Consider the following 72,089-nt stretch of genomic DNA (forward strand, 5'->3'; position numbering starts at 1 on the left):
TGTTTTTGAATGTAGATTAAGTTTATATATCTCTATTTTAGAAAATGTATGTTAATTATTACAAATTGCTGTGTTAGGAATTAGCATGAATATTTGATGATTCTCCCAATTAAACATTAAGAATTAAATTTAAAATTACTCATAAGTTTATTATGTTGAAGGTAGGGTTTAATAACATAAGTCCCATTTATTTAAGGACAATCATTTCTATATCACCTAGGCATAAAATTAATACATTTTTTCTTATGACTATTTAAGCTTTTAATCTAATGTAGCCTTAATGAATTTATCTGTAAGAAGTACTTGATGAAGCAATTATGAAAAGCTCCCTGGACTTTTCATCTGTCCCTTTGCTGGAAATACCTGAATTTTAATATGAAAATATATAAACAAATACCATAACTGTTTTACACATCTACATTTTATACTGTACAATTAAATGGTATAATTTTCTTTTGTTCAATTGTGCCAAGTGACATGTTTCCAGAAATCAAAGTTACTAAGTTATGAAAATGTCACAATCACTATTGAAAGGGAAAACACAAAACACTAAAGAGTGATACTTGCTTGATTATGATGCATTATTAAAAATCCAAAGTAACCATGACTAAAATTATTTCTCTGTGACATTTTCTTTTTTCGTTATCTCTTTATTTCCTTTCTTTCTCATCCTCCTCATTGTCCTTCCTTACTCTTCTTTAAGCAAACAAAAATATTCTGAATGAAGCCTAATTAATTTTAAAAGTAGAGAGGAGGGATTTGTCTTATGGAGGAATACAAGTTAATTTTAAAAAACAAGTTATCTCATGTTAAAATCAATTCAAGAGAAAAATCTAATCTCTACTTAGCCAGCTCCCTGCATTGACTCAGGTTCTCAACTTCCTTTGTAGAAGATACTAATTTAGTTTCCAGGGTAGGCTACTTTCCTTAAGTAGAAGGCATCTTTTTTTTTTTTAACAACACTGTTTTGTTTTACATTTCTCTGATTACTAATAAGGTTGATAATTTTCCCATACTGTAATTCAGTTCATCATAAATCTTTTGATTTTATTGTGCTAAGAACATCTAACATAAGTGCTGCCTTTTTAATAAATTTTTAAGTTGTGTTATACGTTATTGTTGGCTGGTACAATGTTGTATGGCAGATCTTTAGAACTTACTCATCTTGCTTCAATAAAATTTTAAACCTTTTAATTAGTAACTTCCCCTTTCTCCCTCCCCCTGGCCCCTGGCAACCACCATTCCTCTCTTTGAATCTATAAGGATGACTATTTTAGATTTCTCATATTAGTGCAATCTTGCAGTATTTGTATTTTTGTGATGGGCTTATTTTATTTATCATAATGTTTTTAAGGCTCATCCGTGTTGTAGTATGTATCACTAGTTCATTCCTTTTTAAAGCTGAATAGTTTTCCATTATATATCACGTTTTTTTTAAATCCATTCATCCATTATGGACATTTGTATTGTTTCCACCTTGGCTATTGTTATTAGTGCCGCAGTGTCCTCTGACCATCTCATCAACTCTATGTAGTTATCAAGGATCACTTGTATTTTTTACCTAGCATGTTAATGCCATTTATTCTTGTTATTTTACTCTATAATTTAGTTAAATATTGCATAATCTAATGAAATATGAGTGTTAAAAGAAAAAAATTTCCCTATAAAAACCAAGGAAAGTACTTTGGAAGTGAATAAAAGCAAGTTGATTAAAATATATTTCAAAAAGTATAAAATTCTAGAAGCCTTCTGTATTCCAGTTGCTTTACAGATACCTTTGACTTTTTTCTCCACTTAAAAAAAAATACAAGAAATCAAAGGTAGTGTATGGGATTTATAAAAAAAATAATAATAAGAAAGAATCCCCAGTGTAAATTGGTGCGGCTGCCATGGAGAGCTGTATGGAAGTCCCTTAAAAAACTAAAAATAGTTACCATGTGATCCAACAATCCCACTCCTGGGCATATATCCAGAGAAAACTCTAATTCAAAAGATACATGCACCCTAATGTTCATAGCAACACTATTTACAATAGCCAAGACATGGAAGAAAACTAAGTGTCCATCGACAGATGAATGGATAAAAAAGATGTGGTACATATATACAATGGAATATTACTCAGCCATAACAAAGAATGAAATAATGCCATTTGCAGCAACATGGATAGACCTAGAGATTATCATACTAAGTGAAGCAAGCCAGACAAAGACAAACATCATATGATATCACTTACATATGGAATCTTAAAAAATGATACAAGTGAACTTATTTACAAAACAGAAACAGACTCACAGACATAGAAAAAAAATGTATGGTTACCAAAGGGGAAAGCAGGGTGGGGTGGGAAAGGATAATTTAAGAGTTTGGGATTAACAGGTACACACTACTTTATACAACATAGGTAAGTAACAAGGTTCTACTGTATAGCACAGGGAATTATAGTCAATATCTTACAATAACCTATAATGGAAAAGAATCTGAAAAAGAATATATGTATGTATATTCTATATATACTTCAATTTAAAAAGAAAAAATCCATTTATTTGGATTCTTACTCAAATAAAAGGTCTTGGTTATCCAACAAAACAGTAACAATTATACATATTAAGTATAGATATACCATTTTTATGACTCTTTGTTTCAATTATTTTATTAGCTTAACTAGTTCAGTAAATTACCAGTTCTAGAATTTAAGAAAAGAGGACTTCTACTCTACTTTGTAATGTCTTAGAAGATTAAAAACAAAACAAAACAAAAACAAAGAGAATCTTTCCTTCACTAGAGTGAGGCTGACTGAATTCTGTGGCAGTTTCCACATCTGAAGATCATTAAGACAGACTGCCCCCATTGAAGAGATATGCCTGCTATTTCAATCCTCTGTATCTTCTGGAAATTCTCAAGTTTTTACTTGATAAAGTGAAGAAAATAATTTACAATAATGTGTTTCATCTTGAAAACCAGCTCTAATTGCCAGTGGCTACTTGAGGATCTGTGCTGAGATGAATTTAAAGCTCCTTCCACTTTTGAGTGCAGTGCCCTGATCCATGGTGATGCCACCCATGGACACAGGATGGAGTAGACCAATAAAACTATGACAGCATTGTTCTCCTGATCTATATCCACATTTCTCTTTTTATCACATTTCTCTTAAGTGTTTTGCAGTCTTATAAATGAATGGTTCTCGACCTTTTTCTTTGCTTCTTTTCCTTCTGTTGGTACACTCCCATTGGTGACATACCTCAGCATCGTTTCGTCACTACGTGCATGTGAAAGACTGTGGGCAATGCACAATGCACTCTTTGTGTTCACACAGGAAACACAACAGGTCTGTGCTACTTCACCACAAATGAGAACCACTTCATGTAAATGAAAACCACAGGATTTTCATGTTGTGCCCTTCAAAAACAACTACTACAGTTAACCTTCTAAACAAAATCAGTCCCTGAAATTTATCCCCCCAATGTTATCCTCACAATTAAGAATCCTACAGAATATAAAGGCAAGAGGACTATTCCAGTGATCCCTGTTTGATTTAGTGACGCTGGCTGCTGAAATGACTCTGCTATTTTCTTCACATGGCTTTGAGTTTAAGAGGCCAGTCTTCCCTGATGAAAAATATAATAATTTCTAAGATACAGTAGTCACAAAGTCTATGGTGTTAAGAAATTGAATAAGAAATATTACTTTGCAGTAATTGTTAACAAACGTGGAAAATGAAATTCTGACTTTATAATGTAAATGTGGCTGGAATTCTTTCTTGGAAGATAAAATCAATAAATATATTCTCAGAAATAAAATATAATCTTTGAATATTATCTTCTAAATTTCCCCACATTCTAAATGCTTCTTGTCACACATACACATAAAAGATATAGTGTGCTTTATAAATGTTATGTATGAGAAAGTTGATGATGGGAATGTGTAAATCTACACATGTTCAGTTTAATGTCTAGAATGTAACTGACATCAGAAGTAAAAATATATGAAACCTTATTCATGTAACATTTATTTATTTATTATTATTTTTGCCTTTTTTGTTGTTTTTATTTTTATTAAAGCTATAAAAGCACGTAGATTTAAGAATTAAATAATTCTACAAAGTTTCTCCCAAGAATTCTACAAAACAAACAAAAAACGTCAACGGACATCGTTCTCAGAGGCATTTATTTTAGCCTTCTTTTTTCTTTCTTTTTTTCCCCCCACTATTACCCCATGACTTTAAGTGATATGCTGCTTCTTGTACTTTCGGTTTTAGTGTTCTCCATTGACTCTCCACTATGCAGAATGAGGATTTAGCTTTCTTTCCTACCCTGTCTTCAGTGCACACTGGTATTCAGCCTCCTGCACATCTTTTCCAAAGGGCCTCCCTGAAGCAGTTTTTAAGGGCTCTCAGGCTGCATGCCATGGCAAGCTTCCCAGCATCTCACCGTGGTTGTCTAACAATTACTTATCGAATGCCTACAAGATACTAGCAACTGCACTGGTTCTGCCCTTGGAACATTTACAGACATGCAAGGGACACTGACTCATAGATTGATAACTAAAGAGAATGTGTTTCAGGCCATATTAGGGCTATGCCCAGGCTTCTACTGGAATATATCATAAATCCCTGTCATTTCAAATTGAAAATTTGTTTTTCCTCAACATAAAGTTAGCTAAGGAAACTTGAAATTATTAAGTGCTTATGTTAAGTGTTAGCTTACAGTCTTGACTTACCCTATTTATAACAGTAAAGTGATTCTCATTTTTTTAGAACATGGGGCATGAGATTTCAGCCGCTTAAATGGGAGAAATGATGCTATAATGACAGTTCAAAATCAGAGGTATTCTCTTTTCTATTTTTAATCCTCTTAATGACATCATTTATTGTCTACTGGAAATCCATTTAGGAAATCATGTTAGTCCACTAAGCACTTCAGATAAGGTGATTTCATGAAGCATTCCAACATTATCACAATGAATTGCTTTCGTACACCATAAAAGAAAAAGAAGTAAGCAGAATATGGCCTGCTGAAGGAGTTTACAGTTTTACAGCTCCTCCCACTGTAGCACATAAGTCACTCAGTTACAGTTAACTTTGGATTATCCCTCACAGATTGAAAGCCCAACAGCCATCACACACTCTGGGCCTGTGGTGCCACTCGTATGTGTGTATCTAAATCAATGATGAGGGTATCGGAACCGATACTGGACATGGAGATGGCAAATTACAGTGAAGTTTTGGACCCAACTTACACAACTTTGGAGTTTGAAACTATGCAGATTCTGTATAATTCAAATGGTGAGTTCTCATCTGCTTGTAGATAAAAAAGAAAAGTAAGTATAATGGGAGCAGGAAAACTGAGCTTCCCAGGTGGTGGTTCCATGTGTTTTATTGCTGGAGAATTCAGGGCTTGTTTTTTAAGGCCACAAATCTGAGGTTTTTGCGCTTCATCGCAAAATTTAAATTAATAATGCTATGGCTATCTTATATTTGAGATAGAAAAAGCTTAGCTATGCATAATAAAGTAACCTCGGAATTCTGTCATGGGCCAGTTAGATAGGAAGAGCAGTTTCAGCAGTTATTTTATTTACTGTAAATCACAGTAATGAGTAATATTGGCAGGTTGGCTGTAAAGTATATTTTCTATGCAACATTTAAAATGACATATGGAAAATTGTCCTTAGAACACTGGAGAGTTTTACTGGTTGCCTTCTTTCATTATTCCAGTTCTCAACTGCTGCTGATGAGAAACTGTATTTAACATTACTATCAAATTTTTGCATTGAACACAAATATGAAAAGAAATAAGGGTTTATATTATAACTGCACTTGACAAGCTAATGTTTAGCCTCACAAAGCTCTTGGTATTTATATACTGTAACATTTTAACTTTAAATAAGACATGACTTGTTTAGGGCTCATGTCTTTATAGAATACAGTTTACTACTGACTTTGAATTTAGAAATTTTTTCATGTAAAAATTTTGTCCAAGATCAGTTATAATTGTTAGAACTCATAAAATCTGCAAATTATGTATGCTTTGGAAAATTCTGTGTGTGTGTGTGTGTGTGTGTGTGTGTGTGTGTGTGTGTGTGTGTTTAGCTCAGGACTGAGAATATATCTTGTACTCAGGATATCTTAACGTTCTACTATGCTGTACAATTTCAGTGACTGCTGTAGCTGTAATATTTGCAATAAACAACAGGGAAGATTTCTAAACATTTTCAGAAGATGAATTCTGAAATTTTAGCACAAAGGGGTTAAAATCAATTGACAGTGTCTCTATCAGTAGGTCACTATTTTTAATCCTTATGTTTAGACTTGACTAAGGTATTTAATGAAGTATTTACCTCAATAGACTCATGAATTTTTTAAAGGCTATAGATTACTAAATAGTAGGGACAGATTTATCATAAATATTTACTAAAACAACTGACTTATATGGCTATTTCCAAAATGTTGTCTAACTTGTTTTCTTGTAATAATATGTAAATTCTTGTTAATAATATGTAAGTATGACATTAAACTGGAAGCAAGAGTTGAATATTTTTTTTTGTTTCCATATAATCTTCCAGAACACAGTCAATCCTTAACACTTCTGCCATATTTCTAATATCTATTTTGTTTATGTTATCAAAAGAAAAATTACTAGCATTTAAATTCTAAAATGTCACATGATTACCCTTAAGCATATTCTCACTGAAGATTTTTGTAACTTTATGAAGTTATATATGACAATATTTGTCAACTCAGAAGTATTAGTAAGTAGAATACATATATTGTCACAGAATGTAATTTGGACATAACAGTCTTTGATTTTATCCTTTTTATATTGGAAATATAATAATTGTTATATTTACATTATTATATAATTTATTATTAATTAAAGTGTATGATATATTCTTATTTATTTAATATCTTTTAAGTACATAGATAATTGTAAAGATGTAGTAAACAATATTAACTAATTTAAGAAATATTTAAGTAAAAATATCGATGTGGATTTTTTGAAGCGTCTTTCTTCAAAACAATTACTTCTCACTTTAAGGAAGGCGTAGTTCTAAGAGCTGGAAGGCAGAGGGGTGACTAAGACAGATAAATTCTCTGACATCATGAAGTTTTTATTCTATGTGGAAAGATGGGTAATAAATGAACAGACCAAAGCATATTATAATTTTAGAAAATGAAGTGGTTAGTTTAAAATATAAGCAGGGTACTAGGTTCTACTTGAACGGCAAATGAGAGATGACTCTTTTAGATGTGTGTTTACAGAATGTTTCACAGAAAATGTGAGATTTGAGCAGAAACTGGGTAGCCAGCTCATAGAAATTCTTGAGGAAAAGCTTCCCTTCCAGGCAGAAGGGTTAGCAAGTATAAAGGCTCTGAGATGGGAACAGACTTCAAGGAGAAAAAAAAAAAAAAGAGGCAACATTACTAGAGACTAGTGAACAGGATGAAAAGTAGTGCCAGATAATGGGATCAGAGAGATGGAAGGGGAACCTTTTCACTCTGGGCTCTGTAGGCCATGGGAATATGTGTAGGCTTTATTTTGTATCTAAGGGTTGGATGCAGAAGGCTAATGTGATGTGAATTTCTTATGCCAAGAGCACATTGCCGGCTTTCTGATAATAAACAGTAGGGGAACCAGGGTGGAAGTATTCGAGAAATTAGGTAGGAAGCTATTGGAATAATCCAGGGAAAAGATTATGTTCGATTGGATAAGGGTGGCCATGGTAAAAGGCTGAAAAGGTGTGGCTTCGATATGTGTTTTAAATACAACTCGTGGATTGGATGTGAGCCACGAAGGCGAGAATTCAGTAAAGGCCAGATTATTGGCCTTAGGTACCAGATGGTACCACTGACTGACTAGGGAAGACTGAAGGAAGAACAAGTTCTAGGAGAAAAAAAAAAAAATCAGAGTTCTATTTTTGATACATTAATTTGAAATTCTTATTAAACTCCAAAGTGAAGTTGTTCAGTAGGTATTTGGGCATTTCAGACTGATACCCATGGGAGACATCGGGCCTAGAAATAAAATGTGGGGATTTTTCATCATACAGATGATATTTAATATCATGGGACCGGATGAGCTTCCCTAGGGAAAGGGTATAGTTGAGGGACTGAGCCCTATGGTATACCAAATTTTAATCCTCCAAAATATGAGTGGGGAGTTTGGAACGGAGACTGGCAGAAACAGCCAGTGGATAAAAGGAGAGCACTGGTGTGGAGCTTCCAAGAAGTTGAGGAAGGGACTATTTCCCTCCCATGAATAATTAGTAGGCCAATTTATGTAAGAAATACTCAGTACTAACTTGCACTCTACCACTTTGTCTTTCTTTAACAGATAGTTCTGTCCCAGAGACAACAAGTATGAATACCACAGATAATGGTGTCAACTGTCTATGTGCTATATGTGGGGACAGAGCGACAGGAAAGCACTATGGCGCCTCCAGCTGTGACGGGTGCAAGGGCTTCTTCAGACGCAGCATCCGCAAGAGTCACGTTTATTCCTGCAGGTACTTGAAATGCTCCTTCCCAGAAGGAGATCTTTAGAGGTGTTTCAAAATGCCATGCAAGAAGTACAGGAATAAAATTCAGAGCTTTCAAATTTCTGTAACTCTAAGAACAAAATTTATAAGCGACATGAAAAGTGAGGATGTGTGGGTGTGTATACACATGCAGTCACACGGGTGGTTCTTTTTTATGAAACATCTTAGACTTATAAAGTGTATATTAAAAAATCCCCATGCTTACCACCCAGTTTAGACCAATATAATTGAAGCCTCCAGTGAACACCTCCCCTATCACTTTCTCTTCCTCCCCTCTCTCCCAGAGGTAAATACCATCTGAAATTTGGTGTTTGTCTTTTCCTTGTGTTTCTTTATTGTTTCTCCACGTGTTCATATACCAAGAGCCATATGTAAATCTGTATTTAAATGGTTTCACAATGCGTTTACGTTTCTGCATATTGCTTATCTTTTTAGCGTCATCACGTCCTGAGTCTTGGAACAAAATTATAAAAAGGCAGATGACTTTGGTAGCTTGTTGATGTTACTGAATAAAATGAAATTTTCAGCTCTAAAGTTTTAGATGTATTTCTCGTGCCACAATTTTGTAATTGAATTTAACGTTTGTCTAAAATGTATTTATATTTTATGTATCACACGTTTCTAGTAGGCTTTTTAAAAAAAGTCAACATCATAGCATGATTTAGGGTTAGATATTTCCCTTTGAGTGTTCAGAATGACAGTTCTTGAATACAGATTATATCTGTGTTAAATACGGGTTATTAAAAAATGACTGACTTTAACATAAAAATATCTGTGTGTGCTCTGTCTCTGAAAGTCATGTGTAGGATTGTTAAGGTGTTTTAGGTACAAGTTGGATGTTTGGGAAGAAGTTAACTCTTCCAATATGATGCTATTTGACTTCTAGGGATGTGGGAAAAGTTAAACTAGTGTCCTCTAGTAACTTTTTTAGGAGAGCTTAAAGTAGGTATAAAAATCTAAATCATCCACTTTAAAAGCTTCTTGGTAAACAAAAAAGAGTATGTTCTTGCTTTTATATACAGCCAGACTCGAGAGGTGTAAAGTAATCAAGCGGATTTCCTTCATCAAAAGCATTTTCTCTATGATTACATCAAATATTGAGTGCTTCTAAAAGATTAAAACTAAAATACATACAAAATAACATGTAAACAATACTTTTTACAATTTTTAAGTTATGTGTTCTGTTGAAGGTGAAATATATATATATATGTATATGAAAAATGACCATCCAAGCAACTAAATCCAACAGCAACTTTTTTTTAATTTAATTTTTTACTTTATGTTGGACCATAGTTGACTTACAATGTTGTGTTAGTTTCAGGTGTACAGAAAAGTGAATCAGTTATACATATACATATACCTATTCTTTTTCAGATTCTTTTTCCATAGAGGTTATTACAGAATATTGAGTTGAACACCCCAGCAAGAACTTTTAAGAGTCAGAGAATGTCAGCACACAGAGCTTTCAAGATTTCCACCCTTCCTGTATGAGAAAAGTGGGAAAGAAACGTTCCCATAACAAATTTTGGAAATTTAAAAACTATTCCAACGACATGTATGGCTTTACTCCTCCCACCTTCCCATTATGAATACTGCTGCCAACTTAGCTTTTTTACATGTATTGGTATTAAGCAAATGCCATGATTTTCCATTTGGAAAATACTATATTGATGTAAGTTTAGGGGCAAAAAGGTTTTTTAAGCTCAGGTTTTGCTGATCTCATAGTCTTTTAAGTATGCTCAGTTAACAACCTGTGACGGCAAGTTTTCCCTATTTTACAATTGTGGGTTAACTTGGAAAGTTAAATAACATTTTCAAGTTCTATAGACAGTGAATGTTGACCTGGGAATCAAGCTCAGGTTTAATTCCAGAGACTGTATATTTTTTTTTTCTTTTAGTATGCAATTCATTTTTTTATTATATTCACAGAGTTGTACAATCATCACTACGTTCAATTTAGAATATTTCACCATCCTATAAAGAAACCTCTTAGTACCCTTTAGTAGTCACTCCTCATTCCCCCCAACTCCCTCCCCACCAATATGAGGTAACTACTAATCTACTTTCTGTCTCTATAGATTTGCCTTTTTATTTTTCTTTTTTTTTGCGGTACGCGGGCCTCTCACTGCTGTGGCCTCTCCCGTTGCGGAGCACAGGCTCCGGACGCGCAGGCTCAGCAGCCATGGCTCACGGGCCCAGCCGCTCCGCGGCATGTGGGATCTTCCCGGACCGGGGCACGAACCCGTGTCCCCTGCATGGGCAGGCGGACTCTCAACCACTGCGCCACCAGGGAAGCCCAGATTTGCCTCTTTTGCACATTTGACATAAACGAAATTACACAATATGTGACCTTTTTTTTCTGACTTCTTTCACTTAGAATAGTGTTTTCAAGGTTCATCCATGTTGTAGCATGTATCAGCGCTTCATCCTTATTTATTGCCAGGTGTAATATTCCATTGTGTGGGTACACCACACTTGGTTTATCTGTTCATCAGCTGATGGGCATTTGGGTTGTCCCCACTTTTTGGCTATTATGAATAATGCTGCTATGGACGTTTGTGTATAAGTGTTTGTGTGAATATGTTTTCATTTCTCTTGGGTGTATACCTAGGAGTGGAATTGCTGGGTCATTTGGTAACTCGTGTTTAACTTTTTGAAAAACTGCCAAACTGTTTTCTTAAGCAGCCACATCATTTTGTATTATAAATAACAGTGTGTGAGAGGTCCAGTTTTTCCACAACCTCATCATTTGCTGTTGTCTGTTTTTTTCTGATTATAGCCACTGTAGTGGGTGTGAAGTGGTACCTAATTTTTCAGAGACTCTACTCTTTATACTTTATTCAATTGCCTCTTGATATGTAATTTGGAATTTAGAGTAAACTCCAATTGGATATGATATAAAATTAATAGAAAAATTTTTAAATAGAGAAAAGCATGAAAGTTCAGAGGAGTGAAGTTCCCCGTCACACTGAAATCATTTAGCAGTAAGCATTAGAATTTGTATGCCACAAATTTTAAACTAGGTTTGGCTTTCATGGCTCAAGATAGAAATGATCATGGATACTGGCCAAAAGTGAGATATCATTCAGTTTTGTTTTATTAGAAAGACTGCATGAGAGGTGAGGCTTGTATTTTCATGTTGATCATGAGATTAGAAAAGTCATAGTTACTTGTTCTTATACATTCTTTCTGTTGATCTAAATTTGACTATACTTTTTAAAGTCTATCTGCTTTTTTTGATAAATAACAGTTTTCTGCAAACTAATATATTTTTTTGGTGTTGTAGGTTCAGTCGGCAATGTGTTGTTGACAAAGACAAAAGGAATCAATGTAGATACTGTCGATTAAGAAAGTGCTTTAGAGCAGGAATGAAAAAAGAAGGTAATAATATATAACATAATGATTATTAACATTATTGATGAAAAGTGTTATACACACATGTTCTCATTTAATCACAATAACCTTTACATGAGTTCTGATTATCCTCAGTGAAGAATCTGTGGTTCCTCGAGTTTAAGAATTTACTCAAGGACACTGATACCCACTGGTGAGTGGTAGAGTCCGTCTTTACCTGCTGACCGATTTGACATGTTCTATCCACTACTGCGTAATCCCTGGCAAGAAAATTATTGTCTGAAAAAATATTCCAATGTCTTGTTCAAAAGCTAAATGGTAAACTATATTAATAGGATGCAATTATAAATGAATTTTAAATGAATTTTAAATTTTAAATTTTTCATTCTCAATAACAGTTGAATATCTTTATTAATTTCATAAACATTAACTGAACATTGACTTTTCATGCATTCATTTATTTATTTAACAAATTTATTGAGCACTGCTGCTCTCCAAACCTGTTGTGGGTGCTGAGGTTTCAGTAGTGAACATACTGAACAAAATAATCCCCCTTGTCAGGGAGCTTATATTCTATTCAAAGACAGAGACAATGGACTAGATGCTCTATTTTAGTGTGCACTAATTTCATTTTGAACATATTAAATAATCTAATTATATTATCCTACGTTCTAACTATGGTTAATTTAGCAAAACAAATATGTTTAGTACATTTAAATGTTTGGCAGGGCATAGCTGCTATACAATTTTCTGTTTGTCATTTTGCCACATGCTTATCCCTATCACTATCACATACAAAGAGATATTTTTCAGAACTGTTTCATATATTATTAAAAAATTAAATCAGATATGTGAAAAATATCAAACCGATCTTAAACATAGTTTTTTTCTTTGTCACTCAGTATTTTCAAGAGACAAAAATTCCATTCATTTCATTCAGTTGCTAGCCTCAGAAAAGAAGGCAAAATAAAGTTCACAAAGTTAAAGGAAAAACACTTTCATTTCAACATGACTTATTTCTAGTGGCCTATTTGGTAGTTTATGGGATTAATTACATGCTTTGTCAATTATCTTCATTCATTTCTACTTGAACCTCTGCTTCACTCCTACCAATGTAAAAGCAAACCACGATTCTACAATTCCGTTAAGAGTTTTACAATCTGCTAAATAAAATTATTTTCAAAAACAGTGAAAGTATATCCTATACTGTTCATAGAATAATGTATTAATTTTTCCTAAATAGATTAGGAAGTAACTTTTAGCTTTCAAAGTAGATATATTTTTCTTATTTACACTAATAGCATAATATTAAGGTTAGTTAGATGGAAATGTATATAAATATGGTTTTATGTCAAAAAAGGTAGCTGCAAGATAATTACAAATGTTCACAATATCTTTTAGCATTTTTCTAAAGATTGGTCATGTAAACGAAATTCATAAAAGCATAACTTACATTTTAATTTTTTTACCTCCATGTATACATTTCCAAATGAGTCAGTTTAGGCTGAAAGTCAATGACAATATTTGCTAAAAAAAGGAGAGAGAGGAAGTAAGCTACCAGTAAATATAATTTAAAAATAAAATATTAATGATTCACTCTAACTAAAGATTACTCACTCTTAAAGGCAAGAAGTTTAATATTTTCTCTTTCAAATTAGTGGAGTTGATAGTTAATACTAAGTTTGGTTAGATAGCAGATTTTGGCATAGAAATTGGTGAATTTCTTTAATAAAAGAATAATTACAGAAAAAAATTCTGATAGTTTAATGTCTTATCTTTCCAGCAGAATTGGATAGAGCATTAGTGTAAATAATTTAGGGGCTACAGATTTTGTTTCCATTCTTTTTGGTTAAGAGAAGATAATTTTACCTTTTAAGGTTTGAAATCCAACTTTGACATCTGACTTCTATTATTCTATGTATTACAAGTATACAAATTCATACTAACCCTCTCCCTCTTCCTTATTTTTAAAAATTTAGTTTTCAATAAAAAATTTGGGGATACACTTTATTCTTTTTTTTTCCTTTCTGAAACAAAGAGATCTCTTTCTTAGAAGACTTTCATATAAATACTTAATATTTCTTCATTGTTCCAAAATGCTGATATTCTAATCTCAATGTTCTCAAGAGAGACCCCTACATGCTGCAATTTTTGCCTTATTAATGTTTGTAAACTGTCCTGAGGACATTGTTTCATAAGAGAGCATAGGATTGCGATCTGAAAATCACCTTAACTAAAATAAATTTACTTTCCATTTTTGCTAGTGTTTTAAAAGAAAAAGAAAAATGGGAGTTTCAAAATGTATGACTCATATTTTCTGACAGTGAATACACTCTTATCTTTGACCTGGTCAATCTCACAGGTTGTACTCTTCCTCTAGTTATCTTATGGTTTTATTAACTTTGAGAGAATGGAAAACCAACCTCGTAAAAATACAGCATGGCTGAACTGGCTGACCCAACACTTTCTAACATGAATACCATCATGAAGTCCCAAAAGGCAATATTTTATGAACTGTAGTGACAAGCCGGCTCTTTCTACTTTAAAAATGGTACAGAATGAAACATACCTTCAGTCATACTTTTCTCCCTGCCTCAAGCACCCCCCTCCAAGGTCTTTTAGAGGCATCCCATTTCTCCTTTTATAGTAACGTTGTTTTTACTTCAAACTGTATATTCTGAGATATATCGAAGAAAACTGAACAGTAAATACTGTGATTTTCTCCCCTAGCTGTGCAAAACGAACGTGATAGAATAAGCACCAGAAGAAGCACATTTGATGGCAGCAACATCCCCTCCATTAACACACTGGCACAAGCAGAAGTTCGGTCCCGCCAGGTACTGCTGCATTACTGCTGCACCAGCATCCAGTCCTGTTTAATAGAATCAGATGTTTATTTAGGCATAATACTAAAATGATTTAAGTTCATTCAAATGTGCTCATTACTATAATAAATCACACCTATGCAAATTGAAGAATTTTACTTTGAAAATATTAGTTGGACTGTTGACTCAATTTTAACTTTTCTTGGGCAAGTTCCTACTTTTTAAATGGAAAAATTAAATGCATTTCAGTCTGAGTGTTAAAAGTTTGTTTGCAAGGTTGATTTAAAATACTTAATGCATAGCACAATGCCCTGGGAGCAGTATCTTGTTTTACTGATTGAATCTGGAAATCAATTATCACAGCTTTGGGGGTGTTTAGTTGAGGCCTATCATTAGAGCTTCCTTCCTTGAAAATGACTTCTAGATTCAAGAACTCACCTTAACATCTGCTTTGGAAACAGGTGTGTTTTTTTTGTTTTTTTTTTTTGTGGTGCGCGGGCCTCTCACCGTTGTGGCCTCTCCCGTTGCGGAGCACGGGCTCCAGGCGCGCAGGCTCAGCGGCCATGGCTCACGGGCCCAGCCGCTCCGCGGCACGTGGGATCCTCCCGGACCGGGGCACGAACCCGTGTCCCCTGCATCGGCAGGCGGACTCTCAACCACTGCGCCACCAGGGAAGCCCTGGAAACAGGTATTTAAGGGAAGAACCAGAATTTAGAAAACACAGGAACTTTATTATTTGAAATTTCTAGAATGAGGATATCAGTTCTAAAGTTAAAAATATGTGATTAGTTATATAAATAAAAGTAAATCACTTAAGAATCAAATAAAGAAACCTTTTGAAGAAAGTTTGTTTTACCATTGCCCGTATTAGAAATGTTAATGGTATTTTTCTATTATAAAGCAAACAACGAAATAGCTATTAATCAGGTTCTATAATGAGTCAATGCAACTACTTTCATTTTTGCTAACACAAGGGTAAATGATGAAGTTAACATCACCATTATCATCATCATTATTTGAAGATTACTTGATGGTCCTACAAAGTATTTCGAGAATGGCCTGAAAGGAACTGTGAGGAAATAGACATACACTGCAGAAAGACATGTACACACACACACACACACACACACACATGTTCAAAAATTAAGTTTAGAAGAACTTTTAGAAAGTGATTTTTTTCAGCAGAAAGGCATTTGAACACTACTTATATCTTAGATAGTTCAAAATTATATATCATTTAAAAAATGTATCATTATACATTAAGATTTTCAACTTGCTGAGTCAAAGATTGGTTTCTTAACTTTATTTGGGTGGGCTTCCATTAAATGCAGCAACTTCTCATCTAAATCTTTTCTCCTCAGTTGGTAAACTTTATCCAATGGAAACTTTCCTTCATAAATTACAACAAATTAAAGATGGGCTTTCTTAATGGAGCTATCATCTTCAATTAAAAATAAAATCATACAGCATAGTTCATGTGGATATTCCATAGCTCTTTGTATAGTCATCTTGAATTATGAAACTCCCTGAAAGTTGTGGTAACTTATTTTACAGGTTTGGCCAGAAAATAAGATAGTACTCCCAGACCATGGTGCTATGCAGCGAATGTTCTCAATTTAACTTGAATTGATAGGTATTTGATTTCTCAATTTTAAATGTTTAGTATATTTCAAGATACTGTGACAATGACAGTGCCCACTTCAATGGGGCTTACTTATTGCAGTTGTAGAAAAAAGAGACATAGTGGTCTTGTGTTATGTTCAGTGATGAATTAATATAATGTTCTTCTTAATGCTAGATCTCAGTCTCAAGCCCTGGTGTGAGCACTGACATAAATATTAAGAAAATTGCCAGTATTGGTGATGTCTGTGAATCCATGAAACAGCAGCTCTTAGTCTTGGTGGAATGGGCTAAATATATTCCTGCCTTTTGTGAGTTACCGCTGGATGATCAGGTATAATTTAAAGAGATTATGAATGCTTTAAAAAATGTTTTTTGAACTTTGCTAAGTTTTTTCTTTTAATTATATTTATAGTAGATTTACTATATTGGACAAAGGTTAAATTATCTGAGAGATTGGTTTTCTTGTTCATTCTCTTTGAAGTTAAACAGTCTATTGAGAAACAGACTGTTTAAATTCTATTTTAGGGGTCTTATAAATTTATTGATAGGATGAGGGTTGATCAAGCCTATGTTCTTCCCTCCTGAGGTTTAAAAAGCTTAAGTAAGGGAGAAAGACAGGTAGTAGATAACTGCCATTGTGAGATAAAGTATTGGAAGAATAAATGTCTGGAAGGCAAATGGTACCCCACTGTGTGTTAGTGTTTACTAAAGGTGCATATAAAATTCTTCAGAAATACCAGGCCACTTCTAGACAGAAACCACACAGGTTGTGTTGGTGTCTTTGTAGGCACTTTTATGCACTTAACATATAAAATTGTGCCTTTCATGTTGTCAGCTTTATTCTAGCATTTACTGTATAAAAAGTATAAATCTGGTAAAAAAAAAAAGATCTGTAGAATTGTGTTCTGAAATCTACTGAAAATAGAATTCAGATGTAGTGATCTTTTCCTAATATAGACATTTTCATACTTTGTCATATGTATATTAAGATATTTTAGTTAATAGTTAAAAGTTCACTTTCCAATATGTTTAAAGAAGTAGCTAAGATACTTGTCTCTACCTTTCACGGTTTATGAACTCTAATTTTCCCCAGACTTTCTGCAAGGTTATGCACATTGGAGTTTGTCTGATAAATTAACCTGTAAGCAACCTTCAAGTTTATCTGTTTTATATTTATTATTACATTATTTATTGTAAATGTAAACATACTGGAAAGTACTGCCATTTAATCAGTGTTAACAGGTCTATAAAACTTGACTATTCTAGAGGGAGGGGGAAACTGCTAGTTACCCATAAAAATGACCAGCAGTAGGGGCACTGATGAGACTTAATCTGACTTTTTCTTTGAACCTGCAGAATTGTAACAGAACTTAGTGGCTAAAATACAACTTGAACGTTAAAAAAATTAGCTGATCTCATTTCTCAAGTGAACCTTACACTTCAGATTATCAACATACTGTATTCAAATCAGTAAAAAAAAAAAAAGTATATCAATATAATATAATGTTTTAATTACTAGCATCAAATATATAAGTTCTCAAAAGTTGAGATATTTGATATTTTGAATTATCTCAAGGAGCTTAACTCACCAGCAGTCTAACGTTTTGATGTCTTGAAGTAAATAAAATATTTAGGTTCTTTAAAATGAACCAAGGGAAAAGGAATGCTGAACATCTTTGTAAAAAGTTTTTACTTGTATAGTCTTGAAATATTTTTAAAGAGTTCTTACCTGAAATCAATCTCCTTTTTATATTCACTGTTTCTAATAAAGCAATCCACTTTCTTAACAAAAAAAAAAGTAGTTAAGAAGTTTAATGTTCTAATTAGTCTATAAAGATTAGATTAATAGTTTCAGATTCATTTTTAACTCTTCTAAGTAGTATATAATATTCTGTAGATATAAATAATTTGAAAATTTCCAGTTCCCCCAGGTTAAATAAAGCATGATATATAATATAACCAGTGTCTATTTTTATACCCTCTGACCAATGCTCTTTATCACTGATAAACAAAGACAAAGAAACAATCAAAGGGAAAAGTACATGATTGTTTAAAAATCAAAGAAGGGCCAAATATTTATATAACCAGAAAATAAGTGATCACAGAAAGTTAGCAGTTATATTTCTAGGAGAGCATTTCACCTGGTTACAAAAAGAAAATACTGTGAAATCTGAAATCATTCTTAAAATGTTCTGTAACTCCCTTCCTGGTATGAGTCATGGTTGTGGACATATCGTAAAGATAGCTTGGCTCAGAAGGTTATTTCAGAGTGAATAATGCTAAATTGCTAAAACTTACTTGTCTCACCCCAAGCCATATAAGTAGGGTTATGTTATTTATCAGTTTTATATTTTTATTACCACTCTTTTTTTTACAAAAGTTGCTGACATGTATTAAGACAATGATTTAAAATTGGGAAATTGAAATCCTGTAACTTGTCAATAATAGTTTTCATTTACTAACTGACCCTTTAATATAACATTAATAGCCATGGATTGGTGAATCTCTATTATGGATAAGGCACTCGGGCTTCAAATGCATTATATATTACATTATTTTATTTAATACTCTTGGGAGCTCTGTGGCATAAGTTTTATAATCTCTTTAAAAACTTAACAGCTTTTAAAACTGAACCATATATCAGTTAAATTCACTCAGTGTATTCATCAAACAAATATTTCTTATGATTACTGTTCAGTTTTAGGAACTGTGAGTATCCAGCAGTAAAAATACAGATTACACCACTATTCTCATAAAATTTGCATTCTATTTGGGAGAGGCAGACAATAAAAATATACAGATAATAAGTAAGTTAATTCTAGGTGGGGAAGAGTTCTATAAAATGAAATGGGATGAGTTGTTTGAGAATGACTGGGAGTGGAGTGGTAGCAGATCCTTTAAATTGGGGATTAAAGAAGATTTTTCTTGAGACCTGAGTGGCAAGGGGCTAAGCATGTCAAGATCTGAGGAGAAAGCATTCTGGGTACAGGAAATGCAAGTTCAAAGGCTCTGAGGCAGGCAGGCATAGTGTGCCTGGAGAAAAGTGAGCAAAGGATGCTGTAAGATGAAACCAGGGACGTGGGCAGGGGGGCAAAAGCATTGAGCCATAACCTCACGGGAGGCCGTGGTTGAGGTTTTTGGGTTGTATTCTAAGGACGGTAAGAAACCAGTGAAGAGTTTTTAGCAGAGGAGTGATATTAAGTGATTATTATTATTACAAGATATCATCGTAGAAGCTCTGGCAAGAAGGACTTAGGATGGAGGAACCAGAAAGGAAGGAGGAATACCTAGTAGCTCTTTGGAGTGTATTTTGGTGGACCAGGCGAAGAATGACCAAGGCTTGGCCAGGGGCCGTAGCAATGGAGAAGCAACACTAGGATTTGCTGTGCAATGAGAGAGGGATCCAAACAGACCCTTGTTTTTGGTGTGAAAAAGCATTTGGATGATGGTGCCATTTACTAAGGAGATGAAGATGTTGGAGAAGCATTACTTTGATGTGTTAAATTTGAAATGCTTCCTGGTCTTCCTACTGGTGCTATTCAGCAGGCAATGGCGCTCCTTTGAGAGCTTAGTGCAGAGTTAAAGGTTCAATCTAGAAAGTGTCAGAACCCAGATCCCCCATACTCATTTCGCTATATCACCAATCTTTGTTTTCCTTTTGTTTATTCAGTTGATTATAAGAGATCTTGTTTTACATATATTTTCTCCTTTAGTCCGCATAGCTACACTTTCAGATTTTTATCACTATCTCCATTTGATAGATGAAAACAAATGAGTCCCAAACATACTGGTGGTCAGCTAACCCAAGGTTAAAGAGGAGTAAGTGGCCAAGCCGGAATCTGAACTCTGGTTTGTTTGACTCTATGCCCAAACATCATTCACTCCCAAACACTAAACTGTTCTGCTTTTCTTTTTCTTTTTTTTGCTGCCATTGTATTGACTTGTTAGTTTTAGAAATTTTGAAAAGTAAAACTCTGTTGATATGCTAAAAGTAGAAAAATGGAAGCCTTAATCATGGCAAGAATCTATGAATACTGTAGTTGTTAAAACAAAAAAAGTCCCAGTCTTAAAGAATACTAAGTTAATCAGGCTTATATAATCTTTTAATCATTATATTTTATAATTAATTGTTAAACTTGGAATTTTTCATTAAGGTGGCACTGTTGAGAGCTCACGCAGGGGAACATTTACTGCTTGGAGCTACAAAGAGATCCATGGTGTATAAAGATATTTTGCTTTTGGGTAAGTTTTTTTTTTTTTAATTTGAGAAAAAATTATGCATGCTTCATACTTCCGTGGGGCCTATTCTGTATGTACCAGGCATTCATAGACACTGCGAAATGGTTCTGTCACCTCACAAATTGGACTTAGCTGGTCAGGTCCTCACTCAAGCCCTGTTTTTCCTTGCCGTTAATTCAGGGAAGTTCAGAGTGGATGTTCAGGGTGCACTAAGATTTAAAAATAAAAGATGTTGCTCAATAAACATAACATTGAGGTATGTTTAAATCATATCAGGACAAAGAGTTAGTGATTTGTGTCACCATCTTATGGAGTCCCAGTGTTGTTTCATACACTCTCAGTGTCTACCTAATAATTATAGTATATATTATTTTATACTCTTCTAAGGAACGTGTTTATCTCCTATGATCTCATTGCCCATGATATGCTACAGAACCCCCAGTTAAAAAAAAATTTTTGTGACAATGTCTGAAAAATTCTGAGAGTTAAAGAGCAGTGCTATAACACACAAAAGTAGGATGGCAGGTGGGATAAGACACAAAGGAAAAGCTTGTGTCTTCATTAAGGAAGTGCCCTGATACCCTACTTAACGTATAAAGTTAGGTTTCCTGTTGGGATGTTTGAGATCCCTCTAATGTTTATAAGCTCTACCTCCCTCTGGCTGTGTGAAATGATGATTAACTTGTCTTATTCCGTTTTTGTGATAGATATTTTGTCCCAAATATAAATAAATTGAGCATAATATCACAATAGCTAATATTTACTGAGGACTTACTATGTACGATGCATTGCTTTAAGTGCTTTACATGTTTATATATACACTCTCTCATTTAATCTTCACAATAACCCTGAGGGATATGTACTATTATTTTCAGCCTGTTTCGTAGGTGAGGAAATGAAGGCCAAGAAAACTTACCTAAGGTCACAAAGCAAGTAAGGGATAGAGCCAGGATTCTAAACCACATGATATGACTGCTTTTAAATTCTGTTAAACTTTCTCTCGCATTTTTAGTTCCCCTGCAATAGTGTTCTCATTATAAATCTGAATACAATATACATAGAAATCAAAACAGTTTTACTACATAGTTCTAAATTGTTTTACCCTAAATAATTAGGTACTTTCACTTTTCATAAGAAGAGCAGGGCTACATTTTTTGAATAATTTTGCACATTATTATTTCTACTGAAGATTGTCTTTGCCTGCAGTGAAAGAAGTCAGAATATTCTGGTTTGTTGACTCTCAACCATTGCGCCACCAGGGAAGCCCTATTCTGTTTTTTATAAAACCAGAAAAAAATTTAGCAGCTATTTTAGGGGCTAAAATAAGCTTCCAATTTTCTAATGTTTTAGAAGCTATAATAATATCATATTATAGCCCCAGACTTTCTAAGGTAGAATGCCTTTAGGGATTAGGTGGTCCAGTTCTCTGTCCAATTTCTGAACTCCTTTGAATACAGCCCTGTAAAGTGATCGTCCCGCCTCTACTTAAACAAGTCCAGGAAGAGAGAATTTACTATTTAATGAGGAAACTCATGAGAATATACATGCTAATTTTCAAAAATCAGCCTCGTCTACTTAGGTTTATTAAAATTGTGTCTCAGTAGTTGTTACATGTATATACACCTAGACCACTAAAGGAATGCCATTTTTAGTTCACTGTAAGCAAGAGAGATTCTTTAGGTTTTGTAGTATGCTCATTAATGAGTAAAACACTAATAGATAACTGATATTGTGGAAAGCTAATCATTATATCTTGTTTCTCCCTTGTCAATAATTAGCTTGCTATTAGTCTGTACTTTAGTATTATCACAAGTGACCGAGGCTGTTAAAATGCATGTGATCATATTATCAATGTCATTGATCCTGTAAGTGTTCTAAAATTTTTCTAACATAACTAACAATGTTCTTGAAAGAGGAAGTACTATTCCTGTTTCTTCAAGGGAAGACCATTTAAAATATTGGTTTGTAAAAAATTAAGCAAAGTCTGACAATTTTGTGTGTGTGAGGAGGGTGATTATTTTATTTTATTTTTTTACCTAGGAAACAATTACATTATTCACCGCAACAGCTGTGAAGTTGAGATTAGCCGTGTGGCCAACCGGGTTCTAGACGAGCTGGTCCGACCATTTCAAGAAATTCAGATTGATGACAATGAATATGCTTGTTTGAAGGCAATTGTATTTTTTGATCCAGGTTTGTTTCCAAAGTTCCATTAAAACTAATTGCAGTGAAAATTAAACTACTTTTTAAATACTAGAATATTTTCTGTTACACTCTAGTAAGGTTAAGTATTTAGATTGCCCTTTTTATTCCTTTATTAGATGCAAAAGGGCTAAGTGATCCAGTAAAGATTAAGAACATGCGGTTCCAAGTGCAGCTGAGTTTGGAGGACTACATCAACGACAGGCAGTACGACTCCCGGGGCAGGTTTGGGGAGCTGCTTCTACTCCTGCCAACGCTGCAGAGCATCACTTGGCAAATGATTGAGCAGATACAATTCGTTAAACTTTTTGGGATGGTTAAAATCGACAACTTACTTCAGGAGATGTTACTGGGTGGTGAGTATATTTAAGAATTTCTATTTTATTTATTAACATCATACTACAGTACTTTAGAGCAACTTGACCTGTTTACCTTTTGTCCATGATGTAATGAACTCAGTATTTTATATTTAGAAAGTCTGCAAAACCCATTGGATGGGAACAGAAATACCTGAACACATTCAAACCTCCCCTCCATTTGTACTCACCTCCACCATCTTTACTCTACCCTGTCCCTCTTTCCTCAATTTTCAGATCCTCCCAAATATGGTAAATAGAACTATATCTCCTATTGTTAGTACTTCTTGGAGTATATTATATTTTTCTATGCCTTGACTCCTCTAAAAGCTCAAGGATACCGGAATTGCAACAAAACCAAAAAATATATATAGTAAATACTTTAAAAATAAACATTGTGCTCCTGAAGTAATTAACTGACACAACACAATGAAAAGGGAAAAACGAGATTTCATTGCTGCAGTAGATGTCAGGAATAACTTAGGAAATCATTTATTTTGTATTCTGATCTAGATTAAATTTCCTTATAAAATCACTTTATTTTAGTTTAGTTTAATTTTAGTTTTCTAGTGCTTAATGTGTTTCTAATGATATCTTTCTGAAATAAAAGTTGTTTATGCTAGTAGGGTGATCCCAAATACTGTAAACTTAAGGTAAGTGATTCTTGGAATTGCCTTAACAACAGGCAGCAAACCTAATGATTCCAGGAAACTGCACAGAAGGTCCATTATTAATATACAACATAATATGACACAACATTAATCTAACCAATGTACAGTGAAAGCTGACATTGTCTTTAACATGGCAGTGGCTCTATTAATTTATTTTTGAATTTCCAAAAAGCACTTTGCAAAAATAGCAATATTCAAGCTGTCAATCAAAACAATTGTTCCAAGGTAAACTTGCTGTTCCTGATTAAATATCACTAATGCAAGCATCTTTTTATCTTCTGTAGGTGCTTCCAGTGAGGCTAACCATCTCCATCATCCAATGCACCCACATTTATCTCAAGATCCATTAACTGGACAAACTATACTTTTGGGTCCAATGTCAACACTGGTTCATACAGACCAGATCTGTAAGTATCTGGGCTACTTTTTTTTTTTAGCAGTACGCAGACCTCTCACTGTTGCGGCCTCTCCTGTTGCGGAGCACAGGCTCCGGACGCGCAGGCTCAGCGGCCATGGCTCACGGGCCTAGCCGCTCTGCGACATGTGGGATCTTCCAGGACCGGGGCACGAACCCGTGTCCCCTGCATCGGCAGGCGGACTCTCAACCACTGCGCCACCAGGGAAGCCCCCTGGGCTACTTTTGAAACATAGTATTTCTTAAACTTAATTACCTGAGAAAAGGTGGAATTTGGGGAAAGGATCTATTTGTGCCCAGAAATTATAAAAATTGGATATAATTTCTTCTCCAAGATTTAATTGTGGGAGATTGTGAAGCAAGTCACTTATTCTTCTTAGGTATGAGTTTTCTCCCTAAAATGGAGATGTGAGTACTAAATCTTTCTTCTTCATAGGTTTAGGAGCACAAAAGAACATACAGGATGTCCTAGCTTTGCCTGGTAGTACAGGACCAGAAAAATGACTATACAAGGTGGAACCATGCAAAGGAATCTTAATAATCAACAGGAAAATTATGATTGCTTGTGACCTTTAAATACATTTGTCAAAACATCAAGAACTCTTTTAGCTATAGGTTATAAATGTATAGGGAAACTAAAAAAAATAGTAGTTTTAACTCTCAGTGCACCATAATTTAAAATATTAATAACACTGAGAATTAATGTGTTTTTTTTTTTTGTAAAAAAATATGAAGAGTAGTTTAAACACTGCTTGCCATGTTCTCTTCTAATGACTTACAAGAGGAAGTGACCATCTTGATGGATTTTACTCTTTTGGAAGTTTGGGTCAGTTTCCAACATTTTATCCTTTGCATTTTTAATGTCCTAAAATATCTCTGAGAATCCATTTGATGTGAAGTTTTTTGCCAGTTTCACCCCCTCTGGGACCTCTTCAACCTTTTCCGTGCAACTGGTTCCTCATTTCTGTTGACAAGCTTTCCTTCACTAAGTTCTTGGCTGAATTTTTAGGGACTCAAACAATGGTAGTGTCAACATTTCCATCGTCAGCTCTTTCTTCTATAACTCCATTTATGTTCGATTTGAATTTCACTTCTAACATTATCACTTTTTGTTTCTTTACTGCACATTCTCCCCTTTTGGCCAGTTCTCTTTCAGTTGTCCATTTTTGCAAATTGTCATGTGGATTTGTCACTGAGAGGGAGACGAGGAGGCAACACAACTACACAGTTTGTTGTCAGTGTATGAACTGAAGGAAATATGTTCATTGAATAATCATGGACAGAATGAAGGATGTGATGTGATTGGTCACTGATCAAAATGCACGTCTATTATTTTAGGTAATTATTTGTAGACTGAAGAGTTATCAGTGAAGTTTGTAACACAGTGAAGTTTGTGAGTTTATGCAATACTCACAGCTAATTAGAGTTAGCATGCTAACTGAAATTTGAATCATGTTTTCGAAAGACTGGTGCTATTTAACTAAGCTGTGACAACTGACATTCATGTATATCATAATTGTGCAAAGCGTGGGCTGCTTAGGCTTCCTTTAGTTCTTTGGAACTAAAATGACTATATAAATACTAGGGATTGCTAGTAGATAGTTAATCTGATATTATTGCAGATTTAACACAAATTTTATTTTTATATGTCACATTGGAGATTAAAAAAATCTCTATTTGACAAAAATATCTAGAATTAATTGCTTCTGAATTCATACTAATTAATTCCAGATTTACTTTTGATCTATTGCCTCTGAACACTAAACCAGCTACCTCACTGAGATGCCTTCAGTTATTGTGATACAATTATTATGGGTACCAGCATTGCCTACTGAATTTACAATTGCCCTTAATAACTAGCTACAATGTTGTTTTACCCAAATGTTCAGTGCAATGCGACAAAATTAAGTGAGTACCATTCCATCTGACTGCTACCTAGTGGTAGGGAGAGTAGAAGCCACAGAAATGCATGCTGTCACTGCTGTTCTTTAGACACACACACTGGTAGATCTATGTGTAAACAGTGTATGAAACACAAAGTTCTGTGAGTATACGACAGAGGCAGAAATGAAATTGTTAGAAAAAAATACAAATGATGTATACTATAGCACATTTAATCTGTGGGTCCCAATGTAGTTGAAAGACATTAATTTGGGAACATTCTCTTTTGTTTTTTCCTTGAAGTACAGTTGATTTATGAGGGTATATTGGTTTCAGGTGTACAACATAGTGATTCAATATTTTTATAGATTATATTCCATTTAAAGTTATTGGTTATATTCCCTGTGTTGTACATCACATCCTTGTATCTTATACCTAGTAGTGTGTGCCTCTCAATCCCCTTCTTGTGTCTTCCCCTTCCCTCTCCCCAACTTCTCACAGGTAACCACTAGTTTGTTCTCTGTATCTATGAGTCTGTTTCTGCTTTGTTATATTTATTCATTTGTTTTATTGTTTAGTTTGCACATATAAGTGAAAACATACAGTATTTGTCTTTCTCTGTTTGACTTATTTCACTATTCATAATACCCTACAGGTCCATCCAAGTTGTTGCAAGTGGCAAAATTCCATTCTTTTTTATGGCTGAGTAATATTCATATATATATAAATGATATATATATAAAATATATAATATTCAATATATATAAATATATCTATATATATTTTTTTCACATCTTCCTTGTCCATTCATCTGTTAATGGACACTTAGGTGGCTTCCATACCTTGGCTATTGTAAATAAAGCTTCTATGAACATTGAGGTGCATGTATCTTTTCAAATTAGCGCTTCTGTTTTCTTCAGATATATACCCAGGAGTGGAATTGCTGGATACTGTGGAAGTTCTGGTTTTAATTTTTTGAGGAACCATACTGGGACCATTCTTGCAAAGCAGATGTTACCACTTTCATTTAATTAATAGTCTAGAGCAGAGAGAGGCAAGCCCAATACCATACCAAAGAGTCCATGAAGTTGTGTCTCTTAGAGATCAGTTATTCATAAACTTGGAAAATAAAACACATTAACAACACATTGAACATTGTAGATATCAACTGACAAGAAAGTTTAACAATTCTGCTGGTGGTTAAATCCTTTACTTTTTAAATGCTAGCTTTGTAGTATTTTAAAAGCATGTTTGCTGACCCTAATCTTTTTAGAATCACATCATCACACTTTTTATTTTTATTTTCCCTCTCTCAACATAATATTTAAGAAATTCATTTGTAAAGGAAAACTTTGCTTTGCTTGTGCTCATTTGGAACAGTTTATATTTTACACAAAGCAAAATATTAAACACAAGCATACACACATATTTAAGTTCATGCATATTTTCTTGGTCTTTTAGAGCAGACTACTTGAGTGTTAGATCCATCCTAAATATCCAGGAATAATTTTTAAAGCAAATTTGGTAATTCTTTTGTCAATTAAATTATATCTAAAGACATTGTTTCTAAGTAACTGCTAATTCACACTTAATAATATAAAGTTAATATATTAAAGAAAACCAGGCAAAAAGGGACTGTTCTCATTTGTATGGAATTTTTAAAAACTGTTTGGGAAAAAAAAAATCTAAGAAGTTTGCAATGCCTCAGTCTGATCATTAAACATTTTCTGTTTGTTCTGTTAAATATACGGAATAATAATGTGAGTACTAAAATATTTCAAGCTTTTAAAAATTATAGAATGGCTTCTAGATTATTTTGTAACATGGTTAAAATTTGCCAGTAGAAAGAAATACTGTTATCGACAATGAAGTATTGAAACTGTAACTTATTTTTTTAAATTACTCAGTGCTCTTTGCAAAGACAGGGAAGGGACCGCCAAGTGTATTTGTAATAGAATAACTTGGAAGTGACAAAGCCAGTATTTTTTAGATGCTTTTAACTACAACATAGATTTCAAAGCACTTGAAAAGTTATCTTACCTTAATTTTTTTATGTCATCTAATGTATGAATTAGTAAAATCTAAACCAAATATGTTTTATTTTATGTGCTTTTTTGATTGCGATTTTGATTTACAATATAAAATTTATATTGTAAGATTTGGAAAAAAACTAATTCTTTCCATTTTAACTTTTTTTCTGCTGGGTTTATGAGAGAATCAGATGTTCATAAATGCTATTAAGAAAGTAAGAAGACACCTTAAAGTGACTGTCAAGATTTTTAAGTATGATTTAGTTTAATGCTAATTGGGACAGTAAGATGGGAGTGCATCTCCAATAGTATGTCAATGACCTGATAATGTATTATAATCACTACTTTATATATGATCTTTTAAAAACATATCCAAAATAAAGTAATGCATATTGGTGTCATGAAGGACTTAATGGGATGGGCCAAGGTGACTGTCACCATTACATACAATTCTCTGATTCTTTTTTTAGCAACTCCAGAAACCCCACTTCCTTCCCCACCTCAAGGCTCTGGACAAGAACCGTACAAAATAGCTGCAAATCAAGCTTCAGTCATCTCACACCAGCCTCTCTCCAAACAGAAGCAATTGTGAGAATATGTTTACTTCTGAACGGCACTGCATAAATGTGAAAAGTTGTTGGTCTTGAAATATCTCAGGATAGCACTTTTGGCAAACTCTTAGCCAAGGCTTCTTCATGGTGCTGTTATAAGATGGTATCCTGTTTTCTTGTTTATATGCTCATTTTGTTTGTTGTTGCTATTGTTTAAAACCTTTAGATGCAACCAATGTATATCTGAGCTTCAATATGTTTATATAGTATAAACTTGTACTGTGCATGAACCAGTTGAATCTTATGTACTACTTTCATTTGTTGTCTTATTATTAATTTAAATCTGTAAATAATTGCTTATGGTGATGTGATGCAGAGCTAAGTATTCTTTTTTGACTGCGGACAGTAGATCAGAAATTCCAGATTAATATTAAATGAACCAAGTTTTTAAATAAATTTTAAACTTGCAAATTCAAAAAATAAAGCAGTCAGTGTAGAATAGGGTATATTTCTTTGAAGAAAAATCACTTATGGGTATCCCATGGCTAAGAAGTATCTTTTTGGCCCACAGTTAAATATGCCTATATAAAGTTTAGAAAATTATAAATAGGCATTCCATAGATGACTGGGTATTCCTTGAAATCTGCCTATATTTGAAGATGTATGTTAAAATAAAACATGTTAGTTTTATCAGTTAGGATACAGGTTAAACTGTAAAAAAGAAACTCTTAAAAGAGTGGCTCAACCAAGACAGACATTTATTTCCCTCTCCTAAAACAATCTAGAAGCAGACATCCATTGACTAGAACTTAGCCCATGCCCCCATCTTGTTCTCGGGGAGGCTGGGAGTGTTAGGTAGAAAGCCTTGTGCCAACAAAAACTGTACATCACTGGGCTTCTGCTATCGGGTGACAAAGTAGCCACCTATCACACACGTGTTGCCTCATTTAATCCTCAGAGCAACCCTGTAAGAGAGGTATAATTATCTTTCTCTTGTAAAGGGAAGAAACCTTTAGCTTAGAGGGTTTCAATAATGTAACCAAAGTTCATTAACCTAAAAAGTAGGAGAGCCATATTCAAGTCCAGGTCTGGTTTAAGGAGATTAAATCTTTGGTATAGAATGAAAATGTGAGCTTCTTACTGTGGTTTTTAAATATATGCAATTGAGTGATGATTGAATATTATCCATTGTGTTACCTGTTAACACATTTACATGTAAATGAGTGTAAATTTGTTGCAACATGAATAAGAAACCACTTTTGTACTTTTAACGAATCTTCCTCCTAAAAACAAATCAAAAAAAAAAAAAAAACCAAACTTTTGAACGGATTAAAGAAACTAAAATATATAACAGGTAGGTTATGATGAAAGCAAAGACAAATTTAAATCAGTGGCTCAGCACATTTTCAAAAAATCCAGTGGACTGAGGAATGTAGTTCATTGGAGCCCAAAACTATTTGACAATTTGATATTATCTAAATCTGGAGCTCATTTAAAACAATTGACAGGCTGCCTCAAGAAACAGTGATGCCTCCCCTCTCTCTTTCTCATTCACACACACACACACACACACACACACACACACACACACACACTTCATTTGCTGAAGCAGGGGAAAACTGATTTAGTAATTATTAATGATATAAAAAGTGTTCTCCAAGCTGCAAGAGGCTGAATTAAATGATTTTTACAGAACCTTTCAAAATTCCTATGATTATGATTTCATAGCCCCCCACTTACCCTGCAAATAAAAAGCTTGTGTTAACTGTAACTAACTTATTAACTCTTAAAAAGGAAAAATGATTACTTAGAAGCTATCATTGATTTAATAGAATCAATAAAATTCCTTGCAGAGCTGGTACCTGGAAACTGTAAAATATATCTTAGAGAGTGAGGACAGAAAAAAAAATTAACTCATTTTTAAAAAAATTTACGCTAGTATCTCTATTTCATGAATAAGAATGCTTTTGATTTTTATAAATGGAAATATATTTTGTAGTTTTCTGTTTAATTTTTTGTGTTGTTCTCTCAGAAGACATTAAAAAAATCTTTAGAATGTAAAACATATAATTCATTTTTAGTGAACCTTCTAACTTATCTGCATGTATTTACTAAACAGCCATGTTTTAGAAATTATTGCTAACAAATTTGTTTTAAATACTATGGTCAGGGAATGTGTAATATAATATTTTTGTATACTTAACTGCCAAAAATGCTGGACAAAGGGGAACTGAAGTTTTCAGCATATCTTCAAAATGTCGATAAGCAAAGTTATTGCTTTTATATAGCACAAACCTTTTTTCAGGTAATAAAAAAGAATAATTTATTGTGAAATAATGATTCATTTTATAAATGTAAAATTATTTTTATAAATTTCATTGTTGAAAATCAAAAATTACTAGTTTTTTTAATGTTAAATTATAGTGAGATTAAAATATTTCTAAACTGTGATACCATATTGTTTCACTGAACTTTCTAAATAAAAATTGAGAAAAAAAAAACCCTAAAATGTGGTCCTTCCTTAGGGTTCAAAAATGATTTCATAATTTTAGAGATACTGATGGTGTCTTTTATATTGTCACTTAAATTTACATAGAGTGTGCAAAATACTGGTCTTTAGAGGCAAGAGCAAAATTAATTAGCACATCTTCAAATAATTGTAGAGTGGGACACTGATTGAAGGAAGAGCCTCATATTTGCACTTTAATATATGTACGTTTGCTTGAAAGTTTTGTCCCAATAATTAAAACAGATGCCCTAGGCTGACTTAAACACTCTACATAAATTTGGCATGTAAATTTTTTATTTTTTTATTTCGGTATGCGGGCCTCTCACTGTTGTGGCCTCTCCCGTTGCGGAGCACAGGCTCCGGACGCGCAGGCTCAGCGGCCATGGCTCACGGGCCCAGCCACTCCGCGGCATGTGGGATCTTCCCGGACCGGGGCACGAACCCGTGTCCCCCGTATCGGCAGGCGGACTCTCAACCACTGCACCACCAGGGAAGCCCTGGCATGTAAATTTTTAACCTAAATGTTTTAATTCCTGGTATCCTTCGTTCACATTTAAAGCGTCTTTGTACCATTTCTTATATTATTAAGACCAGTGATTTTATTTTTATAGAATTCTACTAGGTTTTATTTTATTTTCACTCTTATCAGGGTAACATGTATACATCATTTAAAACACAAATTATACTTAAGGTGTAAAATGAAAACCTGCCGTCTTCCATCCCATCACTCGCCTGCTCTGCATGTACTGCTCTTTAGTAACTTTATTCAATTATTGCAGCTATTTTCGCTGATATTTTTCCCCAAGATTTGAAAGCACATGTTTTTTTAATCATATTTTGCACTTTTTTTTCATTTTTAGAGTTTCTTTGTATACAGACACTTCATCCTCACCACATTCTCCCGATTTCTTAAAAAAAATCAATATTTTTACTTAGTAGTCACAATTTAAATAATTTTCAAACCATCATTTAAAATATGAAACAGGTAATTTTTATATCTCTGTGGAGCATAGAAGATATATACCCTAATCTTATAGCAGAAGTAAGAATAGTCCTAGCTCCAGTTCACAGAATGAATGACTTAGAAAAAAGAAAACACATCAAATATATTAATAGTGAAGTTTATCATAACCCCATGTTTGAGTGTGACATGACATCCATTTCAGCTTGATTATTTGAGATGATTTTTTTTAACTTATGTCTCTTCTTTCCCTCCAATCCCACTGAATTGCCCAGAGAAACACTTCTCAAAAATAAGAAAAATCTATACAGGTACTGAAACTTAAAAAAATTTTTTTCTTGAAAAATATGGGGTGATGACATCAGAGTAAAGGAAATGTAGACCAGTCTATGATTAAGCACAGGCATAATGGTGCTTCTGGGAAAGTAATGTGAAATTCTGCAAATAGAGACCTCAGAATCTTCAATCTTCAACACTAGAGGCTGAGACCAAGGAAGAGCATGCAGTAGTCAATGAAGGTCAAATCAAAGAACATAAGGGGCTATGGCAGTGACCCAGTATAGAGGGCTCCTAGTGAGATTCATCTGATTTCCCTTGAGGCAGAAATGTTGATCAATGAAGGAGGGTCAGGGCCACAGCAATTTCCAAGTGAGAGGAGTTGCATTCAGTCACAGAAGGGATGGAGAAATCTTAACTTCAGAGTACTATAATAGTCGGGCAGACAGAGAAGGTTTAAGCCATGCCCACAATTTGGTCAAAAGCGTAAGCAGAGTTCCCAGAGAGGTTAAATTCTCAAACGAGGCAAGTCAGCTACACCAGGGTAAGGACCCTGATTGGGAAAAATGGGACCTTGAAATTGAGATAGGAACTTCTATAGAAAATTTTGAATTCCCAAATACTCTGGAACTCTTTGCAGAAATGCCTTACTCTTGCTGTTAAGGGTAAGAATCTAGGGCTTCCCTGGTGGCGCAGTGGTTGAGAGTCCGCTTGCCGATGCAGGGGATACGGGTTCGTGCCCCGGTCCGGGAAGATGCCACATGCCGCGGAGCGGTTGGGCCCGTGAGCCATGGCCGCTGAGCCTGCGTGTCCGGAGACGCGCAGCCTGGGCTCCGCAACGGGAGAAGCCACAACAGTGAGAGGCCCACGTACCGCAAAAAAAAAAAGAGTAAGACTCTTTCTGGTAAGGAGAACTCACTGCTTGAGGACAAGCAAAGGCCTTTTCTTCAGACAAGACATATGCCCCTCAGGACATATCCCCTCCTCCTCTCCTGTTGACTAAACCAATATTGAGGGTTAAGTCACAACATTGCCGGGTCTTGGAAATGCTAGCCTTGCTGAGAGAATAAGGGGGAATTATATCTCCAACATAATGAGATATAATGCCAGCAGTTAGGAAGTTGGTTCTGTTAGAACTGGATTCCAGGGAGTAGGATCCAGGAGGGACATAACAAAAAGCTGAATAAGGGAGATTATATTAATATGGAAACAACCTACTAGGATACAGAGTTTAGCCTCCTGGCAAGAACCCTAAAATCATGGCGGCTGAGTGGTGATGCAGACAAGCACAAGCATTTTAATGAGCACCAAGTTTACAGTAGTACCTAAAGGGGCTTGATCTGCAAAGAGCTATGGAGATGGTGGCTAGACCCAAAGAGACCATAGCGGTAACAAGATAAATAGCCAACAAGGGTATTTTTCAATCTATGCAACCAAAAAGAAAGAATGAAGGAACAGAGAAAGGCAGGGTGAGAGGGAGGGAGGGAGGGAGGGAGGGAAGGAAAGAAAGAAGAAGGAAAGGAGAGAAGGAAGAGAAAAATGAGACAGAAAGAAGGAGGAAGGAAGGAAGAAACAAGGATGATGAGCTGAGGGTTGCCAAACAAATTTTTAAAATTGCAGTAACTTGCCAAGTTCCCAGACTTAGGTCTATTTTCTAACCCAGAATTCATTGACTGAAAAAAAGCCCCCAGGACAGACAGGCCCTATATCTCTATAGCAGGTATATATTTTAAGGATTCCCCCAGTCCTTTTCCAAACAGACCTATGGCCATTTACTCAGATAAACATTCCCTGGAGGAAGGAAAATAAATAAGCATTTTGGAATTGTTGCAAGAGGTTCTTGCTTGACACTGATACCTGGAAACCTGAAGCATCTTCATGGACCCCTGTTAGAATGGTAGCATAAGGAAGCTGGATAATAAATAGAGCCGTGGCCTAGGATCAGCCCACAATGAGTGTGGTGGATTTGTTTCAAAATAACTAACTGAAATTATGTTACAAAAATTCCTTTCCCTGAATTTCTGGGTTAGTTCAGGCCACAAGAGAAAATTTGTTTGTGTGAATTGGGAAAGCATAAGTGAAGCAGCAGCCATGTCCTTCTATGCTCAGAAGATTAGTACGAGGTACCAGGTGCATTTGCAGCTCATACATCTGTCACTTAATTGCTGGCTGCCCTTGTTTGTGTGGGGAAGTAGTCATTTTGCTGCCCTTGTTTCTCTGACTCCCAGGCCATGAGCAAGGTTAGCTCCTTGAGAAATGACACGAGATCCTCAGGCACGTCATTCACTTGATAGCAGTTGGATTCTTAGAGGCAAGGAGTCATCAGTAAGAGTTCTGATGTGCCCTTGTGGATTCCAACTCATCTTCACACACTCCAGTCTGTCCTTGCTTTTACCCATTATGTCCATATTTCCTTTCCAACTAATACCTTGTTGACTTCAGGCCACAGAACTATTTACAGAAGCAGCAATTTTATGTAGAGTATTAAACCAGCCCTAAAACTATGTAATATCAAAGTCTTAAAATAAGTTCATAATTGTATATAACTTCTTGTGTTTCTGTTTCTATGATTGAATCTTAACTGATACAGTGATTTTGCTGAGTCCAAAAGTCAATCTGATAATCATTTCTCTAGTACCTCAGTGGGTTAGACATACTTTGAGATTGTCGGAATCCAACCATCTGTTCCTTGTCCTGCTGGATAAAAACTATCTTAGTGGGGAAAGCCAAGAGGAAGCTTAGAAAAGTGTTCCCACTCTCCAGAAAACGTCAGTAACTAAAAGGATATCATATTTGAAGCTGGTGTGGGAGAGGGGGAGGAAACAAATATTATTATCCCTTAAAAACCTATAGAATGAAAGAATAGTAGTCTCTGTTATATCTCAATTTAATTCATCAAAATGGATCCTAAAAAGACAGAGAAATCCTGGAGAATAAGAGTAGACTGCCACAAACTTCAACCAAGTAGAGTAGTAGCCTTAATTGCAGTGGATTAACATGGCTACAGGTATGAGGTATGTGGCTACTGATCTAATGAATGCATTCTTTTTCATTCTGGTCAAAAATGGATCAGGGGGGCTTCCCTGGTGGCGCAGTGGTTGAGAGCCCGCCTGCCGATGCAGAGGACACGGGTTCGTGCCCCGGTCCGGGAAGATTCCACATGCCGCGAAGCGGCTGGGCCCGTGAGACATGGCCGCTGAGCCTGCACGTCCGGAGCCTGTGCTCCGCAACGGGAGAGGCCACAGCAGTGAGAGGCCCGCATACGCCAAAAAAAAAAAAAAAAAGGATCAGGGGAGGAAGGAGGTGGTGCTGCAGTCCCTGGTCCGAGGGTCTGTGTGTCTGTCCACCTGCCAGGCCCCGCCCTGCCCCCGGGGCAGCTTGGCTCCAAGCTGCAGCAGGATGCCGGATCAGAAACTGTTTAGTCCTATCATTTGGAACAGCCAACGATCTACATTGACAGAGTTGATCCAAGGCTATGTTGACTTTCCTGCCGTTTGCCATAATATGGTCAGAAGATATCTCGATCAGCCTGATATCTTATCAAACCTGATATTGGTTCCTATTCAGCCAGAAGCTGTTGAGTTTACGGAGAGAAGAAATGACTTCTTGAATATCCATCAGAGGAAACAGCTTGCAGATAATAAATGCTGAGGATAGGAGTCTATCCTTCAGGACACATTACATTCTAACTGTATCCCCAGAAAGTAAAATCATTAGATCTGGAAATCAAATGGTAGAAAAATGATTCCCAGCCCATTTGGGGAATTTGTGCTCTCTGTGCCCATAACTCTGGGCTCTCAGTGATTAGAAGTATTGGCTCTAAAGAGGTAATTCTGAAGAAGACTTCCATTTACAAATATTTTCTATTTATATGATTTCCAAGAGACCAGGACACTAAAAGAAGAATCACTATCTGAGCAGGGGTAGTTGCCCCTGATTATCAGGAAGTAGGGTTGCTGCTACAAAGTGGGAGCAGAGAGCAGGTGATCCTTTGGGCATCTCTTGGTGCCCCGTTGCCCATCTGTGAACGAAAATGGACAAGTTCCACAGCCAGTGCCTGGGAAGAGTTTGGTAATTAGAGACTCAGATCCCTGAGATGAAGGTCTGGATCACGCCAGCCATGCAAGCCACTGAGACTACAGTGGTTCAACCAAAGGTGAGGAGACTCTAGGTAGTAAAAGAAGGGGGCACAAGGATCAGCTGCAGCCTTAAGGACATCTTCATTTGTGGGTTATTGAAGCTGAATCTGGCATCTGTAATCCAACACCGAATTAATTCTCAGAGACAGAGTTTTGGGTGAATTGGAAAATAGCTTTATTGCTTTGCCAGGCATGAGGGAACCATAGCAGGTTTATGCCCTCACAAGTATGTGTCCTGACCTGGAAGGGGTAGCGAGGAGTTTTACAGTAATGGTTCAAAGAAGAGGGCATTATCAGCTCCTGGACATTTTTCTGAGTGGTTGGTGGTGAGGTATGTGGGAGTCGGCATCATCAACCTTCTGGTTCCAACTGGTCTACGTGCTCGTGGACAACCGCACTGTTAACTTCTCCCACCAGGTGGGAGTTTCAGTATCTGCAAAACAGCTCAAAGGTATTGTTATGTGTATCCCTTGAGGGGGAACCGGGACCCTACCCCAAGGCTGTACTATTGTTTCTTCTGACTGTTCCTCCCTTGTCTCACATCCCCTCCCTTCCCTAATCAGCAAATGTTTGAACCTGCTCTTTGGAACTCAGGGAAGGTCACGGAGGCTGAATGAAGCCTATTTCCTGTAATGAAGAAATGGGGGACACAGAAAGACTTTTGTTCCCAGGACCCCCAGAAGGTCCTGCTTGGTATCGTTATCAAATCTACTCCACTTACCTTTCTTTCTTAATTTTCCCCCAGAAAAGGGGCTCTCCAGAATCACAGAGGAGCTGCTAACTAAATTTAGAGGAAGATATGCACCAGAGAGGCACAAGGTACACCGTAGACTGAAGGACGTATTTTGCCAGTTGCTGGAATGCAGCTGGCTAAGAACAATCAGTGGGCAGAGATCTCTGAAAATTACGAAAAGTCACCTCATTCATCACCATACCTTCTTCCTCGAGAGCAGCCTGCATCCAAGGATTGGCCAGTGCAGGGGCATAGAAGCCTAGCCCCCCTCCCCCAACTTAGGAAAACTCTGGACAGCTGTCCAGTTTCAGAGCTCATTATGGGATTGACTGAGGTCTTTTCTGAGTCTGCATCACAGCTTCTTCTTTCCCAAAGTTTGCCTCTATCCTTTTTTTTTTTTTTTTTTTTTAGTGGTACGTGGCCTCTCATTGCTGTGGCCTCTCCCATTGCTGAGCACAGGCTCTGGATGCGCAGGCCCAGCGGCCATGGCCCACGGGCCCAGCCGCTCCGTGGCGCGTGGGATCCTCCCGGACTGGGGCATGAACCCGTGTCCCCTGCATCGGCAGGCGGACTCTCAACCGCTGCGCCACCAGGGAAGCCCACCTCTATCCTCTTTAAGAGTGTAGATCTGAAACCCCACAACTCAGGGGACTTGAACCCACTGTCTTTTAATTTAGATCACACCCCTGGTCTGAGGATTTAATGAAGCTCAGGTTCTTTATGTCTCATCGCAGAAAGAATTCAGTGAGAGACAAAATGATAGGTTAAGAAGTAGATTTATTTAGAGAGATGCACATTCCATAGACAGAATGTGGTCTGTCTCAAAAGGTGAGAACAGCCTTGAGAGAAATACACTCCAGAGAGTGTGGGCCATCTCAGAAGGTGAGAGGCCCTGAAATATGACGTGGTTAGTTTTTATGGGCTGGGTAATTTCTTAGGCTAATGAGTGGGAGGATTATTCCAACTATTTCGGGGAAGAGGTGGAGATTTCCAGGAATTGGGCCACCTCCCACTTTTTGACCTTTTATGATTGGCCTCAGAACTATCCTGGCACCTGTGGGTGTGTCATTTAGCATATGCTAATGTATTACAATGAGTGTATAATGAGGCTCAAGGTCCACTGGAAGTCGAATCTTCCGCCATCTTGGACCTAATTGGTTCTAACCATCTTTTCTCATGTCCTGTGGCTACGTCATTCTTTGAAAGGTTGTGCCCTGTCCCCTTTCCTCCTGTTTCAGATCCTGAAAGCCTTCCCTAATAAATATACTACATGCTAAATTCAGAGTCTGATCCCTAGGGAACCCAATCTGAAACAACATAGAGAATTAATTCATATTTATATACTATCATAGGTAATGGTAAAATAAAATTAATTAACCATATAAATTAAATATTATCATTAAAAATAAAATTTGTAAAAATCAGATTTGTAAAAATCAATATAAATTACATCAGAAATCAAATTTATAAAATAATCTAATGAAAAATGTTTGCACTGAAAACTATGAAACATTTCTGAGAGGTTATTCTATTTTCAGATAAATTAAGGCATCAAAAACTAATGCAAAATCATGATCTAATGGAAATATTAGATATTTGTTTTAAGTATATTTTGACATTGACATAGACCTTCCCTTAGTTTCTTAGAACATATTTTGGAGGAATTTATCTTTAAAATATCATTTTAAAAAACAATGAGGTTCTTTGTCAGGCTCTTTATGATAAGTCATCTTAATAATTCTATTAGAACATAGGTGAATAATCCATTTTTTTAACCAATTAAATAAACACTCAGGTTATTCCTCCTTTAAAAAGTGATCCACATAATCTTGTATTGATCATAACTTGAATATATACAGGAATTTTAAAATATATTGAGTATTCTTTTATAAGTCACTCTAATGTGACAATGCTATGTTCTAGTAAAGCATTGCAATAGAGAGTTATGTAAAATACCCAAGGACCTACTGACCAACATTTTATCAACATGACTACAAACACTATCATTATTGAACTATGAAAAAAAGCCCAACAAATATATGTATATGTAGTAGCAAAAAGCTTTTTGAATTTATAAATAATAATTTTAAAATGATATACAATATCTACTTTAATACATATTTTTATTATTATATAAGAAATGCCTGGCTGGAAAGAGAATGGTAAACATGCAAGGAAGTGGTTAATTCTTATCCAGGAATTGATGGTGCACCTGAACCAGGTATCTAGAATGACCCCAAGGACATAGCCCAGAAGTTCAAGTTTTATGTGGCAATACAGCCTGATCTAGACAGCCTGACTGCCAGTCTGTGCTCTTGTTCCTCTGTGTGTCATAAATAATTACACAGGTGCAATTGCAAGAGTGCTATAAATGAGAATCACTCTAAGTTAATTCCTATAGGTTGAGAATTTTCTGTAATTACAGAAAGCTCAAAGTGCTAGTCACACATGGATTTTGAGATCCAGCCAAGTATTCACAGCAGTTCATTCTGGGGCCAAGACTGTCTCCTGACTCCCAGGTGGATTCAGATAAGATCAGACACAAAAACAAGCTTTCCCTAGAAAACCCTTTGAAAAACTACAAAACAATTTCTTCAACTTGTGCATTTTTAACAGCTAAAAAATAATAAAATTTTAGTAGCAATAAATATAAAAAGGAAATTATTTACTTAAAGGTATATTTTAATAAATGAAATTACAATTAATACACATGAAAATATTTTGGTTTGTTCAAAAATATCTTTTGAAAGGGGTAGCCATTTTTTTTCTCTGATAATTTAGCACAGAAAGATGCCTTGGTAAATTGTAAAATCGAATGTTAGGCTAAATGAGAAAGGCGTTATGTTGGAAGTTCGGATTTGTGTGCCATAATTAAACATAAATAATCATGGCAGTACCCCTCTGAAATCTTTAATGGTTTCCCACTACTCTTTGAGTAAAATTTCAATTCCATGCCATGCCCCCACCAAGCTCTAGATAATTTACACACCCTATCTCTTTGACATAATCATTTCCCATTCAATCCTCTTCACTTAGTACACTGGACTTGCATCATCATCATCATCATCATCATCATTATTTATTTTAGTGTAATTTAGGGCTTTTTTTCTATTCAGAATACTCTTCTTATGGTTAATACATTGTTAACAGTTCGTGTTTCAGCTCATATGTTACCTCTTCAGAGAATCTTTACTCTGTCCCCTGAGGTATTGTTTTCCTCATTACCATAATGAATGCCTTTAAACATGTATCTCAACGAACAATCATTTTATTATGTTGTTTGTTCATTTGCCTACTCTTTCTCCCCCCACCAGCCCATTTAGAATTTAAGCTATTGGGATAAGAAATCATGTTGAATTTATTTATCGTTGTACTCCTAGTAGAATAACATAGAATGTAGCTTACATAACAAATATTTGTTTAATTAATTAATTAAAAGACAGAGACATTCAACTTCAGAGACAAAGTTGTAGACCTAGTTTGCAAGACATGTTAAAAGAAGTTATTTAGAAAGAGGGAAAATGAATATAGGTCAGAAACTCAGATCTACATAAAGGATGAGCATCAGAGAAGTAATAAATGAAGGTAAAATAAAAACTTTTATTCTTTTTATTCTTAATTGATATAATACTTAACTGTTTGTTCAAAATAGTAGTAACAACACAGTATTCCCTGAGTGTACCTAAATGATAAGTTAAATGAATTGAAAGCAATGATATAAGAGACAGGAGAGAGGAATTAGGAATTTTTTGGTTACTACAAGGTACTTGTACTACTTGTGCAATGGTATAGTGTTACTTGAGAGCTGACTTAGATTGGTTTTAAATGCATACTGAAAACACTAAGGCAACCTCTGAAAAAAAGTAAATGAAATTATAACTAATATGCTAAGATAGTAAAGAAAATGGAATCACATAAATTGCTCATTAAAACCACAAAATGCAGAAAAAAAGACATCCAAATCCAATTATATCAATAGCCACTTTAAATGTCAATGATCTAAATAACACCAATTAAAAGACAGAAGTCGTCAAAGTAGATCAAAAAGCAAAACTCACCTATATGTTGTCTTCAAGAAAACTATGTTAAATATAAAGTCTCACATAGATCAAAAGTAAAGGGATGGAGAAAGATATACTAATCAAAATAAAGCAAGAATAGCTATATTAATTTCAGACAGAGTGTGTATACTACAGAGCAAGGGAAATTATAAGCCATAAATAGGGGCACTACATAATGATAAAGGGGGCAATTCTCCAAGAACATATAACAATCCTTAATGTGTATTTACCTAACTACAGAGCATCAAAATGCATATGGTAAAAACCTCTAGAACTGCAAGGGGAAATAGATGAATGTACTGTTATATTGGAGACTTCAATACTCCCCTATCAGATGTGGACAGATCCAGCAGGCAGAAAATAAGTAAGGACATAATTGAACTCAACAACATCATTGGTCAACTGGATATAATTGATATCTATAGAGCACTTCATCCAATAACAGTAGAATACACATTTTTCTCAAGCTCACATAGAACATTCACCAAGACAGACCACATTCTGGGCCAACGTAATACAATGTATTGAAAGAGAAAAACAAAAAGTTGGAGGAACGACACTACCCAACTTAAAGACTTGCTGCAAAGCTACAGTGATCAAGAGAGTGCATGTTGGTGAAAGAATTGACAGATCAGGGAAAAGTAATCGAGATTCCAGAAATAGACCCACATAAATATAGTCAGCTGGTCTTTGACAAAGGTCCCAAAGCCAATACAATGAAGAAAAGATAATCTTTTCAACCAACGATGCTGGAACAACTGGACATCCACATGTGAAAATATGAATTTAGACACAGATCTCACACCCTTCACAAAAATCAATTCAAAATGGATCATAGACCTATATGTAAAACTCAAAACTATAAATTTTGAGATGACAATGTCGGAGAAAATCTAGATGACTTTGGATATGTTAATGACTTTTTGAATACAAAACAAATAGCATAATCCATGGCAGCAATAATTGATAAGCTAGATTTAATTAAATTTTAAAACTTTTGTGCAAGCTACTGTCAAGAGAATAGAAAGACAAGTTACAGACTAGGAAAAAATATTTGTAAAACATAGTGATAAAGGACCCATCAAAAATAGAGACAAAGATTCTTAAAATTCAACACTTCTCCCCAGTAACCCAATTAAAAATGAGCAACAGTCCTGGAGAGATACCTCACCAAAGAAAATATGTGAATGATAAATAAGCATATGGTGATGATAAGCAATGATAAACATATGGCGCCTTTCCCTAACGATATATCTTTCATGTGTCATCAGGGAAAGGCGTTTCAAAACAACAATTAAATATCACGATATACCTATTAAAGTGTCCAAAATCTGGAACACTGACAATACCAAATACTGACAAGGATGTAAAGCAAAGGGAACTCTCATTCGTTGTGGTAGTATATACACTTACACAACCATTTTTAAAAACAGGTTGGCAGTTTCTTACAAAACCAAACATACTCTTACCATGTGATCCAGCAATCATGCTCTTTGGTATTTACCCAAAGGAGTTGAAAATTTTTGTCCACACAGCCATCTGCACACAGATGCTGTTCACAGCAGCTTTATTCATAATTTTCCAAAATTTGGAAGCAACCAAGATGTCCTTCAAGTAGGCGAATGAATGAACTTTGGTACATCCAAGCAGTGGAATATTATTCAGTGCTAGGAAGAAATGAACTATCAAGCTATGAAAGGACACAGAGGAATTTTAAATGCACATTACTAAGTGAAAGAAACCAATATGAAACGGCTACATACTGTACATTTCCAACTATATGACATTCTGGAAAAGGCAAAATGTACTATGGAAACAGAAAAAAGACGAGTGGTTGCCAGGAGTTGGTAGGAGAAAGGGATGAATAGGCAAAGCACGAAGGATTTCGGAGCAGGGAGGATTTTTAGGTCATTGAAACTATTCTGTATGATTGTGGATACATTTCATTCCACATTTGTGAAAACCCACAGAATATACCAAGAGTGATCCCTAATGTAAAATATGGACTTTGGGTGATAATGATGTATCAACATAGGTTCATTGATTGTACCAAATCAATGAACCATTGCAGTGGGAGACATTAAAAAGGGATGGGGTTTTTCAGACTGGGGGTAAGGGGTATATGGGAACTCTCTGTACTTTCTATTCCACCTTTCTGTGAATCTAATATTGCACTAAAAAATAAAGTTGATTTAATTCTGCTTTAAAATACAATAAAATAAAAACTTTTGAAAAATGTATAATGATGGAGGTTTCCACGATGGAAACATGCAGGTAAAAAAGCAAATAATAATTGGCTACTTTTCTGCCAGTGTGCTTCCAGTAACTCAGTTCAAGACCATAGTAAGGCAATATCTTCATTCCCACTGTACTCCAGCTGTAGTTTGATTTGAGTTCATATATTGTGTCATCATTGACCAGCTATTTTTAAAGAAAATCAACTGAAATGAACACGTAAATTCTTGTTCAGTTTTGTGGTCTACATCACTTACAGTAATGCTTATGATAAAAATGTTAATTGTAAAAGCTGATTTGTTGACATTGTCTTTTAAAATGTCATTTTGTAATTTTTATCAATAAATACTACTTTCCAATAGGTGAAAACATAAAAACATGACATTGTGGATCACTTCCTCTTTCTGGTATCTATTTTTATGTAAATACTAAAGGTATTGTCATTCAATTGCCATTAATTTTAAAAATACACTGATTTTGATTGTTTTATTACAGCATATACACACCAACAGGAAGTCTTGTTAGTTTAAGAGTGAAATTTTTGGAAACTTCTTAAATAAAGCTGATGAAACAGATATTGAAAATCAGATTCACATTCTATGATTCTTTGATCTTTTATTAATTATAGGAAAAAGTACTCTAAGGAATTTGGGAATACTAGTAAATTTAAGTTTAAATTTCCAGGAATTGCATTAATAGTTACTCATTCCTTTACTGGCACAGAACTGTATTTCTCAATTTGATGAACATATTTTAAAGAAACATAATGCTCCAAATAATATATCAGATCATCTTCCACCTTGAGTAATTTCATCCCATGTAAGCAATGTGCTCATAACACTATTTTAGTGTTGGCAGCCATGGAAGTTGCAACAAGACTCTTGGATGTACACACTCAAAACTGTGAAGGTATTTAACAAATCACAATAAAACTGGCTCTCAAGCATTAAGGAGAAAAAAAAAAGTAGTCTTTGAATTTGGCAGTCTTTCATCTTGGAAGTGTTTTGATACTTCCAAGTTCAGTGTGAATTTTACTGAATGGCAGTGGTTATAAATTGAAATTAGGAAACAATGAAATCATAATGGCTTGAAGTAACTCCAAATGTTAAACCATATCTCACTGGAAAAACTAGGGATGTACAATTAAGAAAGAAAATTTATTCTTGTTAGCATTCTAAAAAATAATTCCTGAAGTTATTGACTAGCAGTAGTTCTTTTTTTAGCTAATTAAGAATTTGTGAAATGTTATCCTTTTGTTTTTCCAAGCCTATATCTTAAATCTATAATTTTCTCTCTTTTACTATTATCCAGCTTTCACTTTCAGATGTATCTTGTATTTTCATCATTGAATGAAGTAAAGAGTCATACACTCATATCCAACTGACAGTTAAAGTACACTCTAGGTCTTCTGTAGCTCCAGTAAGATGTTTTCAAGCTCTTTATACCTATATATAAATCTTCTCCTTTTTTGAACTTTAGGCTAAACCTTTCATACCAATATTCTGATCAAGAGAGTTATCAATGTTTGTTCTTATAATACTGTATGCTGAAAGAATCTCTGTTAGTATCTAATTCCCAGTAGGACATTTTCTAATTTGGAGAGTAAAAGATAACAGAAACCAAGAACAGGAAGGGAAGTGATCTGAAATGGGTGAAAGGGACTCTGTAGAGTCGAAACTGGATGTCTAATTAGGTAAAACTATTAGAAAACCTAGATAATCACTGCAGCAATTCAACCTTGTAATTGCCTTTATTGAAAATAGCTACACAAATAAATCAAAAGTATTTTCCTTTATTAATCAGATGCTTGCTTTAGTTTAATGTATAGACATAATAATTTTAAGCAGTGAATTTACAATTTTTGAATAAAAATAGAAGGACTAATTGGTTTAAAAATAGCCTTCTGACAATATTACTTGGTATTCAGTTGTGACTCACTTGTCAGATTTGGACTTTGGGCTTGGGAGTGCCCAGTCCTGAAAACTTTGGGTTGCGTAGTGTTCAATTAAGTTAAGGTTTTATATATGATACTAAATATCTGAGATATCTATAAGCCATATATATGATTATATATATTATTTTATTTATACAATTTTATAAATATAATTATATATTATACATTTATTATGATCATTTACATAATAACTGTATAGATGATCTTCCCAATAATGAGGTAATATGCATACATGAAAAGCAAAATAAAAAAGAGAATTGAAGTTAGGGCCTGGATAGGGTGGAGTAAAGGGAAAAGTTTAAGGAGTAGAAGTGATCTCCAAATAGACTTGGATTTTTCAAATTCAACTTTGAAACATTTTGAACATTTTCTTCCATAACAAGTGTTAGGCATTTAGATCCCACTAATAAAATCCTGCAACATAGTTAATCTTTAAGCTTTGTACCAGTGTTCTTCATAATTCTGTTACCTGGAATTATATTAGGAAGAAGAATGACTGAAAGCCAAATATGCAAAAGCAGTTGCATATTAATCACAGTTTCAAAATCACTGTGACAAAATCTATTTTATTTTGCGCACTGAAGTAGGCTGTTACAACTTTGTGAGATTCCTCAACCCTATGATAATATACATGCCCTTTTTTTGGCCTCCTAACAAGTACTTCAACAAGCTTTTAATTTTACATCCTTCAAGCAAAATTGACAAAAATGAACAAGCCTGCTAGCTTGAAACCACACAATGAATTCCAAAATAACATTAATCCAATAATAGATGAAGGCCAATTGAAAAGTAGTCTAGTTACCGTTGTGGCTGGAGTGAATAAACTTCAAGGTCTCAGTCGAACTCCTAGAGTATGTTCCTGGACCCCTCTTGCTTGTAGGGCCCTGAACTCAATTTTCAGTCTCCACTGTCTGTGAATCTAACAAAAATTCTGCTTAGCTTCTCAGCTTCTCAGCCACCACCTCTGGAATTAGTAATTACCTGGAGGGAAAAGGTGGTCCCTCTTTGGCTTCCCTTCCCTCTTAGCTTGTAGTCATACAATTCCTCACTATTTTAATGCCTTAAAATAAATTTTTTTAAATGTTTTTTTTCCCCTCTCTTTTTTCTAGTGTTGTTAGTGGAAGATTTGGTTTGCAAATATCTAGTGCACTATTGCCAAAAATAGACACTCTAGGTACGTATGTTTTTTTAATAAATTTATTTGTTATTTATTTATTTATTTTCATCTGCATTGGATCTTCGGTGCTGCGTGGGCTTTCTCTAGTTGCGGAGAGCAGAGGCTACTCTTCGCTGTGGTGCGCGGGCTTCTCATTGTGATGGCTTCTCTTGTTGTGGAGCACATGTTCTAGGTGTGCGGGCTTCAGTAGTTGCGGCGCATGGCCTTCATTGGTCCATGGCATGTGGGATCTTCCCGGACCAGGGTTCAAACCCGTGTCTCCTGCATTGACAGGCAGATTTTTAACCACTGCCCCACCAGGGAAGTCCTAGGTGCAAATTTTTAGCCCAATTTCAAATGAGGAAACTGATGCTTGGTAGAATAATTTGTCTCAAGTCACTCACTTATTAAGTGGAGAAACAGGACTTGAATCTAGATTGTCTGAAACAGAAATCCATTTTATGTTTATTTCACCCAATAAAACTATCTTACAGCAAGATTGAAAACACAAGAAGGAGGACTTTAAGTTTCATCTCATACATAAAGAGAGTTTAGGGACTTCCCTGGTGGTCCAGTGATAAAGAATCTGCTGTTCAATGCATTGGGATGTGGGTTCAATCCCTGGTAGGGGAACTAAGATCCCACATGACGCAGGGCAATGAAGCCTGCGCGCCGCAACTACTGAGCCCGCATGCCTCAACTAGCGTGCCTGCATGCCACAAACTATAGAGCCCACGCACTCTGGAGCCTGTGAAACACAATTAGAGAGAGAAAAATCCGCACACCACAACTAGAGAGAAGCCCGCACACTACAAAAAAGAGCCTGCGTGCCACAGCGAAAGATCCTGTAATGCTGCAGTCAAGATCCGCTTGCTGCAACGAAGACCCAATGTAGCCAAAAAATTTTAAAAATAAATAAATTAATTAATTACATTAAAAAGAGTTTGGAAGTCATCACTCCCATCCTTACAACAAGAAAAAAGCTGAACAAACAATATCAACAGCTTTTCTTGGAGAGGAAGGAGGTACAGAAAACTGACACCATAAAATCGGAGAGACAGGTTCATAAAGAGACACGTAGCATGTGAAATTGATTTATATGGAACAGAAGATGCTACAGTCATAAACGGGTAGGACTATCAAAAGTAGAATTTTGATGAGTTGCTGGAGGCTGATTATGGATTAGCACAAAAGTGAGAAACTCCTGGAGACCATGGTTTTAGAGAGGGCCCCATACTTTTCTGGGTTTTCCCTCTAGAACACTCTGAGGTTCTCATAGAACCTCAAGAAATATTCCTTTATAACTCTGTCGAATCTTGAAGGAAAAAAAATTACCTCTATAAGAAAAAGGTTGAGAAGTATAGAAGAATTCTGGCTAAAAATCATGCAGGCTCCACCAACCTAGAATTCTATAGCCAGTGAAATTATGTTCCAAAAGTGATAGAAAAGTAGACATTCTCAGACAAACAAAAATTCAGGAAATTTATTGCCAATAGACTTTTTCTATAAAAAAATGATAAAAGAAGTTCTTCTGGTGGAAGAAAATTGGTAACTTGAATCAGAAATTTGGATTTACATAAAGAAAAGAAGAGCATTAGAGAAGAAATAAAGGTGAAGTGTTTTATTTTCCTTATTTTAAATTGATCTAAAAGATAACTGTTTAAAGCAACAATAGTAACAATATAATGGATGATTATAGCACGTGAATAAGTGAAGTGAACGACAACAATGTCACAAGGAATGAGAGGGAGGAATTGGGAATATTCAAAGTTACCTGCACTACATGTACAGCAGTATAGTATGTGAAGATTTAATTTACACATTATTTTGAAATATACTTTGTAAACTCTAGAGTAACCAGTAAAATATTTTTTAAAAGAAGTATAAATGATATGAGAAGAAGCAATAAAATTGAATCGTTAAGTCAGCAACGTGGCTGCATGAGATGTTCCATTTGTCTCTCCCCTTCAATCTACAACCAGCTAAACATCCATAACTCAACAAAGGTTTCTCTGCCCAACATTCCAGGATGCCACAGAGTCCCACTCATCTGTACATCTAAAGGTGGGTGGACTGGATCACATAGAGGAGGCATAACCCTGGAAACAGTGGAAGTGGTGCCTGTGATCCTAGCCCCCTGACTGCTATGTGGCTGAGCCTGCAGCCCCAGAGCACGTGGTTGAAGCAGGAGCGGTGATACACACAAATTTAGCCTCCCAGCTACAGCAGTGCCCGCAGCCACAAGGAGTCGGGCAGCAGCTACAGTGGAACATGTGACCCCGCCTCTCCAGCCATGGAGGAACCTGCAACTGTGGCATCACCACTTGCAGTGGCAGCACCTGCAAATCCAACAACCTCAGATACAGCAGAAACGCCCACGGCCCTGGCTCCCCTGCCCTCTGTGGAAGCAGAGCCCGAAACTCAGGCGACACTGGAAATGGCAGATGTACCCACCATCCCAGTGCCCGGTGACTATGCCAGCAGCAACAGTGACACTGTCAGCAGCAAGGCACCAGCGACCCATAAACAGCGACCACAAGAGCATTGGACAGTACCTCTGGCAGAGGCTGTGGAAGCTGCAAAGTGCTGATTCTCCAAGATAACCAGAGGCAGCATAGATAAGGGAACCCAAAACTTGTGCTATAGCACCACCTACTGAAAAACAAAAGAAAGTAATTACTAACCTGTTGAGCTGTTCGTTAATTTTATTTCTGAGCTCATTGAACTGCGTTTCTAAGTTTTCTTGTAGTACATTGTTTTTTATTGTGACAGCTATTTTGAATTCTCTATCAGTTAGATCACAATATTCTGTGTCTTTAAGCTTGGTTTCTGGAGAATTCTCATTTTCTTTTGTGATACCATGTTGTCATGTTTTTTTATGGTGCTTGATGTGTTGTTTCATTGCTGGCACAACTGAAGTAGTGAACACCTTTCTTCTGTAGGTAAAGATTTTTTTTTAACCTGATTTCAACAATTCAGCAGGTCCGTAATCAGCCTCCAGCAATTCATCAAAATTATATTTTTGACACTTCTACCAGTTATTGCTCCAGCAGCTTCTGTTCCATGTAAGTCAATCTCAGTTGCTATATCTCTCTGGATGAACCTGTCTCTCCTGATTTTATGAATGGAAGGAATACTTTATTAAAAAGATTGAAACTCTAGAAACAATAAATGCTGGAGAGGGTGTGGAGAAAAGGGAACCCTCTTACACTGTTGGTGGGAATGTAAATTGATACAGCCACTGTGGAGAACAGTATGGAGGTTCCTTAAAAAGCTACAAATAGAACTACCATATGACCCAGCAATCCCACTACTGGGCATATACCCTGAGAAAACCATAATTCAAAAAGAGTCATGTACCAAAATGTTCATTGCAGCTCTATTTACAATAGCCCAGAGATGGAAACAACCTAAGTGTCCATCATCGGATGAATGGATAAAGAAGATGTGGCACATATATACAATGGAATATTACTCAGCCATAAAAAGAGACGAAATTGAGCTATTTGTAATGAGGTGGATAGACCTAGAGTCTGTCATACAGAGTGAAGTAAGTCAGAAAGAGAGAGACAAATACCGTATGCTAACACATATATATGGAATTTAAAAAAAAATGTCATGAAAAACCTAGGGGTGAAACAGGAATAAAGACACAGACTTACTAGAGAATGGACTTGAGGCTATGGGGAGGGGGAAGGGTAAACGGTGACAAAGCGATAAAGAGGCATGGACATATATACACTACCAAAAGTAAGGTAGTTAGCTAGTGGGAAGCAGCCGCATAGCACAGGGAGATCAGCTCGGTGCTTTGTGACCGCCTGGAGGGGTGGGATAGGCAGGGTGGGAGGGAGGGAGACGCAAGCGGGAAGAGATATGGGAATATATGTATATATATAACTGATTCATTTTGTTGTGAAGCTGAAACTAACATACCATTGTAAAGCAATTATACTCCAATAAAGATGTTAAAAAAAAAAGATTGAAACTCTAAAAATGAACAAACAAATTCTGGAGCTGAAGAACTCAATAAATGAGATGAAGAATGCATTAGAAAGCATTAGAAATAGAACAGACAATATGGAAGACAGAATATGTGAACTCAAAGATAGGAGGCTAGAAATAATACAGGTAGAAGAGAAGAGAGAAATAAGATCTAAAAAAAATGAAGAAATTCTATGAGAACTACCTGACACCCTTAGGAAAGGCAACATAAGTGTAATGGGTATCACAGAAGGAGAAGAAACAGAGAGTTTATTTAAAGAAATAATAGCTGAGAACTTCCCAAATCTGGGGAATAAACTGGATATACAAGTCCTTGAAGCTAAGAGAACACTTAATTACCTCAATGCAAAAAGACCTTCTTCAAGATGCATTATATCAAAACTGTCAAAAAATCGATGACAAAGAAAGAATTTTAAAGGCAGTCAGGGAAAAAAAAGATGGCAACCTACAAAGGACCTCCCATCAGGCTATCAGCAGATTTCTCAGCAGAAACTCTACAGGCCAGGAGAGAGTGGAGTGACATACCTAAAATTTTGAAAGATGAAAACTGTCAGGCAAGAATCCAGCAAAGTTATCCTTCAGATACGAAGAATAAGTAAAGGCTTTCCCCAACAAACAAAAGCTGAGGGAGTTCATCACCACTACACCTGTCTTACAAAAATTGTTAAGAGGAGGTCTTCTACCTGAAGCAAAAAAGTGAAAGTACACAGAACTTGAGTAAGGTAATAAATAGAATCAGAAGATTGCATCTCTATATCAGAATAAGTTGTTACACAATTAAAGCAAAGGTTAAAGGGAAAAAGTTATAAAAATAACTATAGCTAGTTATTGTTGTTCAATTTGTTAATAAACTCACAAAATTAAAAGAGATTTCTGCTTCTTGTTATGAGGAGTCAATGAGAAAGGACTTACTCTCTCACTGTAAAGAACATAAATAGAAAACTGGACAGAATAAATGAAACCACTGTTTTTAGTCATTTCTCTGGAGAGTTGAAAGTGCAGGACTGTGATCCCTTTGAAAAGAAGCAATGATATGAGCCCTACAGTCAACTTGGCTCTTTGTATGGGGGAAGAGTCCAGCTTTGGAGACCATGATGTGGCGAGAAGAATCCATACAGCAGGGAGAGTGGTCTCACTGAGGTGAGGAGACCAGGAGACAGAGATCAGAGTTCACGATGGCTGAGGTGGCTGAAATTTGCTAATTAGTCTATCGTATTTTCCCATACCTCTGAGAAAAAAAAAAAAACTTGACTTTTTTAGATGACCTCATTCACACTCAAATTATTCTAGCTGATCCAATATAGGAAAATTATATTTAATAATGATTGGTAGTTTTATCAAACTATAAATAAAATAATTTAATATGGAATTTAATTTTTGAATCTACCTGGATTTAAAAAGGAGCATCTTTTAAGGTATCTAAAACTGGCAATTAAATATATTAAGGTTTTTCTTTTTAGGTCCCAAAGCACATAGACCAGACAAACAATCCCCCCACTCCCATACTCCCCACATACAGTGGGCGTTAGAATGCAGTGGCTTTTCTCTTAATCTGAAGGGATCAGCATCACCTGTAACATATAAATTAGCTGAGCCTCTGAGAGATCCTATATTGACCTCAGTCATTTTGTTCAGCAATTCTTCAACAACAGGCCAGGGGCTCACTGGTGAACATGTTTGCAATACTGATGTTTGTGCTGCAGAAAATTTTTGGAAGGGAATTCTATTTCCCTGAACAAGTTTCCAAGCACTAAGCTCTCTTTCAAATAATAAAAGAGGTTAGAGACTAACTTAGGGAACCGATTCAATTTTTCAATGTGGTGCTAATAGGGGCAAAGCAAAGAGACAGATTGCATTGACAAGGAAACAAAAATGGATAATGGATTTAATGGCTTGAGCTCTAATGGAAAAAAATAACATTCTCTATGAGACTGTCATATTTTTAAAAAATGTGGCTACCATTAATAGTTCTTACCTGACCAAAAAAAAAAAAAGTTTATATGGTGTTGTATAAATCATTAATAAGTTTTCAGCAAAATTAAGGTGAAAAATATTTAGGTTTCCTTTTGTTTATTGTCTTCTACATTATTTATATCCTCAGGAATTTCTTATGTACTCAATATCATTGATAGTAAGATTTGTTGCATTGAATATTCACTTGTGATTTTTAACTTCTTAAAACAAAAAGAAATACCAATAAGAAGCTAATTTCCATGTTAGAATAATAATTTGTGGGATTATTTCGGTAGAGGTATATGATGAAAATTGTTAGAATCAGTGTATGATCAGATGGCTAATCAAGGGACATTTCAGTCCAAAATTTTTTTATTTGTCCCTGTCTGTTATGTAAGATAGTCATAAAAGACTATAAAAATTTTGAAAATCCCATGATTGATGGACCCATAGTAATGTATATATGACCATAACCCCAAATTTTGTCTATAAACTAGGTGATAAAAAGAAATTTGAAAATATTAGATAAAAACACTTGATTTAAGGTATAAAGTAATAATTAAGTAACTAGAGGGAATGATAACAATGGGATAAAAGGTAGAGTTAATATTTTATTTGATCAAAATGCAAAGAGAACATACCTTTAGTATGACAATTTATCCTAGCAGAGAAAAAAGCATGAGGACTCAAAGGGATAGGAGATAAATTCAGTTTTGTCAAGGTATAAATGGTAATTATGATTATTGTATGAAAGAGAGAGAGAGAGAGAGAGCTTGACAAAGGGGAGGGAAGAAAAAAGTAATGTTAAAATGCCTAATAAGAAGAAACAGACAACAGAAAATTACAAATTAGAAAATTATTTTCAATCCTACTTTATCCAACATTTATTCGGGTACCTGATGAGCTATGTATCAACTCTGTAGAATGGTCTATAAGCTGGTTTCAATGATTTTGTCACAGTGTTACTGTCCTTCAAAAACAATTAAGTAAATTAATGAGCATATCAATGAAAATAAGTGTGACAAGTCAAACATAAGAAATAAGAGAGAAAAAACACCTCAGGTGTTAACTCTGTCTCAGTCTTAATAGGTGAGTGTTACTGTATCTAATTTGAATTTTCCATTATAGGGATTTATGTCAGTTTGTGATCATTAGATCTTATTAAACATCCCTTGAAGAGCTACATGGTGCAAAGCATTAATCAAAGAAATGTTTTAAATTTTTAGAACTTTATTTTTAGACTACTCTTTGAGAAACAAATAAAGAACATTTTAAATTAGTCATAGAAATCTCTTACATCCTAATGTAACGTACTTCAGGGAGATATATTTTTCAAGAAATCTTGGAAGCTTATATGCTATTTTTCATAATAGCTTGCTAAAATTGGTACCTGTCTCCCTAAACATACCTCAGAGATGTTTCCAAACTTTGCTGGAAAAAAACATTTTTAGAAATAAAAGCAAACAGTAGCTGCATTTCTATAGAGGAATAAATGTGCTAAGAATATTAAATGACTTATTGAGAGTGTAACAAACTTGTGGAAGGAAACACAAAACCAGTAAGAAGAAAAGTGAAGCTAATTTGGATGTTAGGATAATTTTTGTGTGTGTTATTTTGTTGTCAGGGCGTATATGATGAATTTCTTTAGATGAAGCATGTGATCAATTGGCTAACGGAGGGATATTTCAGTAATGTTTTTAATTGTCTCTGTCTATGTAAGCTATTCATAAAATATCAACTAGCAAAAAGATTTCATTTAATGACTAAATTTATCCCAATCTTTGCTATTAAAAAAATATGTATATATAAAGATAATGTTTTCTTTACTCTGAAGCCCTGTGCCCAGTCATATTTTAGCATATGATGTCATAAAATATAGCTGTAAATTGCTAGTCATCTCTGTTCTCTCATTGCTTTAGTTGGAATTGTTACTCAGATATAGTTTTTTTTTAGCTTTATTGGGGTATAATTGACAAACAAAATTGTATATATTTAAAGTGTACAATGTGATAATTTTTTTTTTTTTTTTTTTTTTTTTTTTGCCGTACGCGGGCCTCTCACTGTTGTGGCCTCTCCCGTTGCAGAGCACAGGCTCCGGATGCGCAGGCTCAGCGGCCATGGCTCATGGGCCCAGCCGCTCAGGGGCATGTGGGATCTTCCCAGACCGGACCGCGAACCCGCGTCCCCTGCATCAGCAGGCGGACTCTCAACGACTGCGCCACCAGGGAAGCCCTACAATGTGATAATTTTATGTATATACGTGTGTGTGTATATATATATATATATATATATATATATATTTACCACAATCTGGTTAATTAACACATTTATCAACCTTGTGTATTTATCTTTCTTGTGTGTGTGGTGAGAAGGCTTAAATTCTACTATCTTAGCAAATTTCAAGTATACAACACACTGTTATTAACTATAGTTACTGTACTGTACATTAGAGCCCCAAAGTTTCTTCATTTTATAGTTGAAGACTTGACCCTTTGACCAGCATCTCCCCATCTCCCCCACCCTTCCCTCAGGCCCTGATAACCACCGATGTACTCTCTGTTGCTATGAGTTCTAATTATTTTTTAAAGTTCCGTGTATAAGTAAAGTCATATGGTTATGTCTTTCTCTGTCTGGTTAATTTCACTTAGCATAGTGTTTCCTAAATTTATTGATGTTGTTGCAAATGGAAGATTTCCTTCTTTTTCATGGTTGAAAAATATTCCATTATATATATATATATACACATATGTATAATGGAATGTATGTATAAAAAGATATGATATATAAATTTATGTATACATATATAATATATGTACATTTATATGTCACATCTTCTTAATCCATTTATGCATGAATGAAAACTTAAGTTGTTTCCATATCTGGTTATTGTGAATAATGCTGCAAAGGACTTGGAAGTGCAAATACATCTTCAAGATACTGATTTTGTTTCCTTTGGATATATACTTAGAAGAGGATTGCTGGCTTGTATGGTAGTTCTACTTTAAGTTTTTGAGAAATCATAATACCGTTTTCCATAATGGCTGCTCCCTTTTACATTACCACCAACAATATGCAAAGTTTCCCTTTTTTCAAAAATCTTGCCAGCACTTGTTATCTGTTGTTATTTTGATAAAGTCCATCCTAATGGATGCTAGGTGATGTCTTATTGTAGTTTTGCTTTGCATTTCCCTGATGATTAATGATGTTGAGCACCTTTTGATGTACCTGTTGGTCCTTTGTATGTCTTCTTTGGGAAAATGTCTATTCAGGTCCTTTGTCCATTATAAAAAGGGATTATTTGGGTTTTTGCTCTTATGTTGTGTAATTTCCACATATATTTCATATATTAACCCCTTATCAGATATATGGTTTGCAAATATTTTCTCCCATTCCATAGGTTGTATTTTCATTTTGTTGCTTGTTTCCTTTGTTTTGCAGAAGCTTTTTAGTTTGATGTAGTCCTACTAGTTTTTTTGTTTGTTTGTTTGTTTGCTTCCTGTGCTTTTGTGTCATATCCAAAAAAATCATTTCCAAGAGCAATACTGAGGAGCTTTTTCTTTCCTATGTTTTCTTCTAGGAGTTTTATGATTTCAAGTCTCACATTTAAGTCTTTAATGCATTTCAAATTTATTTTTGTGATTTATATAAGAGTTCAATTTCATTCTGTTGCATGTGGATATCCAGTTTTCCCAATACCATTTATTGAAGAGACTATTCTTTCCCTATTTTTCTTAGCACTTTGGTCAAAAATTTGTTGACCATATCCATTTGGGTTTATATCTGGGCTCTCTACTCTGTTCTATTGGTCTATGTGTCTGTTTTTATGCCAGTACCATACTCTTTTGGTTACTAAAGATTTGTAATGTAGTTTATATCCTGCAACTTTACAGAATTAATTTCTTAGTTTCAACCGTTTTTTTTGGTGGAGTCTTTCAGGTTTTCTATGTGTATATAAGATTATGTCATATGCAAACAGAGACAGTTTTACTTCTTCCTTTCCAACATAGATATCTTTTTTTTTTCTTTTTCTTGCCTAATTTAAGAAGCCTGAATAGACTTCCAGTACCATGTTGAATAAAAGTGGTGAAAGTGGGCATTCTTATTTCGTTCCTGATGTTAGTATGATGTTAGCTATGGCCTTGTTATATATGCCTTTTTTACATTGAGATACATTTCTTCTACACCCAATTTGTTGAGAGTTTTACCATGAAAGGATGTTGAATTCTGTCAAATGCATTTCTGAATCCACTGAGATAATCATATGATTTTTATCTTTTGTTCTATTAATGTGGTGTGGCTTAATCATTGATTTGTATATATTGAGCTGAACTTACATCCCAGGGATAAATCCTACCTAAATTTCGACTTGGTCATGGTGTATGATCATTTTACTATGCTGTTGAATTCTGTTTGCTAGTAATTAGTTGAGAGTTTTTTCATCTATATTTATTAGGGATATTGGCTAGTAATTTTATTTTCTTGTAGTGTCTTTGTATGACTTTGGTATAGGGGTAATGTTGGCTTTATAAAATGAGTTTGGTATTGTTTTCTTCTCTTCAAATTTTTGAAAACTTTTAGAATGATTGGCATTAATTCTTCTTTAAATGTTTGGTAGAATTTACCAGTAAAACAATCAGATCCTGGATTTTTCTTTGTTGGGAGGTTTCTGATTACTGATTCAAACTCCTTACTCATTTTTTGCCTGTTCAGGCTTTCTATTTTTTCATGATTCTGTTTTCATAGATTTTAAGTTTCTAGCAACTTATCCATTTCTTCTAGGTTATCCAATTTTTTCATAGTATTTTCTTATGATCCTTTGTATTTTTATTATCAGTTAAAATGTCTCCTCTTTAATGTCTTATTTTATTCAGTCTTCTTTTTCTTAGTTAGTCTAGTAACTAACTAAGACAAATCTAGTAAAAATTTTTCAATTTTATAAAAATGTTTTCAGAAAGCCAGCTTTTAGTTCCACTGAACTTTTCTTTGTTTTTCTGGTCTTTATTTCATTTATTTCTATTCTGATCTTTGTTATTTTCTTCCTTCTGCTAACATTGGTCTTAGTTTATTCTTTTTTCCCCCCTTGTTCCTTGATATATAAAGTTAGGTTGTTTATTTGAGATATTTCTCTTTTTTTTGTAATGTGGGTGTTTATTTCTATAAACTTTCCTTCGAACTGCTTTTGCTGCATCTTGTAGGTTTTAGTTTGTTGTGTTTTCATTTTCATTTGCCTCAAGATATTTTAAAATTTCTCCCTTGATATTTTTCTTTGACCCATTGATTGTTCAGGAAACTGTTGTTTATTTTTTACATATTTGTGAATTTTAGTTTTCCTTCTGTTATTGATATGTGGTTTCCACATAGATACTTTGTGTGATATCAGTCTCCCTAAATTTGCTAAGACTTGTTTTGTGACCTAACATATGATCTTCCATTAAGGATGCTCTGTGTGCACTTTAGTATAATGTGTATTCTGCTGCTGTTGGATACAATGTTCTGTATATTTCTCCTATGTCCATTTGTCCTAAAGTAGAGTTCAAGTCCAACGTTTCCTAATTGCTTTTTGGTCTCTATGATATAGCCATTGTTAAAAGTAGGGTTTTGACATCCCCTGCTACTATTGTATTACTCTATTTCTCCTGTCAGATCTTTTAGTATTTAAGTGCTCCTATGTTGAGTGCATATATATTTATAATTGTTATGGCCTCCTAATGAATTAACTCTTTTATCATTATATAATGACTTTCTTTGTCTCTTGTTATAATTTTTGACCTAAAGTCTATTTTTCTCATAGTATAGCTACTCCTGCTATTTTTGTTTTGACTTGCATTAAATATCTTTTACCATCCCTTTACTTTGAGCCTATGTGTGTTGCTAAATCTCATGATTCTCTTATAGAAAGCATATATTTGGACCTTGATTTTTTTTTACTACATTTCACTACTCTATGTCTTTTGATTGGGGAGTTTAATCTATTTACATTTAGTACTCTAAATGTAAATTTAGAGTACTAAAAAATTGGTAGAGTACAAATTATTGGTAATGACTTACTAATGCCACCTTAATTATTTTCTGGCTGTTTTATAGTTCTTTTCTTCCTCTCTTGCTGTCTTCCCTTGTAAATTGATGATTTTCTGTGTTCTATGCTTTGATTCCTTTCTCTTTGCTCTTTTTATCTACTGTAGGTTTTTTCTTTGTGGTTTCCATGATGCTTACATAAATCATCTTATAGTTATAATACTCTATTTTAAGCTGGTAATTTAGATCATATACAAAAATTTTACTCCTTTGCCCAAATTTTTGTTTTTGGCATTGCAATTTACATATTTTTAAAATTGCTTAGATTAACACATTATTATAGCCATAGTTACTCTTTAATACTTTTATCCTTTAACATTTATACTAGAGTTAAACAATTAACACACCACCATATTACAATAATAGAGTATTCTGAATTTGACTATATACTTAACCTTTATCAATGTGTTTTATGCTTTCATTTGTCTTTATGTTACTAACTAACTTCATTTCATTTCAGCTTGGTGAATTACTTTCAGTATTTCTATTAAGGTAGGTCTAGTGGTGATGAACTCCTTCAGCTTTGTTTGTCTGGTAAAGTCTATATCCCTCCTTTATTTCTGAAAGACAGCCTTGCCAGGTAATATGTTCTTAGTTAACAATTTTTTTCCTTCAGCCCTTTGACTATGTCATCCCATTCTCTCCTGGCCTAAAGAATTAATAAATGATTATATGGTGGTAGCATGAGCTCATGGCAAACCATACAGAACTGGGAATCAGGATAGCTGTGGATCTGATGCTATAGATACAAGTAAGAGCAGGAGTCGGTTAATTACCTTCTGTCATGCAGTTTCCTCATATCTGTAAAATAGGAAGATTATGTCATACAGTCTCTAAAATGCACTTCTAAAAATCTACCTGGTTTCTTGCTAAAAACAAACCTGGCTCATTTTTAAGCAAATGTTTAGCTACATACGTGGAAGTGTGGTTTGCTTTTTAAATTCATATCTAGATTATTCATAATCTATAAATTACTTGAATTTCTAAGGCCATTAATAATTGGTAGTTCCATAATGTTTCCATTTTGAAAGGAATATAAGAAACTATAAATAATGCCATGGAAATGAAATATGTCAAGAACATGTAGAACAAAATTACTACTGTCACTCATTTTTATAGAAAAAAATGTATTCTAAAATGTTCCTCTGTTTAGAAAAACTATTACATCCTATTTGTATAATCTGTAAAACCATTTTTCAGTATACATATTCATTTGAAAGAAAATGTTTAAATTTTATATAAAATTAAGCCTCATCCTTTCTTTATCTGTACTCATTGCATCAAGAACTCTCCATAAATTGACTATTTTGAGCCAAGTCACAGTCATATTCAAATATTACATATATTCATGTAAGAGGTGAAAATTAGTAAATTGACATGATTCTGGTTGAGCCATGTTTACATGGCCATTCTACAAATGAGCTTTTCTTTCTGATAGAACAGCTTGACAATTCTCAGAAACCCCGACCGCTTGAGTGAAAATTCAGTAAGTTAAGAATACCAAATGGTAACCAGGCCTTGGAGAAGCTACAGAATTGAAGCCATTTTTTTTTGACAGTTTGTAGTACAGCTCTGGTGATCTGTTTCAAAATCTGTCACAAAGATGATAACTGGACTTAGGAGTTCAGTTTGATTTTTAAACCAAACAATTGGACAGCCTGTCTGGCATTACTGCCTTTGGCCATTTAGAAAAAAAATATGAGATTTGAAAAAGCAAAAACATTAAAATCATCAAACTGTTGCTGTTTACTGGCATTTTCTAAGTTTCACTGCATGAACATCCAGTCAGGGCAACCACATAATGAAGGCATCTCCACTGATGTCAATAGGACTCGACAGCAAACACATCCCTAAAGAAATGGTCTTTAACAGTTATGTCATCTAAAGTGATTGGGGAATCATCAACCTCCATTTGTTTCAATGGTGATTTTAGTTTCACTTTCTCAATCAATAAAACAGTCACCCCTACATTTATTATATTGGATACTCAAGTAAAACTAAGGAAATTGCCACTAGAATCTCATTGCTTTTCAGTTCTACCAGGTCGCTATTAAACATCTACAAAATAATAAAAGGGAAAAATGAAAAGTACATTAATAATATTGTATTTGGAATTATATTTGACTGGACACATTCAAAAGTATAATTCGTAGTTGTATGAATCAGAGTCATTAGACCCCAGGGTGGGAAGATATTCTAAATATAATATAATTTTAAACTCTGCTACTTATTCTGTAATATTTGTAATATATATATATATATTATGTAATATATATATATTCTGTAATATTTGAACACAGACTACATTAAATTAAACCAATAGGATCCTAATTATTTTAATGATTACTTAGGATAAATAACACCAATAACAGCAGATAATATTTATTACATGCCTTCTATTTCCCACACTCTACTAAGAATGTGCATTTTTTCCATTTGACTCTCAAACCCATGTCTGAATTAATAATAATAGGTACTGTTAATATCTCCACTTTACAGTGAGGAGATTGAGACTGAAATTGACTTCATGACTGTCCCAGAGCATGAAGTCAGTAAATGGCATTCATAGGTGATTCTGAATCCTAATCAACCTGGATTTAAATAGAGGTGTTTCAGCAGGTGTTTAAATTACCTAAATAAATTACCTAAATAAATAATTACCTAAAGACTATTAGTAAGCTTCCTACCTGATGCTACTTAAGGGATTTGAAATGGCCTACCCATTAGGGGAAAAAAACCCCTCACTGCCGGCCTAGTCTAAATTTATATTAATTAATTCAATAATACAAATTACCAAGGAACTCACCTGCATCTCAGTGTGTCATCATTCATCAGGTCCATGGCTATTATTTTGAAGACATATGGCATCAAAAGGTAAGTTTCAAGGAAATAGATAAGGCTGTGGCAAACTTTAGCTGAAAGAATTAGCAAGTGGAAATTAAGCCAGAAAAAGAATTTTTGACATGAGATTGTGTCTAAGGAAAAAAAGGAAGATTGCTGAAAGAGAAATGAGGAAGGGAGGGAGGGAGGAAGAGAGAGAAAGAGAGAGAGAAAGAACGGAATCCCTTTGATGAATATAAGCTTAATTTTCCCTTCTGTTTAGAATTGGCATACTTATATATCTCTCCGTCTCTAATGAGACTTGCCCATTTGTTTTTAGAGAAAGTAAAGAAATTTAAAAAAATATATAAAATCTATAATGCTTATGAGACATAGAGGTAATAATTGTCTCAAAATTCAGACAACTACAATAAATGCTGAAAATATCAGAACTGGTTTAAGGGGAAGAGCAGCATGGAAACTGCTCAATGTTCTAGTCTAGACAGTTAAACACCTCCAGAAATTTAAGAAGATGAAGAAGATTATGCTTCCTAGAACTGTCTTCAGGGAAAGTTCTGTAAAAAACTGGAAGATGGGATACTTAGGGATAGCTTTGGTTCCCCGATCTTGCTTGTCATGTTAAACTCTTAACTCAGGAAGTTCTTTCTAGTCTTCTGTGAAGTGGAAAATGCATATATGTTTGGAACTTGGACTTTGGAGATGAATTCCTCAGGACAGCACGGTATTGTCATCTGCAATTCTTTGTTTTCCCTTCTCCCTCTTGTAGATCCCAGCATCTTCTTGACAAAAAAAAAAAAAAAAAAAAAAAGAAAGAAAGAAAGAAAAAGAAGTCGAATAGTAGTGTGACAATATTTGTTTGAAGGAATATCAAATTTTGAGCCTTCTTAGGGTGCCTATGTGTCTTAGACCAGCCCTCATTACTGTAGACTCAGAGGAGACTTTGAAAGAATATGCCACAGTTTCAGATAATTACTTATAGTAAGGCCAGGCAGACCATGAAGTCCTGAACCAAAAATACAAAATCAGCAAGAAAAATGTATACCATATTTCCCCTTTCCTCTGTATATCATTTTATCCCTTCCATCCTTTAGTATTGGGTAAGCATTCCCTAAATAAACCATGACTGACTGCAGGCTAAATCGCTAAAAATTTGTCATCCTTTCAGAGCAAACTAAATATCTGAAAGAAGACTAACTGCTGTTCAGTTCATATGTGACTCTTGTAATTCTTTTTGGATAATGGTGGGAATATTTGTATAGTCTGGGGAATACATTTAGTTATATTTTTGCTATGTGCTACAAAGCAAATTAGTTTAATTTTTACATTCACAATGTTAAATAGTTCAAACACAAACCCGTAAGTGGCATTTGAACTATTTTATAGAAGTGTTGTAGTTACTGGGAGGAATGTTGGTGAGGCAACACAGAATGCAGCTATAGGATTTCCAAGATTTGAAAAAAGGTTTTTCCAAATGACACCAGCAGTAGTTGTTTACAACCCAGCAGGTGACATGGGGACTATAAAATCCCAGTCACCTGCATTAGACATAATGAAACTTTGAACCTCTCTGATGTGTTCTGTAGTGAGTAGAAACAGAAATAGCTGAAGTTTTAAAATATTTTTTATAACAAATGTTTTACTTTAAAATTATCTTTAAACACTTGTAAACTTAGAACATCATTCTCTGCAAATTTATTTTACTGGTATTGTTACTGGTGAGGCAGACAGAATCACAGAGTAGATGACTGGAAGTCAGAACAACAGAATCTGAGGACCTAGCCCAGAATCAAAGCAGAGACATTCACCAGAACTACAACTGACTGATAAATTTGTTAATTTCATGAGCAAGATTTAGCTGTTATCACCAGAGCACCAGATCAATTCCACAGTTCATATATATTTATATGTGTATTGTGTGCATATAAATTTCTTTCTATATTTATGCTCAAATTGATGTATATCGAGAGTGTTGTGTGTTGTAATTAATTTTTTCATTAGGACACACATAAGTAAAAAGAATACCTTTACGAATAAGTAATGGAATATTCAGGTATTTAAAGCAATTATTTTAAATAATTTTAAAACATAGGAAGTGCTTTTCAATATAATATATAATGAAAAAATTAGGTTTCAAATCATATATGTGGTAAGGTAGATATTGTAAATATGTCTAAAATATGAGATTTGTACTGCTTATTTTGGAATGATGTTATTATGATTAATTTCTTTCAATATTTTTTTCAGATTTTAGATGAATATATATTAAGAAAACTTTTCCATTTTTTTTGAGGAACCAGTTATACATATTAAGTTATTAAGAGTGAGTGGATCAAACATTTGTTTGTCCCAGTTCCAGTGACTGGAATTAAATCCAGGTCAACAGCACCATCTGCTGAATGGTGGCAAAATGGGATCAGCTTCATTTTGGGTTACTTAGCTCTTGACTTAAAAAATACAACAATTACAAAACAACAAGTTTTGTTGCACTTAAATATAATGTACTTTTGTTCTTATTGTTATAAAAAAAATGGTGCTGACGGTGATTGCTGCTAATTAGGAAATTCTTATTATCCATTCCTTTTACATCCTGCTCCGTGAGCTCCTGCTTTCAATTCTCAATGGCATGTAAAATTGTACCTACCGAAGACAGAGACAATTTATTCCAGCCAGATATTTAGTTTATATAAAAAAACTATGAAGTGTTATTATGTAGGTTCAAGGGGGTACTGTCACAAATAAAAAGCACTGACTTTAAATAACTAGATTGAGTATCATTGGCTGATTGTTGAAAATACAAACTTCTTAAAATTGAATTGCTTTTAAGAGTGCTTTCACTCATATAAAAACATTAAATTATTTTTAGTGCTTTTTTGGAAATACACCTTCTTCTACTCTACACCAACCAGATTTCATTAAATTAATCCAAGCAATTTTTTAAAAAAAAATATACTGCCTACACTAATTCTCCAGTCTTTATAGTTCTTAACCTCACTTTTTCTCACTATTTATACTTGCATGTGCATACATATGCACACACACACAAACACACGCAAGCATACATATGTTCACGGTCACATGCACACCCACCTACAACAAAATTCTTTTCATCCATTTATCTACATCTACACTCACTGAGTGATTCATCATTTAAAAAAATATGCCTCCTACTTCTCTCATCCTTGTAAGCTCCATCTTGTCCTTTTAAAAATCTACCTTTGACCAATTCCTTGTAACCATTTCTCCTTCTACCCTATGGATACAATAACCTACTGCTGTCAATGTCTCCTGTTGCCTCTGAAATAATTAATTGTTTCTTCTGTCTTTTTATCCCTTAGTGCTAATTTGCTGTTCTTCTGACTCTACGACTTCCCTTTTATATTGCAGCCTTTGCTTCTTTGTTTTCCCCAGATCCTCAGATTCGGGAGGAGAACACTCTCCAACCCCCATTCCCACGTTTAGAACTCCGGCTGCACCACATTTCAACAACTTAACTCTGTTGACATTTATACCATCTGTTTAGCACATAACCTTATAGCTACTTACTTTAATCCCTAAGACATTCTCCTGACTTCATGAGCTCTTTGAAAAATAGATAATCTATTTCTGCATTATTGTACACAGTGACTAGTACTTAGTAGGAGCTCAATAAATGTTATTTAAATGAGTTTATCCTGAAATATATTAACCAGAACTGTTTTATTTTCTTCACTCTATTCCCTCTCACTAATCTCTGTTATTTTAATATCTATGTTAATGCCTCCATTATTAATATTTTACCATTTTCCAAAATCTTCATATTCCAGTGAATTTTCTCAACTACTTCAATCATCCATTAGCACATACAATACTGAGCCCTTGTTATCATGCAGAATGGGTCAACCCCAACCTCTTTTCTTAGGTACCTTTCCCACACATTCATTTCTATATAAATAAATTTTCATTCCTCTTTAGATCATTGGTTTCTTGGCCCCAATAAAAAGTTTAAAAATTTATAAGTAAATTCTCACATTTTCTCTTAATTTGTAATTCTTACCGTCTCTTTAAAAGTCATATATGTGGGTAGAGTAAAAGTTACTCATTTGGATTACATTATTTTATGCCTTTAAACTTTTATTTACAAAATAGTTGCACTGTTCTTGCAAGTCAATATATATTCTTCAAGTTGGATACTTTCTATTGGTTTGTTTTAAAGTTACTGACCTTTTACTCTATCTTCGCCTTTCTACTATTAAGCCCCTACAGTGAATTTTTAAAACTTTCTATATTGTATTTTTAAATTGCAGCTTAATATTTTCCATTTGATTATTGTATTGGTTTCCCAGGGCTGCTATAACTAATTACCTCAAACTGGATGACTTAAAACAATAGAAATTTATTCTCTCTGAGGTCTAGAGGCTGGAAGTCTGAAATTAAAGTGTCAGCAGAGCCATGCTCCATCCAAAGGCTTTAGAGAGGAATCTTTCCTTGTCTTTTCTGGTGATTTCTGGCAGTCCCTAGCATTCCTTTACTGTGGCAGCATAACTCCAATCTCTACCTCTGTCTTTCCGAGGCATCTTTCCTTCTGTGCCTGAGCCTGTTTTTATAAAAGAATCTAATAATTGGATTTAGAGCTCAACCTATTCCAGTATGACCTAATTTTTACTAATTACTTCATCAAAAGCCCTATTTCCAAATGAGGTCACAGTCACAGGTACTAATGGTTAGGACTTCAACAACGTATTTTGGGGGTGGAGGAGAGGCATGATTCAGTCTACAATTCTTTTTTCTATTTTTGGCTGGGAGTTTACTATCTTTTCTTTGATTGCAAAAGTATTTTCCTTCACCTCACTGAGCATAGTTATAATAGCTGCTTTAAAATCCTTGTCTCATACCAACGTCTGTGTCATCTCACAGTTGGTGATGTTAATATCTTTTTCCTTGGTCGTGAATCACAGTTTCTGAGTTCTTTGTACAATAAGTAATTTTGAACTGTATTTTTTGTATTTTGAATATTAGGCTGTGGAGTCTCTGGATTCTGTTAGCTTCCTCCAACAAATGTGATGTTTTTTATCTAGCATTTAAATTCACAAGGTGTGATTCAAACTGTAAACTGTCTTTTGCAGTGGGCAGTTCAGTCTGAGGTTGTCCCGTCTTCATTGTCCTTAGGCCCGAAAGATAGCAGATTTTCTAAAGAAGCTTGAGTCTACTTGTGCCCTGCTGCAACCCGAGCCTGCCCTCAGGCTAAAGCCACAGGACAGAGAAGTCACCTCTTGAGAGTTTATATTTGCAATCATCTGGTCTCATCCAAAATAGGCTTCCTTTTGTTGACTCTTCAAACCCATATGGTAGTTGTTTTATGGTATTTTGCCCAGAGTTTAAAACAATAAATAGCTGTAAGAAGGTCAGTCCACTTGTTCCACCACATCAAAAGTGAGACTTACAACATCTATTAGATATATTTAATATCTTTGCCTTGATACTTTGATATTTCAAAATCGTGTCCATATATCTTGTTTTCCTCCTTCCTATTGCATTCTGGCTAAATTCATTAAACCTGTCTTCTGATTTATTAATTATCTATTCTGGTTGCAAGTTTAAGGAATTCTTTTTTCACTTTCCATTTATGTTAACTAACAGCAAATAAATAAGAAATTGATGAACAATAATAATTGAGGTAATTAATGATGATAATAATTCTTTAAGGAGAGCAGTACTGCATTCACCTACATTGTGTTTAATTTCACTCATTATATCCCCTTTTGGGAACATTCTTTCTCTCTCTCTCTCTCTCTTTTTTTTTTTCCTGAGAGGATTTTCTTTTACTTTTCCTGTACTCTCTTCTTGATTTCCTATATCCATATCCAAAACAGTGCAAGATAGCATAATTTACCCTGTAAATTCCTTTCAAAAATCATTATCATCTTACTAATTATATTGTCTGCAAAATTTGCATTGACTATAGTCACATTTACCACAGATATAACTCCATTTCCTGGACCCCTGACCGAACACCAGTTTCAGCCAAAGTCGTCTGCATCTGCCCGTATAAATCACTTCATAAATTAGAGTCTGCATTCCTCACAGAACATGGATTCATTTTGAAACCAGACAAAATAAATCGTAAAGGGTAGTCATGAAGTTAGGATTGTAGCCTAATTTTCATTAAGTGCCTTCAATTAATGTAGCTTAAATCTTCAAATTCACAATCAAAATATTATAAAGTTATGTTCATCTTAATTGTTTTATGTTTTTCTTCCTCTTATCCCACCAAATACAAGATTAACTCAGAAGGTTTTTATCCTTTTCTTTTCAGGGTCTTCGTGCTTTTATCTGCTGCTTAACTTCATTTATGACTTTCAGGGTCCTTTATAGGATTCTGCAGAAAATTAACAAGTTTTTTTTTTTTAATATTTTGATGTTTAAGAGGATGGAGTCTGGAACTGGTAACATAATATCAACATTTCAATTATCACCATATTTATTCATTCCTTTAAGATTAATTAATCCATTAATCCATTTAACATTGATTGAGTGCCTACCATGAGTGAAGTATTTGATGGTGACAAATGTTATGTTTTCTGCTCTTAATCTCACAGTCAAGTGATGGAGACAAATACTGATATATTTGAGATAAGTGCTATAAACGAAGTACATACAAAGGAAGAACGTTTTTACTGGTCTTTGCCAGCTAAACGTCTAGTGCAAACCTAAATCAGATGGAAGGAAGTCAGGAATCATTGTTCATATTACTGAAGTTATCACTTCTTTAGCTGTTCAAATTCTTTGTTTCTTTATTGGCTAGGAATTATGTAAATTGTTTTCTCTACATGTTAAAAATGTAAGGAGGATTTTTTAATATAAATTTTTGAACTTGTCCAAGCAGTGTAGGCTGTGTAAAAGGTGAAAAGTGAGAATGTCACATGTCACAATGTATCAGGATAATGAGATGTCTAATAAAGACTCATAGACACACAGCCTGAAAAGCACTTCTTCGTATTCATGTTCTTGATAATTTTGCGTTTATAACATAGGCAAAAAAAAAAAAAAAACCTATTTTTTTCAATAGAACCGTGGGTCAACTCAAGGTAAGCCATTATTCTATAAAATCATTGTTCAGAAATAACCTAATTAGGTCTTATAACTACATTTCTAAGGGCTACTGTTCTGTTATTATGTGTAAAATATAGGAACACTTCCCAATAAAGTGAAAATGTGGAAAACTGATATGAAATCTACAGGAGTAAGCTAACAATTTTCCAGACAACAGAGTTATATATTTTGCATTATTTTTCTGAAGACCTATAGGCTTTGATTCCCTGGCACCGTTTTTTTTCCCCACCCGTCCTAGCAGAGCTGCAGATTTAATTTTATCGGTATGAGAAATATGAAGCTAGGGAATTTAATAATTGTTTCACTAGGTAAGGGATGAAGTAAATTCCATTGCCTTTCGTTTGATTACAATCTTCCCTGCTGGTTTAATTAAAAATATCCATGTGAGGAAGAAGAAACATGGTAAAGGATCTAATTGTTTTATTGTATTGGATGTAGAGTAGGAACAATGAAATAGAAAGGTTTATAGTTGTAAAACTTAAATGCATCATGTAAATCTAAAATGCAGACCCAGGTCAGCTATAGACAAATGTCAGTAGACTAGATTCAAAATGCACTGCAGGCAGAAAAGATGACATTTATCAGTCATCCATACATCAGTAAGTAAAACAATTTTAGGGTTGTCTAGACAGGCATCTATTATTCTCTAAATTTAAATCTTTTGTAGAAGGAAAACAGCAGGCATAGAATCTATATTTAGTTTCACAAGAAATGAGACAAAGACCCAAGGAAAATTTCAAAAACATTTGCAGTGATATGTATGTAGAAAAGAGTCTCATTTCTGTTATTACATAATGGAAGCAGCTATATTACTAAATTAGCTTTCTCAGTTACCATAATACAGACTTAAAATATTATGCTAAATACTGATATACATAATTAAATTTCTGATCTTTGGATCAGAAACGTGTCAGTCACGTTTTAAAGAGGGAATCTTTACAAACGTTTTAACAAGATTTTGTTCTTTTACAAAATTGTTTCTAAGTTAGAAAATTGTTTTAATACCAATTTTGAAAACGGTAGAGTTAGGTAGCAGGATAGTAAACGTGCTAGCATTGTGAAAATGTCCTGCAAAATCTGTTCCAAAAATTGGAAACACATCATATTTCAGAAATCTGAAAAATTAAGAACAAAACAAAGGAAAAATATAAAGAAGCAAACAAGAAAAGTACAAATGAAATCAACATCAGTTGATGGGCTATTTTGAAATTTTATTCTTTTTTTTTCCTGCTGCTATTTTATTTTACTTTTTACTTGTAACCACAATTTTTAGTGGTATAATTTTATTACTGAATTTTTTTTTTAGTATTAATATACCTTTCCAGATATGTAGATATCTAATCCATAAATTGCAAGTCTTCATCCCTGTCTACCATGGAGAATCTATAAGCTTTACTATTTTTCACTGTTTAATTCTAAACAATTATTTTTTCCCCTATATTCTTTTTTTAAAACAAATTTATGATTTTTAAAGTCATCCTTAATTTGGGTCCAACAATTTTTTAAAAACTATCAATGATCTTGTTTTTCTAGCAATGATGTATTTTAGTGAACTTTTTTGTGTGTTGAGAAATCATAGTATTTTAATGCCATCTAATGCCATTGACTTTCCAGGAAGCGCATTTTCACCCTCCCCCCAAAACATACACCAGATATACATCTTTGTGATGAACATTATTGTGCTAAACATATTACATTGTGAAGATTACCTCAGTCCACTATTTCTAGATCATACAGCCATAAATCACAGCTTTAGAATATTTATAATATTCCCTTGAACACTTAAGAGAGAAGGATAAAATAAAATTTTTCATTTGCTCCTAGAGTAAAAATGCTTGTGCTGGTTAAAAAATACTAGTTTCTTTTCTTTTCTTTTCTTTTTTTTTAAAGAAATTAAATTACCCCACATAACCCCTCTGTAAACCTTTGGTTTTGAGTGAGTTTGTCCGAACTTTTCCCTCATTAACATCAAAACAATTGCTAATAGGCAGGCCCGTAATATAATCCAAGGATCTCTTTTTACTTTTTATTTGTGTTTTATCTGGAATTCCCTTTGGCTTCCAGTGATAATCATCAAGCTCACTGTTTTCTTCAGACAAAAATTTAAGAGGCAATATCCACCCAAATACACATCAAATCAAACAAATCGATCTCCAATTCCATTTAAAGTACACGTTTTTCTGTCTGAGACCAGCTGCAATGCACAGTTCAAATGTATACTGCTCAGTGACGACACCTTGCCTGTAAGAGGAGCAGACACGGTTTTCTAACATCCAGAGAGAGAGTAATGCTGTCCTAGATAAAACATTGAAAGCAGGAGTACCCTAGTATGCCTTAAAGTCCCTGAAGACATCATAAACTAATTTGGGGTTCATTTTCAAGATTTTTATGGCCATCCTGTTTTGATGCTTTTTATTAGACGGTGAGAAATTTTTAGGTTTTGCTTCTTGCACCTGCTTTACCATTGGTATCCACTAGGTGGGGATATAATGATATATTTTTTTCTTACGTTTAGGACTACTTGAACATTTATGATGCTCTATGAAAGGAATATTCATCGTCACAATTTGAGCATGCATCATTTAATTGGTGTTTCCTAAAACTGTGATGTAAATCTATATTTTGCCTGAATATTACTTTTATATCAATCTACATTTCCTTTTTTGTTTCTATGTTTTATTATGCATTCTAAAATATGAACTATTGATTGAATTGGTTTCATTTTTATAATGTCCTTCTATATATGGCAATACACAATTGAATGGGTATTCTCAGTTTCAGAGTATAGTTAAAAGTAATCCCTTGAATTATGTAGAGATGCTTTGAGACTAAGTACATGTTGTTGGCAGGGATTTAATTGGAGGGGTTAGAGAAAAAGAGGTAAGAAATTTTCCTTTTTTTCTCTAAGCCTGGTGAGAATACTCCACTCAGCTCTATAGCTGTTAAGAAGCAACGGGTATGAAAGCAAATGAAGTGGTTCTCAGATCTTGCAAGATCCCCTCTTCATAAAAATCTGTCTCTTCTCTCTCCTTTTTTTCCCCCTCCTTCTTTCTTTACTCTTTCCTTCTCTTCTCTTTCCTTTTTTTCCTCTCTTGTTCTCTCCTCTTTACATATATTTATATTTATATATTTATCTATCCATCTAGATGGATATATATCTACATCTATCCATACATATGTCTATATCCATCTAGATAAATAGATATAGATACATGTATACATACATATACATATAGGCATTTATATTAGATTTTTTATAATGCAATTTATGCCACTTATAAATATCTTATAAACATATACAGTTAAGGACTTTATTTTAAAAAAGCAAGAAAAGTATTCATTTTTAAGAGGACTCCATTTGCTTCTGTATTTCGTATTCCATTTGCTTGCCTTATAGAAAGTGATTTGCTAATTACACATTACTAG

The 72,089-nt window shown here is 34.6% G+C and overlaps 1 protein-coding gene across 1 annotated transcript; it reads left to right on the plus strand.

The window, feature by feature from the left end:
* The first annotated feature begins 5,145 nt into the window (after nucleotides 1-5,145).
* Nucleotides 5,146-28,720, plus strand: HNF4G (hepatocyte nuclear factor 4 gamma). Its single transcript, XM_060127628.1, has 10 exons — nucleotides 5,146-5,281; nucleotides 8,328-8,499; nucleotides 11,819-11,913; nucleotides 14,617-14,723; nucleotides 16,510-16,665; nucleotides 20,489-20,576; nucleotides 22,614-22,766; nucleotides 22,895-23,131; nucleotides 24,087-24,209; nucleotides 28,599-28,720. Exons 1-10 carry the CDS (start codon nucleotides 5,146-5,148, stop codon nucleotides 28,718-28,720), a joined length of 1,389 nt encoding a protein of 462 aa, XP_059983611.1.
* Nucleotides 28,721-72,089: the final 43,369 nt, after the last annotated feature.

The sequence above is a fragment of the Lagenorhynchus albirostris genome, chromosome 17 (assembly GCF_949774975.1).
Source record: "Lagenorhynchus albirostris chromosome 17, mLagAlb1.1, whole genome shotgun sequence".
In the NCBI taxonomy this organism is placed as follows: Eukaryota; Metazoa; Chordata; class Mammalia; order Artiodactyla; family Delphinidae; genus Lagenorhynchus; species Lagenorhynchus albirostris.

What these genes read in the sequence shown, in the direction of transcription:
- HNF4G (XM_060127628.1), top strand. Translation starts at nt 5,146, where the DNA reads ATGTGTGTATCTAAATCAATGATGAGGGTATCGGAACCGATACTGGAC. An exon ending in AGTTACCGCTGGATGATCAG is followed by an intron (nt 16,666 to 20,488) that starts GTATAATTTAAA and finishes TTTTTCATTAAG; the next exon opens with GTGGCACTGTTGAGAGCTCA. An exon ending in GGTTCATACAGACCAGATCT is followed by an intron (nt 24,210 to 28,598) that starts GTAAGTATCTGG and finishes TTCTTTTTTTAG; the next exon opens with CAACTCCAGAAACCCCACTT.